The sequence below is a fragment of the Lagopus leucura genome, unplaced genomic scaffold (assembly GCF_019238085.1).
Source record: "Lagopus leucura isolate 7727_CA_CO unplaced genomic scaffold, USGS_WTPT01 Super-Scaffold_100029, whole genome shotgun sequence".
Lineage (NCBI taxonomy): Eukaryota > Metazoa > Chordata > Aves > Galliformes > Phasianidae > Lagopus > Lagopus leucura.
Window position 1 is genome coordinate 452261 of NW_024962280.1, and position 69150 is coordinate 521410.

Below are 69150 nucleotides of genomic sequence, written 5' to 3' on the forward strand. Positions count from 1 at the left end.
TGTTTGCTCCTCGCTGACCCTGCCAGCAGCTGAGAGCGGAAACCTTGTGCAAACAAGGTGTGATCTTCATGCACCTACTTGCTACCTGGGCTGGAAGGAAGCAGTGTGCCGTGTTGATCTATTACAGCAACAATACTACGACAGCAATATGATGGATTGTGCTGACTTGCTTTTTTCATTCTGCCTTTGCAGGCTGTGAATGGGACGGATGCCTGTCAGGATGTGGGAGGAGCCCTGCAGAAGGTTTACCTCTCCACCATGTATAGCCTGGAGTTCGCTTTGGGTGCCATTGGGAACAGCGTTGTTGTGCTTGGTTATATCTTCTGCCTAAAGGAGTGGAAAAATGGCAATATTTACCTGTTCAACTTGTCACTGTCAGATTTGCTGTTCCTGTGCACTTTACCGGTCCTGGTGAGCAGCTACTCCCGAGGCCGATGGATAAGTTCGAGCATCCTGTGCTACAGCAACAGGTTCCTGCTGCACGTCAACCTGTACACCAGCATCCTCTTCCTTACCGTCATCAGCATTGACCGGTACATGCTCATGAGATACCCTTTCAGAGATCATGCACTGCAGAAGAGGAAGACAGCCTTCATTGTGTGCATTGCTGTTTGGGTCCTGGTGATACTGGAGCTGTTGCCGCTGACCTTCTTCCTGGAGACAGTGTCACCAGCCAATAACTTCACGTGCCTCGACTACGCGAGTTCTGGGGACCCAGAGAAAAGCCTCATCTACAGTCTGTTCCTAACGCTCTTTGGGTTCCTCATCCCCCTTGCCGTAATGTGCTTCTTCTACGTGAAGATGCTGCTTTTTCTGAAGACCTGGAAGGAGAGGAGCAGTTCTGTCCTGGCTCTTGAGAGGCCGCTCACCCTGGTGGTGCTGGCTGTCACCACCTTCTCGCTGCTCTTCACCCCATACCATGTGATGCGCAATGTCCGCCTCGCCTCCCGCATCCCAGCCCTCAACATGTCCATGTGCACCCAGAGCACCATCAACACTGCCTACATCATCACCCGGCCCATCGCCTTCCTCAACAGTGCCATCAACCCCGTGTTCTACTTCCTCATGGGGGACAACTTCCGAGAGATGCTGATGGCAAAAGTAGTGCAGGTTTTGGGCAGGCTGAAAAGCACGGACAAATGAACTGCTAGGGAGAGCTCTGGCAATGGAACTAGGGGAAAGCTGTGTGGGAGAACATCGGCAGCATGCACTGCTTTATTCTTTAGATAGCTTTGTTCAGGCAGCAGAACATACAGGAACTGAGTTTGTCACTGAAAGTGCCTATTGCCGATTTGTTTCCAGCAGGACAGAGGCAGGTCAACTGGCAGCGGGCAGCCCGACACCAAACCCAGCATAGGGTATGCTGTGCTCTGTTGAGATTGCAAATAAAATATCATTGTGACATTTCTCAGCAGGAACTTTTGTTGTCAAACGTCTTTTGTGATCAGTGATCTGCTAGTTGGTGCCAGGCCAGACCTGAGCCCGAGGGAAACATGCTGGAGCTGGGTGTTGCAGGCTCCATGCAGAGCCGCCTTTGCATACGTGACTTCCTGGCCTGAACTACAGCTCCTGGGGGTTTTCATTTTGGCATGAATAGCTGCGCCCATTTACATCTCCCACCTGTTTGGGCTGGCACCAAGGATGTGCACCAAAGGAGGTATGCAAAAAGGTGGACAGACTCAGCTGGTAGCAAGGCTGGGAAGGTGGCTGCTTCCCCCTGTGACCGAGGCCAGGAGGAGGGAGCAGGGCTGGGCGGTGGGCCAGGCAGGCCTTGCATGAGCTGCACTGTGTGCAGGCAGCTTTCTTTGTGCCGTCTGACCTGGCTGCAGAACACCAGAGATGCACTGAGGAAGTTTTCAAGTAAAAACAAAAATGATGCATTTCCTTATTCCTGCTGCTTCTTGTCAAATCTAACTTCAAGATGCAAGTAGAGGTTTGCTTTACTTCAGGAGATTATTTCTGAGAGCAGAACGTGCAGTTATGGGCCTCCTGGTCCTTGTGCTCACAGCACTGGAAGAGAAGAAGAGCAACAAGGAGCTGGCTCTGCCTGATCAGCCCCTGCAAGCCACCACAGAGGGGAGGCATAAGGCAGCAGCTCTGCTCTGCAGCTCCCACAGAGCCGCAGGAATGGGGCGAGGTGCTGGCCAGGAGCATGGAGGCCACGGTAGGCTCACAGGTAAAAACCATGGAGAGGATCTGAGTGCTGTGCTGCTGCTGTGCTGCGGAACGGACAGCCCTGTGCCTCTCGGTGAGGGGAGCAGCTCAGGGAAAGCAAAGCACCAAATCCCGACTCCCTGCACCAGCCCCGAGCCAGGCAGTCCCTTTGGCAGCGGTGTGGCCCTGCTGCTCTGATGCGACTGAGGCCGATAGGCGGCTTTAGCTTCCAAGCGTTTGAGTATTTAAACCGTGTTCCACTGTTGCTCTCTTTCCAGATAATTCAGAGCTGTGCCCACTTGCAGCTGTTGCCTGCCCTAAGCAGTGAGAGCTGTGCTGCCAGGTCCCCGTGCCCCGCACAGCAGAGCTGGACGCAGCAGGGCAGGGGGCACTCTTGAGGCCTTGGGCCCTGCCCAGGTCTTTGTGTTTTATTTTGTTCCGTTTTCCTCCACTTTGGGTGGGGACAGAACTTGGCCACAGGAGCACAGCAGCTCCGCGGTGAGTCAGGCTGAAAGCAGTCCAAGCACGTCTCAATGGCGGTCAGCAGCCTAAAAATAAATGTTCCTTGCAGAGAGCAGCATGGGTGCCAATAAGGAGCCCTGTGCAGCGCAGTGCAGGGACGGGAGCAGCACTCTGCTCTATGCCCGTCTGTCAGGCGCAGCAGAGCCGCGGCAGTGAGTGTGGAAAGTGTTGGTCAGAGTGAGGGACCCCAGCTTGGTGCACAGCTCCCGAGGCACCACCAGGGCTGCTCCTGAGAACTGTGCAGGTGCACACTGATCGCTCACAAGCAGAGCTCATCTCCCCAGCTGCTCCTGTGCTGGGAGGAGATTTGCAGGGGGTGGCTGAGCGGTGATGGGGACATTGCAGCTGCATGGAGATGTGCTCCTGTGGGGGCATCTCACCTGTCCTTACTGGTACAATCTGGAAAAAATGAAATAAAATAAAATAAAATAGTTGTGGCAGCCAAATGCATTCCCTGTGTGTACCTGGGCACAGGCTTTGGACAGGACATCTGTGGGCTGTTGCCTCACATCCCATAACACACAGAAAGGAACAGGGCTGTACTGCTGGCAGCTTTCTGCTGCTCAGCCATTAATGTTGGAGGTGGGGATGTTCCCTCATCTGACCACCGCTGCTCTGCATTTTGTTCCTGCTTTCTAATGCCATTTCATCTGAGCGCTGTTCCTGTGGCCCAGGAGGAACTCTGCTCCTTGCAAGCCTGTACACCACCAGCCCAGTGCTCTTCGTGTTTTATCACCTCCATGGTACCCCAAGGCCCAGAGACGGCATGTGAAGTGTGCTGTAAAGCACAAAGCACACACAGGCTTACACACTGAAGGCAGCTGTTCAGGGCTGTGCCCACCCACGAGTGCTTCGCAGGAGCAGCCATGGGCTGTGAGCACAGCACTGCCCGGCTCCGCTCCGCCACCGCTCCATGCTGGTCCTGGTTCATGGGAGCTGGTCATGGGAGCAGAGCTGGATTTCTATCTCTGCTCTTGTTTCAAGTTGCCCTCAGTGTATCCTTTTGGGAAGGAAAGAATGCATTGCTTGAATACTACTTGAAGAGCTGGAGCTTTTTTCCCTATGCAGAGCACGGTGCTGAATGCTGCTGCTTCTTCCTCTGACGTTTAACACAGTGTTTAACAAAGGTAAGATTTTAGAGGCTTCTTCCCTGTGGAAGCTGTCAGAAGGGCTGTCCCTGCCCCCCGATGGAACCTGCACTCCACCCACAGCAGCCCCACCAGCACCCAGTGCCCCGTTCCTGCTGGGACAACACGGGCCATGGTGGGAGGTGCTGGGAGGGCCGTGCCGTACCGGTGTGTGGTCAGTGCAAGGGAATGCATCCGGGAGTGAGGAAATCTGAGCTCAGAAGGATTTAGGCTGTAAATGCAAACGTGGGATCGAAACACACAAATCAGTACTAAGCACCGAGCCATCAGCGCAGTGCCTCTCGTGATTTGTCTGGAGTTGGATGAGAACACTGTTGTTTATTGACTGCTTTTCCTTTTTCTGCGAGGCCATGTTGATTTGCCCATAGGACGCTGGTTTTGCTTACTGCAGCACATGGCAGGGTGTACATCTCAGCACTCACGCTGTGATGTTATCACATGGGGATGGTGCAGCCATGAGGAGCTCCTCTGCAGGCGGTGAGGCTGGAAGTCACACTGTGTTGAGTGGGCATGTGGGCTCATGGAAGGGTGTTGGGAAATGGTGGGGAACTGCCCTGAGCTCCGGCGGCCGTGGTGTCACGGCTCTGTGGGAGGATGCTGTGATGAATGGAGGCGGGGGGGATGGGGCCTTGGTTTCCATGGGTTTTCTTTCATTCTGAGTAATCTCCTTAAAAAAGAATCTGTCCTATGAAGCACGAGGGTACCCGGAGCACTGGGTATGGGCGATTCTCAGCCCGGCCCTGCACTGCTCAGCTCTGTGGGCAGAGGCCCAACGGAACGGAGCTCCTGAGCCACCGCTCTGCTGGCTGCCAGCAGTGCTGCCATGCAGTGTCAGCAGGTGTCCATGGGGACGTGCAATCTGCACACTCCTTTGGTCAGTTTGCTGTGCTTGCAGTCCCACCCCATGACCTGTGTCAGATGGTTTGGCTGACACTGAGGTCAGAAGTGGGAAATTTTTCATGACCTCTGAGGAGCTAAGTTTGGGAATGGTGAAACTTAAACCCAATGCTGAATAACAGTGTGGGGCTACTGTGTGCCCAGGGCCTCTTGGTGCGGAGCTGTGCGGGTGTGTGGCACCTCTCTGTGGTGCATGAAAGCCTTTGGTGGAAACCTCTGGGCTGTGCTGAGCTGCTGAGCTGTGCAGAGGGAATGAATGCTGTGTGTGTGTCCGAGCTCCCCAGCGGGGAGCAGCCCCAGCGGTCCAAATGTGTGCGGGTGCTCTGTGTGCCTCTATTTTGCTTCATCATTTCCCAGTGTGGGAAAGCCTGTGGGCTCCTCAGGAGCCAGAAATGAGCTCTGCAGGACTGTCATGGCCAGCATCTCCTCTGTGTTCCTCTGGATGTGATAGCCCTGGGCACAGTGCTGTCATGGCACACTGAGGCAAGAGAGAGCACCAGAGCTGCCTTCAGTGCTGAAATAAACAGAGGAGAATGCGTTTGGTTGTAATTACCCTGCTCTTACAGCAGTTTCTCTGCTCCCTGTGAAACGTGGGGTCCTGAGGAGTTCTGTGTCACTGGCTCAGCAAAGTGCCCTCAGGCTCTGCCTGTGCAGCCAGGAGCAGCCCGGTGTGTGTGCTTCCTTTAGGAATGCTCAGAGAAAGCTTTCTTCAGTTGAGCGCTGCTGCATCTCATTGTAATGATTCGATGCATCACACCATATGCTGTTATAAGGGAAAATAATCGTTTTCTGAGCGGTGCTTCATAGCACGCAATAATTGTGCTTGATTCCTTGTGCTGGGCTCACATCTCACTCATGTTTTAAGGCAGGTTTTTGGTTTCAGCAGCCATCTCTGCATCTGCTTTGACGCCCTGCTGTCTGGGTGTGCGCCTTGTCTTTCTGTCACTGGGTCCTTTTCTCTCCTGAGACAGAAGTGTACGTGTGCTCTGGTACCTCCTGCAATGTGTTCTGCAGTGCTTCTGACCTACAGGGAGCAGAGGTAGCTTGGTCAAAAGCAAGCAGTACGGAACAGTGAAGGAAACGTGTTGTTGTGCAGCACAGCAACGTTCTGCCATCCTGCAGCCCTCCCCTGCCATCCCCTCTGCTGTGCACCTCTCTCCTGCTCCTCAGCACCCTTCTCACTGACCCCAAATGTGTCCTTTCTTTCCCACATGCTGCTTTCAGTTACAGTGAAAGCGGTTGATCTTGACCTTCCTTTTTTTTGCTTCTCCTTTCTCTCTTCTTCTTTCCCCGCTGCCTCCCCAGCACTGTGCCCCAGTGCAGAGTGCTCCCTTCGCTAAGAAAATAAAACAAACAAAAAACCCACAAAATAACCAGTGATAATTTACCCAGAGTCAGGTTCCTGTAACGCTCTTCTGTGCTTGGCACTTACAAAGCTACTACTCCTTGTAGCACTGCTATAAGGAGCATAACTTTAAATATGGGGTTGGAAGTTCTAGCTTACGTTTAAGGAGTCAGATAATCATTAACCCAGGGCTGTGGATTTATCGCCCTATGCCTCATTATGCCCCAAGCTTGTGAGTGTGAGCTTTGCTGGGTGAGTTCTGCTCCTTATAGGCAGGGTGGGAACGTGGATTTGGATTTTGTGTTGAAGGACATGGTTTAATGAGTACTATTGATGATAGGTGGATGGTTGGACTGGATGATCTTTTGAAGGTCTTTTCCAACCTCGGTGATTCTGTGATTCTATGTTGCCTGCTGCAGCCTGCACAGGGGCGTTTTTGGCAGCACCTCCCTCGGCAGCACCAGTGCAGGGATATGGGACCAGTGGAACTCAGGCATGTTTCTGGAGGTGCTGGGCTGCCCCTCAACCCCTGAGAGGGAGTGTGCAGAAGTGGAAACTGGCCACATTTTTCCTTTCCTTGTAATAAATGATGTCATTGGTCAAATGCACATATAAGACAAATACCTGTTATGGACCTTACTGCACTGTTCTTCCCTCATGTGTTTCCCCTGAAAAGCACCAAACCCAGAGCACCAACTAACATCCACTTCTGTTGGCGTGTTTATGGCTATGCTCTGACACCAGAGCTCCCCAAACCATAGCATTTTCTATAGCACGGATTGCAATTTACTTTTCAAACAAGTGCAGAAAACAGAAAAGGAGCACAGTGCCCTGCACGAGGCTACGCTCAACCACACCATGTCCCTGGCTGGCTCCATGCAGCTGTGCTCCTGTCTCCCTGCCTCCCACAGCCCTGCTGAATGCCGGCGGAGGCAGCCAGGCTGGCTGTTTGTTCCCAGGTTCACTAAACGCAGCTCCAGTGGCAGTCAGAGCCTTCGGAGGGCCCTGGGAGCCCCTGGTGTGCATGAGGAGCTCTGCTCTGTGCATGCATGCACTGTGTGTGCGCATGCTGCTGTTTGTGCAGGTGCTGTGTGTGCACACAATTTGTGTGCATGTGCTGCTGTTTGCGCAGGTGCTGTGTGCAGCCCCGGCTGCTCTGCCTGCAGCTATTCCGAGATGGTCCAACAGAGATCCATCACCATCGCCAAAATGCTCCTGTTCTAGTCAGGCCAGAGCAGAAAGCCATAAAAGGAGAGGAACATCATTTCCTTGTTGGCTCCCCGTGTCGAAATGCTAAACTGGGAATGAACCAACATTTGTTTTCACCAGAGCTGACAGGAGGGTGTGAAACAAACCACCACAGAGTGGTGTGCAGGGCAGCATGCAGCTGGACGAGCTGTGAGAAAGGAGAAAGCAGCACTCTGCCTGTCTGCATGAGGTATTGTGGGGCACCAATTCCCGTATGCTATGCTCGTTGTAAGTGATTATTGCAGCACAGCTGGCTGCTGTGACTCCATGCTCACATCCGTGCGCAGTCGGACCCTGCGGGGCTGTTCCTGTCCCCACGGCAGGACAGGCACTGTGCCCCACCTCAGCTGCCATCCGCCGTGTCAGCACTGCAGCACAGCTATGTGCCATCACTGAGTTCTCCCAGTTCAGCTGCTGATGGCGCTGCACTGACCCGGCGCGTTCAGTAGCTGTCTGTATTTCAGCCGCAAAGCCAGACAGTATCGCTCCTGTTAATCAGCTGCTGCGTCTGCGGCAGGTCTGGGGAAAAGCGATGGTTGTGCTTTGGCTCGACAGCTGGGATCCCTTAAACCGTCCCATTCCTGAAATCGCTGTGTCCTTTGAGGAGGAGCAGCTGCCATGTACTTCCACTTGAGCAACTTGACAGTTTTGCAACAAAATACTTTTAAAATGTGATCCTTTGGATCACAGCTGTATCAAATGCTCTTGGGAAGCAAATACTTTGATTGAGTGCCAAAATGCCGGAGTTTGCAAACAGGCCGGCGCTCACAGCTTCTGTCAGCACAGCAGCTCGAGCCTTGCGCCCAGCGTTAAACAACCGCTCAGCACTTGGCTGCAGCATCTGCCCGGGCAGCACCTGGTGGCTGGCAGAGGGGATGCACCGTTTGCTCAGAGCTCCGGGCCCAGAACAGCGCCCACCAATTACCTGCCCATGGCCACCCATCTCCCACCCAACACCCCCCGCCCGTTTTGGGGCGATTTACCCCCATACTGGAGCTGCTGACAGGGTTTTGCTGGGCTCAACCTCCTTCGTTCCAAATACACTCCGGACTGCTACAGTTCAAGTGTAACACTCCGGACAAGTGAGAACTGGAAGTTTTTGCACCATTATCATATTTTGGCAAAAAGAATATTTTTCTTGGAAGAAAAAAAAAAAAAAAAAAAAAAAAAGATAAGTGAAATAACTGTAGGCACAAGGGATCGGGAGAGCAAGAGATGCTTTTCTACATACGGCCCATTGCTGCTGCTGTCTTGTGCAGCAAGGAGAAGAGACCAGGCAGTGAGCTGCACATCCACTGGGTAAAATGTATCACCTGGGCCTCCTGGCAGCTCTCTGTTAATGCAAGCTGTGTGTGGAACAGAGACACCTGGAGAGAGGAACGTCGCTCCAGCAGCAGTCAGGTATTAACTGGGGTGCAGAGTGGCGGCCAAGGCAGCGGGGTGGCTGTGGGCAGCACTGGGAGCTGCTGGCACTGCAGCACTGCACGCTGCCTGGGAGCCTCGTCTGAAAGGCAGATGGGAGAGATGGGAAACAAGTCCAGGGGTTTGTGCTCAATTCGGTGCATGAAGATGTGCATTTCAGCTATACAGTCCTAATGGGAAACTGAAAACTTTACTGAGCAGTTCAAGAAGAGAGAAGGGAGATTTCTGCAGCCCCAATTCATTATTATTAACAACTGCTATTTTTTACAAACAGACAAGAGCTCCTGCTACCTGTTCCCGTATCGGGAAAGAGAACGGTGTTCCCAAGTCTGGATCTGTTAGACAAGATATACGGCAGGAAGGCAGAGCTGTTATCTGCAAGCACTCAATAGAACGGACAGAGAGGAGACTTCTCTCCCAGCGGGGGGGAGCACAGATTGTCCACGTGTTTCCCACATTTCCTCTGATTCGGATAACGGCTTCCAAATTAATCAAAGTGTCCTTATTCAGTTCAAACAAAATGCTCCTGGCCCCTGTTAGAATCACCGCTTTTCTGCACAGAGCTGAAGCAAAGCTCAGGAAAACAATGGAAATAAGAAATATCAGCTCTAATAAGAGAGCGTTATGACTGCTAGTGATTGAGAGCACGAAAACTTCCACACAGATAGAGAAAATGGCACAGGAAAGTACACTTTCCTCCCAGTCTACAGAAGCATGTACACAAGCGAGATCAGTTATGTTGATGTTATTACTGACTCAAAAATGAAGTGACGTAGGGTTGTTTGCACACCAGGAGCAATGGAACGCCATGCTTTTGCCATCAGTCACCACTAAGCTGTTCCATGGGCACCTGCTGAATACTTACTTCCACAAAGTCAGGGCTTTAACCCAAAGCCTGCTGCTATCCCAATACTTTCTCTGTCTTTAACAGGAAAATTGCAGTTTGCCCATGGCATCTCTGGGTCGCTCAGCTCTGCTCCACTCTACAAAGTGACATCATCATGTGCTCCTTTAGTCCCAGTGGGCCGCTGTGCCACCTCAGATGCTCCTCAGAACTTCTTCAAATGAACTATGAGTAGAACATCTCGACGTGTTTGCATTTTGGAAAATGACTGGAAAAACCAAGTCACAGCCAACGGCCAGCACGTGGGTGCAGGGGGCCAAGCACGCGATGCAGAGCTTGCTGTGTGGTGCTGGCCATGCAGTGCATGGCTGTGCTGAGCACTGTGCTGCTGTGCTGTGCTGTGCTGTGCAGTGCATGGCTGAGAAATGTGCTGCTGTGCTGTGCTGTGCAGTGCATGGCTGAGCAGTGTGCGGCTGTGCTGTGTGCACAGGCACCTGTCTGCCACACAGCTGTGCTCATGGCTGCAGGCATAGCCCTCGGCACACGATGCTCAGAGAGACATTCACAGCTCTCTCTAAAGAGGGTTATTAGTTGCTAATGATATTTGTGCAGGAAAAAAAAAAGGCATTTTGTTCAGTTCTTCTGCTTTTGCATACTGTTTTGCTGCCTGGAATAATATTTCCGTGTTGTGGTGCAGCCACCTCCATCTCCACAGCAACAACTCACAAACACAGGACTATGACTTCAGCTGAGGAACACGCAGCAAGCATTGATGAGCTGCCAAGCAATGAAGATTTGGTTTCAGGGTGGATGCAGAAGCCAGATAGTGACATTTTTCCTGGGTTTTTGTCTGCCCTCCTTCCGGCGAATTCCCTCTGAGGATAATTTGTGCTTTGAGAGAAGAAAGCCCCTCCCAGGCACTTCAGTATTTCAGTAACAGATGAACAAGGCCCGTGGAGGTCTTCAGGCTTTGGACAACACTTTGGAAGCAATAATAACATCAAGGAAAGAAACAAGATTGAAAGCATGGCCTGTGGCCATCAATCTACCCAGGCAGTCTGCTGCTGATGGCACTTCAGATGGATAGAAAATGAAAGAAAGGCAAACCATGATCCAAGTACAAGGTGCCAACAAGTTCATCTTTAATTAGTAGTTAATTAGTTGTTTTGCTCATTCATCAGAGCACGATTGTTTCCCAGCTGTGTATCTACACAGTATTTCTCAGCCTTTCAGCATCCCTCCATCTCTGAACAGCCCTGGAGCTCCGTCCATGACCCGATGGGTGCAGCCCTGAGCCGTGGGAGCTCTCAGTCGGGGCGATGCTCTGCTCAGCTCCAGCCCTGTGCTGTGCTCCCTGCCCAGGACTGCAGGGCTTTCCCAGTCTTCCTGCAAAGGAAAGCAATGCTTTCTCTGGAGTGTCCTTAGGCAGCATACCCGCCTAGTGAAGGATGACTATTCCTAAATGGCTTTGCAGTCTTTTAAAAGAACAGTCATGAAATAATTGAGTCAAGCTTTCAGGAAATAGATCTTAATTTTATACTGTGGATCTCATAGATCTGAAATTCTCAGAAACTGATGAACATCCATATGAATACTTTTGCTTAGAAACAGAATCATTTTGAAAGTTCCCAGTGCTTGCAGTGCAGTCCTGCAGCAGTGTGCTGTTGGCATAAGAACAAATGGGAGGAGAGCGTTAAGAGAATGTAAAGTAAAGATAACTGTAAACTCTGTAAACCCAGACAATAGCCAACCAATTACTTTATCGTTCAAACTTTGCAGTTTGTGCAGAATTTATTATTGATCAGCAGCTGAATTTGGGGCACAAGATTTGGAACATTTGCCACATTCTGGTTCTGCCTTTAATTCTGAGTGCCCCATCTGGAAAGGCTGCTTACATCTGAAAGGAGAGCAGTAATTCTTGCATGAGCAGGTAACTGTGTTTTTCCTGCTATGTTTTTCCTGCACGCTGCCTGCCCAGGCTGCAGCTGCCCCCCATCAGCCCGGGAGCACAGCCCTGGCGGGATGCAGGCTGGCACAGACAGCACAGCCTGCAGCCACTCACCCATCACACACCAAAGGGCCTCACGCAGCACAGTGGGAGCCACGCAACACTTCCTCCTCCCCACACACTGCCTGCTGCCCAGCCCGGCGCTGGCAGACATCCCTCCTACAGTCTCCGCCCCAGGCTGAGCGCCGGGTGCTTCCAGAGGGTTCCACAGCCTCAGCCACAGCGGCCACGGTGCTGCTGGTCACCTCTATGGGCAGCCTCAACACTGTGGTGCTGTGGCAGGAGCGCCAGCCATTCTCCTCGTGCAGGGCTGCAGCCGTGGGCCGTGCAGCCCTTATCTGTGTCATGCAGGCCTGGTGCAGGAAGGGAGCGTGGGGCTGGGCACCACCCACAGCCCTCAGCCCCAGGCCTGGCCTCGTCACACCGGGTGCAGCACCCGATTAGCGGCCGGGCCCAGCGCTCGCCATTGGGGAGTTTGAAGCACTCGGTTGTGCCCAGCGGGCAATGCAAAGCACTTCCCGTAGCATGGCGGTTTTTTATTAGCTGTCAGTAATTTTGCTTCTGTAAGAAAATATATATGCAAACCGCAGCCTGTTGCTGTGGTAACTGCTCTATGCTACCCAGAATAGCTAATTCCACGTTCTCAGACCCATAGAGTTCAGAAGGTGCGATCGCTGCATTCGCCCCCCCAGGCCAGGAGCATCCTGCTGCTGCAGAGCAGCGTGCAGTGAGCAGTGTGCAGTGAGCAGCATGCAGTGAGCAGCACGCAGTGAGCAGCACACAGTGAACAGTGTGCAGTGAGCAGCAGGCAGTGAGCAGCACGCAGTGAGCAGCACGCAGTGAGCAGCAGGCAGTGCTGTGCAGCAGTGTGGGCCGGCAGTGGCACTGAAGCTGTGTGCAGGCGGAAGCCAGGCGGGCGTTCAGGCGGCGGGAGCTGCGTGCTGTCCTGGCTGCGCCCTTGCACGCCCACGGCAGAATGATGTGCAGTGCCCTGGGAGGTCATGGTAAGCTGTTTGGAATGCTGTTTTGTTATACTGCATCTTACTGAATGTATTTTGTGAGATAAATTGGGAAGATTTAAGGAACATGGTAAAGAAACTTGGAAATTTTGCTTGGCAAACTTTATGTAAAGCTCTCTGCGCTCACTGGGTGCAGTGAAGGCAACAGCCATCTCTTGGGGCCAGACCCCAAGTCACAGCCATGCAGACCTTTCCCCATGGGCTCTGTGGGACATGGCACACATGACGGGGATGCGGGCAGTTCGCCTGGCCCCTCCAGGCAGACATGGAGCCTTCAGAGCCTCTCCAGTTTTTCTTGGGTTCTGTGGAGCGATGTTCTGTCAGTTTGGGCTCTTGTTCCACTAGGAAAGCTGAGGCCATGTGCCTATGTCTCCCTGAGCCCACAGGCTGGGCGGCTGTGCCTCTCGCAGTGGGGGTTGCGGTGAGTGGAAATGGGCCCCTGCTGTTGGTTAAACGGCTGTAAAGTCGCCGTTACGCAGAACACACGCCGTATGTTGCAATTATTTGATGTGAAATCGTTAGCGCAGATTTTGCTCATTTTTGTTCTTGAAGACTTGTAGAAGTTTTTGCTGAACGTTTCGCTACTTTTCATAAAAGTAGTATTGCTGTGCATTCACACAAGGCTTTGGCTGGAAGTACCGTGCGGCAGAAATGCTGGACATGAAACGTGCCCGTTGCTTTACTGAAGCATACAGGTCGGTGTATCGCCACAGCAGACAAAACCCCTTCTAACACAGCAGCACGAGTTGGGTGCCTCCATGTTGCTGCAGAGCAGAAGTGGAAGTTCTTCACTGAAGAACTTACACTGTGACAAAAGGGATGTAAGAATCACTTTCTTTACTGCCAAGGCTGAAACTTAATGTCAGACCCTTTTGGAGAACATGTGCCTTATCAGTGCTGAACAAAAACAGCATAAGGAGCTGAAGAGCTTCCTGAGGGCTGTTATCGTGTTGGGTCTACAATTGAAGCTATGTATGATCTGCCTTTTATGAAAGCCAGCAAAAAGATGGAAAACTAGAACAGGAGGTTTGTTTTGTGATGGTGTAAATGGAGGCACCAGGCATGCCTTGAGTGTGCAGCACAGCACAGTGTTCTGGTTTGCAGAAGGAGAGGTGAGGGCTTGGTGCTGAGAGTCATGTGCTGCAGCCATACTCTGTGCACTGTGCCTCGGGTGCAGCAGAACGCTGCTATGGCAGGCACAGCCCTGCTTCCAGCTGTGCAGCACAGAGTGTCTGTGGGCCTGAGCACAGCTTTCTGGGCTTCTTTCTCATCCACCAGTGCTGCTGCGCTGGGGAGCTCCTTTAGTCCCAAGGTGCTGGAGCCCTGCTTCACTGCCAGAGTCACTGCCGGACCTGGTGCTGAGGGGTTCCTCTTTTGTGCTCCTGTTGTAACAAAGCATGGTGACTCTACACCATGAAATGTCTTTTCTGTTTACACAATATGCTTCTCTTTCTTCCCTCATTTAATTTATAGCTTTTTCTTCTAATATGTGTGAAGCTGGAGCGTACAATGAAATATTTCTTTATCCATGTTTGCCTGGAAGGTAATTAGTCCATCGTGCTGTTTGGTATTCCAGATGATAACCTGAACCTGAGAATTCCTTACAATCTCCTCTTCCCAGTGCCCTGCCTGGACATCATGTTACTGCAGAGCTTGTACTTCATACTTTGGCTGGGACTTGAGAGTTTGGTCTGCTGTGACCTATAAAGCCTATAGTAAATAGCATGAATGCATCATAGGATACAGTGAGAGAGCACATTGCTTAGGAATTAGGCATGAAACTAATGATAAAGCAAACTAGAGTTGTACTTTATCAAAGAGGAGTGTGCTCTGAGCTCAGTCTCTAGCACAGGGAGATGCCAGCAGCGGCAGGTTGCTTTGGGCAGGTTCCAGCGATGATGGATTCTGGTGGTGACAGGTTCCAGCAGCGCCACATCCCAGTGGTGGCAGGTCCCAGTGGTGGCTGGGGTGGGCCAGCTGAGGTGGCTGCAGGTCCCAGGCAGCCCGGAGCTGACCCAGCAGTCAGGTCAGTGCATCTTACATGAAAATGGGAAAATGACAGGAGTTGAAGTAAAACTGAAGTGTTGGTGCAACCAAGCGACAGCTTTGGGGCAAGGCCCTTGGAATGAGTGGAGTGGAGGTGGCTGCACTGCACGGGGACAGCAGGGCTTTGTGGTGGCCATGCCAGCTGCTGGCTGTGAGCACCCCACTGGCCATGCTCTGCCTCGTGCTGGGGCCATGTAAGGATGCACATCTTACACACAGGTTGTTTGTTAAAGCCAGCTCTGCGTGAGGAAAATACAGTTTTTACAGGCACTGACCCACTGCAGTGAATGAAGAGAAATCTGGGCAACAAAGAGTTCATGCAGTAAACTCTGTGACCGGAACAAGGGCTTTGCAAATGCCCGGCGTACTGATGTAAGCACATAGAGCGGAAACAGGCTCACGTACTCCTTTGTGATAGAACAGAAACAGGAAGAGGGACAAACAGCCCATTACTGCGCTCATTCCCAGGGACTACCAAGGCTGTGCAATCAGTGCTGCAGTTATCTGCGTGCTGCATCTGTGCCCTCGCTTTATGTGGTGACAGGCAGAGGGATGTAAGTCGGGGAAAGGTACAAATATCATGGGATAGCAATTGTCACCAAGTCCGCACTGATCCACATTGAGCTTCTTTGAAACACAAGTGCAAATTTCCTCAAAGGAAAATCATTGTTCCTTTACGTCCTTTCAGCATGCAGTTTTTATGAGAAAAACTCAAACAGGCAAACAGAAATGCCAGAGGGCCCCGTCAGCAAAGTGCCTCCGCTTCCTCGGGTGCCATATGTGGGCAGCTTCCAACCTGCCCTGCTCAGGGTGGCCGTCCTTCCCCAAGGGGCTGCAGTGCTGCAGTCTGTTGTGTGCTGTGATTGGAGCGCACAAAGAGCAAAGTTAATTATATTAATGCCAGGCTGTGCAATAGAACATAAAACCTTAAGAAGGAAACAGCTGGAGTTCAGATCTCTGAGGAGGTATCGTTTGTCCCCCAAGTGAAGGAATTGTGTGCGAAAGCCACAAAGCGTGTTATCACCTTTCACAAACCTGACTTTGCTTGTTCAGCTCCAGTGCAGCTGGGGAAAAGGCAAATTTACCTTCTTGTAGTCGCCAAGCCTAACAAATGTCAAAGCAAATAGCAAAGTGGTTTGTCTAATTCTGTTACAGATTAAAGGATGTAATTCTGAGGAATCACTTGAAAGTTCAGAACTTGACAGGAGCTCAGTACCTACAAATGAATGAAACAGAATTCAGTTGCAGTACTCCTCCTTTTTTTTTTCTTTTCCTTTTTCCCATTCATAAAGTAAAAATAAGCATTCTGAAACAACTAGGTTTAGATAGCAAGTGATGTTCAAAATTATAAATACAAATTACATGACTTAGGGGGGAAAGATAAGCATGAGAGGGGGAGAACAGGCATTTCAGTCCGAGCCACAAACCTCAGTACGTTCAGCAGGAAGAAGATTGGAAGAAGGTGGTCTGCTGCTGGAGGGGATGGGCAGGAAGAAGCCCCACTCCTGGTGCCTGAGAGAAACCTAGTGATGAGGAAGCCAGAGCCCTCCATAGCTTTGGGGTGCTGGTTTCTGCAGTGCGTGGTACCCAGTGAGCAGCCAGCTCGTGCTGCAGATCCCATGGGCCACAGACCGGTGTGTAACGGGGAGGGGACCTCAAAAATACACTTTTCCACAGGCATTACTGGGTTTTTGGCAGTGTGAAATATGCTGTCACAGAACAGGACTCTCACAGTGAACATTCACTTATTTGACAAAGTAATTTTGAAAAGAGAAGCTCTGTGGAGGTGGAGCTGCGGCCGCCTGTAATGCTGTTTCTAAAAGCAGTTGCAGCTTCTGTGGAAACTTCCTGCCAAAACCTTGGTTCCTGCTGGGGCTGGGGCCATGCTGGCAGCTGGGCGAGCTGCGCCTGCGCCCAACACTGAGCAGAACAGGGCTGGGAGAATGGCCCAGCATGGCCGCAGCACAGCACGGCACGGCACAGCCCGGGGGGCGCAGATAGGGCTGGCTGCCCCACAGCTGCACTACTGGGGGCTGGCGGGTCCTTCTGGGAGAAAACAGAAGTATGAGGTTTGAGGACAAATGCGTAACTGAAAGTGAGATTTTGGAAAGTGTATGCGTGTATCCATTAGAATGCAGTTCATATTATCAGTACATCGGTGTTCCATAGGATACAAAACCGTAAAGCAAACAGCTGGAATCGGTACAGATAGTTGTGAGGTTTTGGAAATCAAAAGACAGAGAATTCTGCCACTGATTTTATTAAAAAAGCAAAATATAAAGTAGGCAACCAAAAAACATAATTTTCAAAGATGTGAATATTTTATGGAAAAGGACAAAAAAACCTGTGAATGAAAGCCATCAGAGGTACACTGTAAGCCCCGGGGCTGGAGCAGGCTGCTCTTGTATGAGGACAGCTCCAAAAGCACAAACCCTGGTGGAGTCAGGGGTAAACCTGCAAGAGGGGCCACAGGGGTCACTCGACTCCCCTGGCCCAGAGCAGACCCGGCATACTGAGCTGCTTCTCGCCCTGGGCCTGGTATCCTTGGCTCTTTTGTCTCTAAGTCCAGCCTGATTCTCTCTTAGAGCAGTTTACGACTTTCGCCTTGTTTTCTGCACCACAGAGACAAGGTTCTTGCTCTTTGTGCTTTCTTTAAACCTTGGGAGATTGCTGCCACCCTTCCAGCCCTGGCTTTGCAGAACCACCCCAGCTCTCCCTGCACACTGCTCCTCCTGGGGCCGTGCTGGTGGCATCAGGCTGCTTGCTGCAGGCTGCTCCGTGCTCATGGGATGCCTCTGCCCTCCAGTTCCCCACGTCGTTTTGCAAGTGATGGTGATGGATTCTGGGGTGTGAAGATGAGCCTCGTGCAAAGGGACACGTTCACGTGCCTGAGTGTGCGGTCCTGCAACTCGTTCTGGGGAATGTTATAGCAGAATCGATAAGGTTGGAAAAAAGATCACCAGGTCCAACCCCAACCCATCCCACCGTGCCCACTGAGCCGCGTCCAACAGAGCCACCTCGCCACGGCTCTTGAACACCGTTTGGGTTCCGTGCGACCGGAGGCGATGTCTCCAGAGGAGCCCCGTTCCGCTCCTCGCAGGGCCGAGCACCGCTCAACGTGGAGCGGAACCCCGAGAGGAGCCCCGGGCCGGGATGGCGGGTCAGAGCGAAGGGCGCGCGGCGCTTCGTTCCCGCGGGCGGCGCACGGCGCGGAGCCGCTCCCGGTTCGCCGCCCGCCCGGCAGCGCGGGGCCCGGCCCGGCCCGGCCCGGCCCGAGGCGGGCGCTGCGCAGAGCCGCTTCCACCGCCGCCGCCGCCCCCCCTACCCCCCGCCTCCTCCTTCCCCTCCCGAAGCCGGAGGCGGCCGCGCGGGGCCGCGCACGTGTGCTCGGCGGCTCCGGCACCGTGACTCATGAGGCACCGGGGCGCGCGGGCCCGCCGGGGATGAGGCAGGCCGCTCCGCGCCGCTCCGCCGCCAGCAGCGCCGCCGCCTCCCGCCCGGTGCCCGGGGGCCGCCCGAGGCCCGAGGTGAGCGGGGCGGGCGGGGGAGCGGAGCGGGGAGACTGCGGGGCCCGGGCCCCCTTCGGGCCGCGCTTCCGGGCGGGCGGGGGCGGCGGCGGAAGCCGGGCGCTGGGGCCAGGGCCTCGCGGGGAGCCCGTGCTGCCGCCGCCATGCAGCGGGCGCTCGGCCGCGCCGAGCCGCCGCGGGGACGAGCGAGAGGTGAGCGCCGTGCGGCTCGGCACGGCACTGCGCCTCGCCCGCGGCCTAGTGCGGGGCGGGCGCCGAGGGGCCGCGAGAGGAGGGCGGCGGGAGGCGGCGGAGGGCCGGAAGGGGAGGCAGCGCAGTGCCGGAGGCCGCCGGGCCGAGCCCTGCCCGGGCGCGGAGCCGCGGGGCGCTGCGGGGCTCCGAGCGGCCTCGGGTGGCTGCGCGGCTGTCGGCGCCGGGCACGTGGCGCGCTCGGTGCGCCCGCTCCGCGCTTCGGGGCGTTCAGTGTCAGCTGGGGCGGACGGAGCCTCTTGGCTGTTCCTCTGTTGTTTTTTTTTTTCCCTTTTTTTCTTTCTCTGCGTGTGTTTGGGGTGGGGAGAGGGGGCTGAATTCGGAGCTCCGCTTTGCTGCTGGGGGCTGGCCGGGAGGTGAAAGGCCGGTGTGCGGGAGGGGAAAGCGCAGGGGTGGGCAGCTCAGGGAGACGCGGGGCGGTGGCTTCGAGGGAGCGTTTGGCGGCAGCGGGACACAGGTGTCAAATAGAGAAGGAGACGAAATGGAACCGTGAGAGCGGCTTTAACGAGGAGCTGCGACGGGAAAGAGCGATGTAAAAATTAATAATGCATTAAGTGGCTGGACTGCTTATTGGGTACAGCATTTAAAAAGGGTCTGCCATCGCACTGCATCCCAGGGCGCTGAGGAGGAGGCTCTCTGTGTAACGCTACGCTAACGGCGGTGCTGGGCTGTTACTGCGGGGCCGGGGGACCCAGCGCTGGCAGAGCAGCGGCACCGGGCGTCCCGGGTGCCTGCGCAGGGTGCAAGGCTGCGTGCTGCCAGGTGATGCTGGGCTCCCCGTGTGCCAGGGCCGGGCTGCTGGGCCCCAGGGCTGCCTTGCTAGGCTTAATGCAGACAAAAAGCGGTGGCAATTTGTAGCGTTATAACCAAGTCATCTCTAGACTTGAGAACATTTTGAAAACATGCCACCTTGTGCGTCGTATGTGTAGATTTATGGTAATTGTGACATGTACCTGGCTTACATGCCAACTAAAATACAGGGCTGTGCAACCACTGTTTCCTTGTTGAGGGAGGATGTGCAGGCAGCATGTTTTTTGGTCTGATGTATCAGAGAGAAAGCCACAGGCTTATTTACTGTGTTATTTGCTTAAAGCCATCGTTGGATTAAGTGTATTTTGAAGGGCAGGGTAGGGTCTGAGCCCAAAGGTACTGGTTTGGAGTGAGGCAGTGGGATGGATGGGCAAAGCAGAGTGGTGTGTGAGCACTTTGTAGCTCACCTGAGGCACAGAGCAGCACGGAAGCTGTCCTGTAAGAGCTGCCATCAGCTGCCACAGGTGGAGTCGTGTCTGTATGCCACCCCACAGCGCTGGCATTTCGCACTGTGCAGCAGTGCTGTCATTTCCTCTATTCCCAGCAGATCCCCCTTTGAGTTTGCTCCCTGCGAAGCGCTGTGAGGTGCATCGCACTGCGTGCTGGAGAGCCGTGTGCTCAGTGTGGTGCCCTGGAAGCCTCCTGCAGGCACAGCAGGGCCAGACTGATTGCTGCCCTGCGCACAGAGCTCCTGGTGGGCGGCCGCGCTCCTCACCCTCACAGCAGCAAAGGGCACGGCTTTGGGTCCTGTGAGCAACGGGGCCACGGATAGGATCCGTCTTCAGGAGCACTAACAGGTCACTTTAGCTAGTGGAAGCAGAGAGTTTTAGTATTAAATTTCTCTGCTGTACAATTATCTAACTGCTGGAGGAGTCATAACAGTCACTCAGAACAGGCTGCGTGCAAAGGCTCTGTGGGTAAACGCGGCCAGAGGACGTTTCCTTCCCGTGTGGCGGCAGTCGGCGTGCGGTGCTGTGAGCGCGCGTTGGCCGGGCCAAGGAGACACAGTGCTGAGCTGAAGGTGTGAGTGGCTGTGCAGTGGGACGCGAGGCAGCCAGCAGCCTCTTCTGGCCCTGGGATTGCATGGGAAAGGCTCGGGGTTCGCTGCTGATGTTCGTCGGGCTGGGAGTGTCAGGCTGTTGGTTCACTGTGCTTTGGGAAAACTAAGTAAGGAAGGTAAAAATAAGTGGGTGTGAACTGAGCTGTTCCAGCCGAAGTTCAGAGTTTCATTTTCAGTTCTGGGGAAAGGTTAGCTCTGTTTTGTGGTGTTCCATCTCTCAAATTCTGGCACTCTGACACCTTGTTAAGACTAAGATACTGTTCATCATTTGCTGGTGATGCTCAGCAACAATTAAGGAGTTCATCTTCATTCCACTTCCTATGGAGTGGCCAAGGGTTGAATTAGCTGACACCCTGGTGACAAATATCACGCCCTGGCCAAGCGTTTGAGGGCAGTGAATGATTTTCTTGCCTTCCTTTAAGCCCTGCCCTGTCTGGAGGGCTGTACTGCTTGCTCGGTGTGCTGCCCAGGGAGCACTGCAGATGTGCTGCCCTGTGCTTTTGAAGCAGAGAAGATGGTACTGAGGTCAGTAATGCAATGCAAAGGACTGCAGTCCATCTTGCAAGAGATTTGCAGAGGGCTGATAAACCTCTTGTTCTGTGCCCTCTGTACAGTGTCCAAGCTGCGCTGTTTTGCATCACGGCATCCTCTCTATTTTTGTTTCCCTCAAGGACTCACTTTATTCTGCTTGCTCAGGTTTAATGCAGAGGTAGCAACCATGCAGGGATGCCTGTGAGGACGGTGAGCCCTGGCACCTCCTGCTGCAGTGCTGCATGCACAGCAGGGGCAGGAAGTGCTCCATACTGCATGTTGTGGTCCCCACCGCCCTTGGGGAGCAGCGTCCTCAAATTTTTATTAATAATTATCTATTGTAAACTTAGTTTCCCAACTAATGCAGCAAAGTAAACAACATTTCCTTCCTACTGGCCCATAATTATTTACCAAAAGAAAAACATCTGAGTGCTTTTTTATTGCTACCCGCTCTGCAGCGAGCGTGTACCGCTGTAATTCCCATCGGTGTCAGTGAGAGCTTGGAGCACTTAGCAGGGCAGGAGAAGGGCACTCAGAAGCTCACCACAGTCGTGAGGCCTGAGCAGCTTGTGAGACAGTGCAGTGCACTTCTGGTGCCTGAAGCTGGGAGCGTCCTGGCAGGGCTCAGCTGGGCTCCCAGCAGCCGGCTGCACTCCATGAGGTTTGGTGTGGGCTGGCTCTGGGTGAGCCCAGCCCCAGGGCAGAGCTGCCATCCCTTTGGGTGCATGTCTGGTTTGTGCATGTCTGCGTGCTGTCAGCTGCTATGTGCTGAAATTGCTCGTGGTTTGAGTTATGTGTGCATGTTGCATTGTTACAAAAGAGTATCTTCATCCGAAATATCCTTATTTATATAGCACTGGAAACTCTTTTTAATGTACTGTAAAAGCAAAACGTCTGCTGTGGATCTCATCTGTTTCTTCTCTCTGGGTCTAAGCATCCACTAATGCGGCTTGAATTGCTGTTTGTTACCAATTAGAAGCAGGAGCAGCTTATAAGATAGAACCATACTGATGGCCCTGGGATGCTGAGTGCACTCAGAGTGAATTTGCATTAGAATCTGCAGATTGCACAGAAAACGGGAAGCTGGGATGGGGTAACCCTGAGCTGTGTGTGCTTTCTGCAGCCTCAGACAGCCTAAAATCAGAATTTTATGTCATTTGACATTTGGAAAAGTGAGGCTTCAGATAGCACTGGGTTGCCAGCCCAGCTGCATGTACCTCGCCTGTCAGTTCTGTCTGAGCTTACAGGTGGTGGCTGGAATCTCAGTATGTGCAGGGTGTTTCTGCTGGAGGTACAGCTCACTGCCTGCCTGGGTGGGGGCTTTTGTTGGAAGGGGGAATTTCTCACTTATATACTTGCCATAAAACAAACATTTTTTCACTTACATACTTGTCATCAGTGTTGTGTTTAGAGTTGGTTTGTACAGAGAGCTTTGCTTGCAGTCACGTGGAGAAAACGGAGGAGTGCACACTGCATTTCCCCTTATCTCACTGTGCCACATTTTGTGTATCTCATGGTAAGATGTTTTGTTTCTACAGTTGCGGACCGGTTGTGTTTCAGAAGATTAATAGACTTATCCTCCCTGTTTGTTAAGCTCAGTGATGATAACACTGTCATAAGTCATGAGGCAGCCGTGGAGCATCAGGCAAAGCACAACGCGCCTTGGGCTGAACTTAAAGCAGGTATTTCTTGGAAGGAAAAGTGAAATGTTGCAAACGTAACTAACAGTCCCCAGCTCGGGTGGCCTTTTGGGAGTTCGTGTTTGCCAGAGGGAGGAGCCCAGTGGTGCCCACGGGTCAGGCAGCCCCCAGGCAGCATGCCCACGGTCGGGAGCAGGGCACGGCACCGCTGCCCACGTGCTGCACCGGGGGAGGGCGTGGGGCTGTGCCGGGTGAGTAAGGGCTCAGGAAGCCAGGCCGTGTCTGGGCTCCAGGCCCAGCCTGCTTCCAGAGAACTTAGTGGGAATTCACTCTGCTAAAAAAGGCAGCGCAGGCACAGAGCGCCAGCACGGCCACAGCACGCTGCACGGCCACAGGCTCCTGTGCTCGTGTCCTGGGGCTGTGTGGGCTGCGTGTGCCCGGTGGCATGGGGTCACTGCTGCTGCGTGGCCTTGCTGCGGAGGAGCACTCCTCTCTCAGTACCTGGCTGCTGTAGGGGAAGTGAGCTCAGTGCATTTGTGGGTCTGGGCAAACCCCCGGCCCGCAAGCTCCTACATCCCCTTCCCATGGAGGTTTCAGGCTTTGAGGGCTCAATGACACAGGCAGATCTGTCAGGTTTTCCAAGCAGGTTGAGAGGCTGAAGTGTTAGGCCTGGATTCACTGCAGAAAAAGAAAGGGCGAAGCCCCATCCCCAGACGGCCCCTTATCTGCACGCGCTCCGAGGGCCGGTGCCCAGCTCCCGCCTGCTGAGCCCGGCAGCCCCAGCCCTGCGGCTGCAGCACGGCATGCCAGCTGGTTTCCATGGCAGAGCTCCTGCCAGCCACGCAGGCTGATAAACACGGCGCAGCTTCCTTCGCACAAATAAACCATAGTATTTTTTCTGTGACTCTCAGAAGCTGGAGAAGAAAAGGAAAAAAAAAGAAAAAAGAAAAAAAAAAAAAGAAAAAAATAGCTTCTTCCCATGTTTGGAAGCTTTATTAGTGCCTAGACAGCGTTCCTGTCTGTGGGTAATTCCTGTCTGTAGGGTAATCCTGTCTGTAGGGTTCTGTATGGGAGCCCTTCGGTGCCCAATAAGGAGGCAGAACCAAAGTTGACTTTGGGATCCCTTTCCCAAGCAATGACAACAGAAGGCAGCAGTGCAGGCAGAGTGGGACCACAGCCCTGTGCTGCTTTGTGTGCGGTGTTCTCCAGGTGTGGGGGCTCTGCTGCCTGGGTCTGTGTGGAGGAGGTCCCTGGAAAATCTCTGGCTGCCCACCACTGCTTTGTTATCTGCAGATGTCTTCCTTAAAGGACTTTTTGCCAGTCTGCTTTTTGTGAAAGCACACACAGCCCTGTTCCTTCTTTCAATGGTGGCAGCTCACATACAGTGACTTGAACTTTTTTCACTCATTTTTTGCCTGAGTGACAATTATTGCTGTGAGGTTTTTGTGTTCTTGTTCTCTATGATTTGTATGCATTGTCTTTTGTCATGGTAAGTGTCAAAACTACTTTGTTTTCCTTCAAGCTGTGCAGAAGCTGTTTGCAGGTACCGTGTTGGTGTAAAGGCAGCGCTGCAGTGTGCTGTGCAGAGCTGTTGGTGAGCTGTTGGTGTTGGTGATGCCAGTGAAGGAATGTCATCCTTCAGGGTGAGCAAACGTAACAATAATTCTAGCAAATTGATTTTAAGAAGTGTTTCGCTTCTTTCCCAGAATAAAGCATAGCCATTTCTTGATGTTGTTGACTGATCAGAGCTTCTGCTATCCAAAGGCATGGCTCTGAGCTGGTGTGAGGCTGTTCAGAGGGAACCACATCAGAGTGTGTGCCCCGAGCACTGTCTGTAGGCATCTCTGTGGAGTCAAGGAAGGCTCCCCTACACCTGGCTCTGCCTCCTACCCGCACCGCTCCGCTCTTGCGTGGTTCACAAGAGCTGCCACAGGCACCTCAGGTGGGGACAAACCATACGGTTTGGGTTTTTGTCACAGAATGATTTGAGTTGGAAGGGACCTTTATTTTTACGTATGTAATGCAAGTATGTCATTTTAGGTTCAGCGTATGGGTTGTACGAGTTTTTACAACACCAGCAGGATGTGCCTGACATAAATCAAATGTAAGGTCGCAATGTGATAAAAAATAGAAACTACTCTATTTTGGACGTGAGATCCTTTGGGAAAGAGAGCTGGTTGGCTTTCTGGGCCTGGCAGCAGACATGGGAGCAGCTCGCAGTGCTTTCTCGTGCTTTGGCAGAGGCGTGCGATGGCCGCAGTGTCACCGCTGCTCCCTGCAGCTCTGCACGAGTGGCCGGGCTGTCCGGGTGGAAGCTGTGCTGAAAGCAGAAGTACCCACAGCTCCTTCCTCACCACCTGCACCCACAGCCCTGCGTCCCACAGCTGCAGGCACAGGGGCGGCCGGGCCGCACGCCTCCTCCAGACAGAGCCATCGCCGTGCCCTCAGCCGCTCCCGTAAGAATTGTGCTCCAGAGCCTTCATGGCCAACGCACCCATCCCTGCTTCCCGAATGCAGCCGGCCTTTTGGTCTGTAGCTGGTCAGATAGAATGTCTTAATGTGCAAGAGCCTGGTTGTAAGTAGCATTTTGCCTTTTGGAAGTGCATGGTTGAATAGTTGATACAGTTGATCACTTTCAGTTTTGGAGTAGAGCTTCTGGTTATTACAGTTTCTGGTTGTTTCAATTTGTGGTGTAGCTCTCGGCATTTTAAGGTAGATCACTGTTTGTTTTTTTTTTTAGTATAAAGCTTGCTTTTAGACTTGTTTGGGAAGTGTCATGCTTATTGCATGGCTTAAATTCCCCCATAAATCCCAGGAAAGTGCAGGACTTCCTATTTGTAACATACAGTGTAAATGCTGTGGTGAAGGAATAATCACGTCGGTAAGCTTTTACTACCAGGAACAACAACTGCAATTTTAATGTTGGACATGTGAGTGCTTTGTAATACATCAATCGATAGCGATGGATTGAACGCACAGCAGTCCTTCCTGCTGGACAAGAGGCAGCCTGACCTTTTCTTGTTTTCATTTATGAGTACGCATCCATCTAATGCTTTCAGATAATGAGAACTATTACCAGTTTTGTAAAGGAGATTGAAACGTAACAACAAATACAAAAAAAATGTTCATCGGTCATATTTCTTTATCCTGATGTATTTTATTTAGAGTTGCTCCTTGAGGAAAAGGGGCTTTTTAAACTTTTTTCAAAGTTTATGGACTTTGCAGTACAATTCCCTGGCTGGAAAATAACATTAGTGTAAATTAAGACAAGACTAGCTATGAGCTTTGTACGTTGGTACAGGAATGGCCCTGACTGCTGGTAGGAATCAGGTTGCAGTTTGATGAGGGATATACATCTTGGAGAACTGATGTCAGAAAAAACACCTTATTTCTGCACGAGGCAGTGGTGGATGCACTCCTGGGGGCACTTTCCTTGTGACATTACCTCTTCATTATTTATCCGGGCTTCTCGCACCAAGCTGGATGCATTCAGTTCAGGTGTAATGCTGCTTTGAGGTGGCTGTGCTGAAACTGTACATGGGACAAAGGCATCAGAGGGGGGCTGCCTGGAAGCCCCCTGAGCTCTGGGGTTGTGCTGCCTTCCCACTACTGCCACAGCAAGACCCTCACGGGAATAGCCTTTAAAACACCGCTCCCAGCACTACAACCAGCAAAACATGTATCTTATGCAGAATATCTGGGTTGTCAGTGACCTTACAGTAATGTTGGCTGGTATCTCACAATCTCGGTGTGGGACTTGCTCTGCAGTTTAGTGCTGATGTGTCTGCAGTTGACAGGGCTGTAAGTCGCTGCCGGGTGAGGGGCTCCGAGATGCATCTCAAGGAGCAGTGTGTGGCTGGTTCCCTCGCTGCAGCTGTAATGGGTGAACACAGAAGCACTGGGGAGCAGCATCCCTTTGGCTGTGCCTGCTGCCCTGATGGCACGGAGAGTGGTTTTGTGGGTGCAATACAGGGCGCTTGTTCAGCAGCGGAGTTGACTAGAGGATGTTTCTCTTTAACCGATCCTTCGCTGTTAGGTGGCCAAGATGTTAATTAGCTCATTGTTTCGGCTTAATTTTATGATGGTGCTATAATTGCAGCCCTCAGTTGTGCCATGAATAACTGCCGCATCTTTTCCAAATGTTACGCTGAGATATGTTATTGGTAAACTTTGCATTTGGCAGAGGAGTTTTGAAAATACTCTAAGGCAGTTGGTAATTTTTGTATTTCTTTATTTAAAAGGCAGCTATTTGGCAGTTTCAGGCTTTGAACTGTACCGCCAGTGTAAATAGGATATTGATTTTATCCCATTTCCTATCTCATTAGAGTCATTGTCATGAGGATGGATCCATGTTGTGTAATTATCTGCTCTCACTGACAGTTCCCGTGTCACTGAGACTCCTTTTGCAGCTTCCACTTTCTGTGAGCCCAAAAATAGTGCCCGTCACTGCCGTGCTGTTATCGTTGCTCGTTCTGATCGTGCAGCCTTGCACCTCTTTCTTTAAGAGACATGTGTGAATTGAGATAGAGAAGACAGGAATGTCCAGCCATCCCCTTACAGGAAGAGTGAAAACAATGGCTCCTGCAGAGCCACTTCCAGCGCCTTGCTGCTGTGTCAAGGACTGTAACGAGGAGGAAGAGAGCATCGTTAACCCCACTGCACAACATGTCCTTATAGAAACAACGGGAAGTAATAAAAATCGGACCCATTTAAGCAGAACACTGTAACCATGTGCTCCTTTTTCTGTTGGGCATTTTCAGATTGCAATTTCATTGATTTTTTTTGAAGCTGTTTCTTAATAATTTTCATCGACCCAGCTCAGCAGACAACTGAATCATCTCCATTACCCCCTTAAGGAATGACTGCTCAGTGTTACTTAGCCTACTTCTGCTTCTGCCCTTTCTGAGAATAGCCTCTTTATTTGCTTTTGGTGTTTCAAACTTTGTTTTCACCACTTGTATTTATTTTTCTCAGTGAATACAAAGTTATACCTTGGCAGTCCCAGGACAAGTGGCAAAACATCTGGGGGGGAAAAAAAAAAAAAAAAAAGGCAGTTCCACATAGCCTGTGTATGAAGTTCTCCTGCGGTAGGGACAGCCCGTAGGTAAATCACAAAGATGTGCATCCATTCTGCCCTGTGCTCCCTCACAGCCACTTCTGCCCTCTGGACTTGTTGCAGCGTTTCCCAGCTGAGTGCAGACACCTCCAAAGCGACATCTTATGGGCCTGCTGGTTTCTCAGAGACGATGGTATCCTTTAGGATTTGAGGCTCGCCAGGTGACTGCTTTGTTGGCTTGGAATATCACAGGAGAATTTCAAAGTGATAGGAGCACAGTTTATGCAAATCAAAAGTTGTAATTGTGTGCCGAGGGTTTCCTCCAGTTTGTTTAGTGGAGAACTGAGCACGCGACACTGGCCCGGAGCGGTTTTTGTTCCTGCCAGAGGATTGCTTTAAAGGCTGTCGTTTCTGGCTGCTTTCGGGTAGATAACAAAGTCCAACAAAGCGTCTTTTCTTCAAGAAACTGCGCAGACAGGATTTCTTCTCATTCAGACGATTTCCCTGTGGGGCGGCACAGCTCCTCGGAACTGCCCTGCTCGGGGCCGGCAGAGCGCAGGGCGAAGCTCAGCGCCGTGCGTGCAGCCCCACTTGCTCCCGGCCCGGCCTGCAGCGTTTCCCTGCGCGCGGCAGCCGCTCCGGCCGCTAAGAGAGCGCGTGCCGCAGCTCTGGGGGCGAATCGCGCCGCTTCCTGAGCGTCACCGGATTTGCTGCCGCCGCAGAGCGGGGCTCTCATCTGCTTTCGCTCTGTAATCCGCCGCCTTGCCTTCGTGCGTAGCTTTCTTTCCTGGCCGGGGCGAGCTCGGCACGGCGTGGCTTTGACCTGGCTTCGGCTTTGGCGCATAGAGGACGCGCGGCGCTTCTCCCCGTGCACATGAGCGTTTGGCGCGGATTGGGGGCAGGACGTCCCACGTCGCTCCCCGCCGTTGCCGCGGCGCCGTGCGGGTCCGCCGCGCCGTGCTGCGTCGCGCCCCGGCTCGGGGCTCCTCGTGGATTCGCTCTCCCGTCGGAGCGCACCGGTGCGGAAGGCGCTGCACGGCGGCGCTTGAAGGCCGCGGGGACCGCGCGCCGCCGCCCCGGACGGGCGCCGCTTAAGCGCCGGGTGCGAGCCCAGCGGTACGGACGGGGGAACCCGGCCCGGAGCCCCGGCGGGAGGGGGCGAAGGCGGCGGCGCTCGGCGTGTCCCGCGCTGCTGTGCCCGGCGCGGTGGCGGCGGCGAGCGTCTGACAGGCGCGACCTTTCATAAGACGGCCCACGCCATTGGCTCGCCGCCCGGAGCGCCGCTGCAACGCAGCGCGCGATTGGCCGCCTCTCCGTCGCGCGGCGGGTCACGTGGCGCGGCGGGCGCACTCACCGCTGTCCTCTCTCTCCGCAGGTCGGCCCTGAGGGCCCGCCCGACGCCGCGCCGCTTCGCCCCGCTCGTGCCGCCCGCAGCGGCACCCAGAGCCGTCGCCACCCGTAACCGAGAGACGCTGCCGGGCCGCCTCCGCGTCCCAGTAAAAGTTTGCCGGGAAAGCCGGAGCCTTCCGGCGGAGCGCAGCCGGCCGCCCCCGCCCGCTCCGAGCCGCCCGTGCCCCCCAGCGGCCGCCCCGAACGGCCCCGGCCCCGCCATGGGGTGCTGAGCCCGGCCGCCTCCCCTCCTCCCCCCGCGCGGTGACCGCTCGGCGCCCCCGGCCCCATGTGCCCCTAGCGGAGCGGGAACCGCCTGGAGCCGCTCTGCTCGGCCCCGCTGCTGTGTTGGACGTTGACCCCGTAGGACCTAACGATGGCCGTCAGCGTCACGCCCATCCGCGACACCAAGTGGCTCACGCTGGAGGTGTGCCGGGAGTTCCAGAGAGGGACGTGCTCGCGGCCGGACACGGAATGTAAATTTGCACACCCGTCGAAAAGCTGCCAGGTGGAAAACGGACGTGTCATCGCCTGCTTCGATTCATTGAAAGTGAGTAAGCGTTACGTTGTTTCCAAGGGCATGCGGTAAGGAGAAGCAGGCACGGTGGTGGAGACCCCGGAGCCCGAGGGAATGTGGCTGCCTGCTGGCTTGGGATGTGCTGCTGCTGCTGGCATTGAGGGCTGCTGTCATTCTCCAGGCCCAGGGAACGATGGACTGGCACAGAATGAGCTCTGTGGGGCTGGGGTCAGCTGGTGTGGCTGCAGCCGGGAGTCCTCTGGCCCCAGATTGCTCTGTGTGTAGATGGAGTAGAGGGCATTTCGTTCAGAAACAGCTAAGTCACTGTGGGGACTCGCTGTTCTTAATAGCGTAAGCAATATGGTGATTGGTTCCCACCATGGCTGCAGGCAGGCTGGTGCTGTCCCCAGCAGCGGCATGCACATCTTGGAGCAGTGCTTTCCCTCCGTGTTCCTTGGGTGCCCTGAATGCTGTGCTTATGCTGGTGCTCGGGACACATGGTTAGTTTCTGTTTCCCACTGAGGCCCAGGTGTGGGGAGGACTGATTCCCAGCAGTGCGTGGTGCCCCTGGGTGCAGGGAGGTGACAGTGCGGTGCTGGTGCTGGGGCTGGGCCTGAGCTGGGCTCTGTGTATCTTAGCTGTAGCAGTCAGTGCTGAGCACGTGTATTTACAGCTCCTTCTCTTGTTTTTTGGTAACTTCAATTATCTTAGCACATAAAGTGCCGTTTGCAGGATGGGCATTTTAGTTCAACGTAAACATAAAAATCAAAAGTTGGGAAGCAGAAATATTGGTCTCTTCCTTCTGTGTAATTTTCTCCCAGCCAGCCCCAGCCCCAGGAGCAGTGGGCAGCTGCAGCAGCAGGGCCTGTGGTGGGCTTGTACAAAGTGACAGATCTGAACTTCAAACCTGGCTCAGGTGGGGAGATGTGAGCCTTCGGGATGTCCCCAGGTCCAAAATGTCCAGCCTCACCGCGCCAGCCTGCTCTGTGTATGGGAACTGAAACGTGTTTGTGTTGCTTCTTCAATGGTAAAACAGCAATAATTATAGTACATGGTGTCCTCACTTTGTCGCTGATGGCAGAAGCCCATGCTGGGTGCTGTTGCGCTTGGTGCGGCCCATGCGCCCGGCTGGGTGCTCCGAGTGGCACTGCACTGCTGCTGCTCTGCCCCTCGGCAGAGTTCCTCTGTGCCTTAATGAAGGAGATAATTATCATCTCTGTCAGGAGCTGCGAGCCCTGGATAATGGCTGTAGGTGATGTTATGGTGCTGTGCTGCTTCAGGGTGTTCTGTTGAGGAAGGCTGCTCTGTTGCCCACATCAAGTCAGTGTGGTTAATTGAGTTGTAAGCCAGGAAGGATTCCCAGCCAGATATGTAAGAAATACACTGCTTCACAGGAGTGCTTACTTGTGCTCATGGTAAAGGCGTGCTGCTGGCTTGGGGCTGGGCCACAGTAATGGCTCTGTATTGTTTTATTCTTTTTATTTAGTTAGGTAGCTTGTCTAATGTGGGAGAGTGTCTTTATCAAAGAGAAAACAGAATATATCTCAGCACTGAATTCCCTGTCCAGTCCCAGCAGTTACTCCTTGTGTTTGTGTTTCAGATTTTTGCAGATTTCTGCACACGCTAAGCTAAACAAGGTCTGGTCACTGTGTTATGTTTGCTGCAGTATCACAAACATAAGATGTTATGCAAAAACAACTCAGAAAAGTGTTTTGCCAAGTTGGTCTGGCTCTGGAAGCTCAGTGAGTAGGTTACAAAAAAAGAGGTTTTTCATTTGGGACATGTAACTTTTACTGCCTCACTCGTTCAATGTGGATCATGGGTGTCCAACCTTTGGGCTTGCTCTGGGCCACATCAGGGGAAGGGGAATTGTCTCGGGCCATGTATGAAGTATATAATATAAATCATGTATGTGAGTAACAAAACTTCTTATATTTACTTAAGTTTTTTAATAAAACGTAAAAAAAGATGGCAACAAAAATATAAAACCTGCACATAAGATGGCAGGTTGGGCAAGGGGTGTGTGTGGGGGCCAGCCCTTGGGTGGCTTTGGGGTCACTTTAAGACAGAAAGGTTGAGGCTGAGCGTTCTGGTTGGGTGCTGGAGTGGCTGATTCAGCTCCAGCTCTGGCTCTGCATTGTTCAAATTCCATCAGATTTTCTTCCTAAATTTGGATGCCTCAAAGCCTGTTGAACTATCCACAACAAAAATATGCTCTTGAGGTCCCAAGTCAGGAAACTGGTTTGCAACAGAAGTCTGATTTTATGCATCATATTACAACACTTTTTTTTTATACTTTCCTGGAAAAATCTGCCCAAGTAGGATTCACTGCTGAAGTTCTGGTCGCTTCCCGAGAGCCGCACTGGGGATGCTGTGCAGAGGGACGGCTGCGTGCCGCAGGACCTGCCTGCAGCTGTGTGCCACCTCCTGTGCTGCTCTGCTGCCTTTCCTACCGTGCAGTTCAGAAATTTAAAAGCACAGAGGAAGGCAATGGAAAAAGGAGTGACCTGGATTCAGAGCGTGTTTGCTGTGGCCGCTGCATTCGGCACTGCTGTCAACAGATGCTTCTCCACTCCTGATGGCCGTTCTGTGGAGTACGAGCTGCCTCCATCCAAACCGCTTTGGTTCTCGCTAATGTGAGCCCCATTGGTGTAAGGATGTGGTGTGATTCATTCGCTGCTTTACAGCTGGTGCACACTGTGGGCACGGCTGCTTTCAGTTCTCCTAAGTTCTTTGCCACTAGGGCTGCTGCTTCGTGTTTGTTGGATGTCCCAGTGCAGTGTGAGAGCTCGGCCGTGCTCTTCCTGCAGCAGAGGACAAGTCTCAAACATCCTCATTCCTCTGTTATTTCCAAGTTGTCAGAACAGTTCCAGGCTGTCCTGTCGTGGCAGCGGGCAGCTCCCTTGCCCTGTGTCTGGCTGCTGCTGTGCCAGGTGTCGCTGTTTGGTTGGGGAACGGCTCATGTCTCAGAAGCCAAACTCCTGAACTCTTTAATAATGACATTTCACTTTTTGTAGAGAGGCCTTAAAAATGGCTAACAATATTGTTATCGCAGATGACACTGTGACCGCCCTATTGCTGCCACCTCACAGATGTTGTTAGCATCTCCCTCCTTTGGCACTGCTTCAGAAAGCAAGAGTACATTTTTTACTTTTCCTTGCCTATTGCATTAGAGTGCAGAAGAGCGCAGGATCCAGACCCTACTTATTCACATAGAAAGAAAAGAAAATTGCAGTAAGTTGATTGCACCAAAGATGTGAGAATGGCGGATCATTTTGTCCTCATTAAGGCAGGAAAAAGATGCAGACACCTTGTTGAAGAGCGTGGCAGCAGGCCTCAGTGCCTGTGTGTGCGATGCTGTGCTGCGCGGGTAAGGCACAGGCAGCACCCAGCAGCGTGCCGGGCTCGAGGCATGCAGCTCACAGAGTAGCCTTGGAGAGAAGTCTGAATGCGTGAACGCTGCTCAGATTCCTCAGTCAGCTCCGCTTTGCTGTACCGACCATAGCTGGGCAGATTTGTCTCCTCTTCAGCCTGTGTGTGCCTGCCAGCAGGACAGCTCCAGCACAGGGGGCAAAGGGGGGCGGCAGGCTGCTCGGCACCGGCACTGCCACTCGGCTGTGGGCTGCTGATGTGTATGGCGAGGAGCTCTGCTATGCACGGCCAAAATAAGGAGGAAATTTCTGAAGTAATTTGTGGGAAAAAACGTAAGGAGGCCTACAATCAGAATACCTCATGTGAAAGGAACTCTGCCATTTGTCCTGAGCCTGCAAATGAGCCATCAGAAAGGCTGAGGGAGCAGGGTTTGTTCAGTGTGGGGAAGAGAAGGCTGCAGGGAGATCTCATTGCAGCCTTCCAGTTCTTTAAGGCAGCTGGCAGGCGGGAGGGGACCGGCTTTTTACACAGTGTGACAGTGACAGGACGAGGGGAATGGCTTTACAGCTTTACAGTACAAGAGAGAAGTTGGGTTGGATGTTGGGAAGAAATGTTTTATCAGAGGGCGGCGAGGCGCTGGCACAGCTGCCCAGAGAGCTGTGGGTGCCCCATCCCTGGAGGCGTTCAGGCCGGGTTGGATGGGGCCATGGGCGCTGATGGAGTGGTTGGCAGCCTGCCCATGGCAGGGCTTGGCACGGGAGGATCTTTGAGGGCCCCTCCAGCCTGAGCCGTCCTGTGATTGGCAGCAGCCTGCCAGGCCTCTGTCCTTCGAGGCTGACCCCAAGTCAGAGTTTCTCAGTTCTCCCAAATACAGAAGCCCTGTTGCCAGGGCTCACTCCTGAGTTTGCTGGAAGCAACAAATAAATCACATCCAGGACCGAAGGATCACATCTGGTTTCTGACTTCGGAGCAGTGGAGGTGTATTTGCTGGGACTGCGTGGTGCTGTGAGCCCAGCAGCATCCCATGTGGTTCTTGGAAATCCAGCTGGTGTTGGGCAGGGCTGTGCAGGGTGGAACCGAGCGCGTGAGCCTTCCTTTGTGACAGCACTGAACAGGAAAGGAAAAGGGGCTTTGCAGAACAGGTGCACGTGGGTAAGTGCTTGGCTCTACTGAAGTGGTTACGGGCACAGCTTAACGGAGCCTCCAGGCTCCAAAGTGAGCTCAACTCTTCAGTGCATTGCAGGACACCTGTATCTGCCCCTTCCTGCTGGCATTATCAAGGTAATATCAGTGCAGGCTCAGCTGATAGCTTAAAATATTGCCAGAAAAAGGATGTGCCGGCATTCCCCAGCAGCCCTGTGCCTTCAGCCAGCCCCTGCCCATCATTCTGGGCTTGGTGCGGCACCACTGCTTCCCGGGAAGGCCCTGCTCTGCCTGCCAGTGCCGGTGTCAAAGTAAACAGTCAGAGGGAGCTCTGGCTGCAGAGCGCTGTTCTGGCACATCTCGGGATGGTATGACTTTAGAAAAATAAATCCTGCCGGCTGTGTTTGCCACTGATTCGTACCCAGTGACCTCCATTCAGCAGCTCGAGCAGAGCAGCAAGGACAGCTCCATCCTCACATCCTTACTCCGTCGGAGCCCCAGCGTGCTCTAAGAGCTTCCAGCTGCCGAGCAGTGCTTTCTGCTGTTTGTCTCCTTCGAGCAGTGCTTTCTGCTGTTTGTCTCCTTCCTGCCCATGCGGTTCCCAAGCTTTTTTGGGCTCCTGGCTCCCACATTCCCTGCTCTGGGCTCAGTGTTTGCAGGCTGCACCAAGTGCTCGCTGCTGGGCCTACCCACATGCACTGCAGGTCCCCCGTGGGTCTCTGCGGAGTGCTGCGCACAGCCAGTGCTGTCCAGGGCTGCTTCTGTGTTTGGGAAGCTGTGCTGTGCCGTAGCACTGCCCTGCTGGTCCAAGCAGCCCGGCTATGTCTGCCTTCATTCCCCACCTCCCTTCATTTGCTCAAACTCTTTCTTCTTTTAAAGGCTTCTGACTCCCCTTTCCCTGGCATTATCAAACATACCAAGGTTACTGGTTCTCTGCTTGCCACCGAAATCCAAACTACACAGAGACGTTCACTGCAGTAGCTTTTAAATCATAAAGTTTATGGTCAAGTCTTTTCACTTCTTGCTGTGTAACCATTTGCTCATTATGTCCTTTTCTTCCCTTGTTTGCCTATGCCATAAAAAACGATTAACCTATCTTGTCTTTGTTTTGGCTTGCTGTGATTGCTTTCCCTCTCAATCTATTATTATTTAAACTTGCCTTTCCTTCCTGCTGTGTATGCATGCCCCGCAGGCTATGCAGTCAAATACTGAACTGGTTTTCTGGCATTGCCCGTTTACCAACATCTGATGCTGCTGTCCCTTCACTGGTGAGTGCTGCAATGTGGTAGCAGTGTTTTCCATGCAGAAGATCATCACTGGGGCAATCTGATCCTCCTTTCAACTTTCCCCCCACTTCTGAAGCTTCCACAAAATGCCAGTACAGCATGGGAAGCACGTAGCTCTAGAGCCTCCAGCACTGCTCCGTACGGCAGCAGGATGCTCGGTGGGCCGGGTGGTGTCCCGTGGTTGTGTGGGATGTGAGCAGCTGGGGGCTGCTGCCCTGACCCGCTCTGAGGCTGCATGTGGGCCGCATGCCTTGCACTGCTGGGGCTGCTGCGGGGGTGCAGGGAGCACCAGGGTGCTGTTGTGTGGGTGCTCCTGCAGCACACATTGCCCAGCGGAACTGCTTCTGCCATGAGTGCCCAGGGTGGGTGGTGGTTCTCTGGGTGTTCGGTGCACCTGGCAGGAGCAGCGGGCTGCAAGCAAGCTTCAAATGGCACTAAAGCTGATTTTGGTAGGTAAGCACTTAGAGCAGCGATGCAGTTCAGAAGCAGTCTCTGGGTAACAGGTGATCAGCGTGACGCTCCTTGGGGCAGCTGTATGCAGTGTAAGGGTGCAGGCACACTGCTCTGCACCCACACTCAGGACTGAGCCACTGTGAGCACATGTGTAAAAATGGCAGCAGGAGCCATAAAGGTGCACTGGAGGCAATGGTGCGTGACTGCCAGCCCTGCTTGGCTCTGCCCGTTGGGCTCACTGTGTCACCTGGACTTGGTGACAGCATGGGGCATTCCTCCTGGTGCTGGGCCAGGTGCGGTGCATTGCTGTGTGCTGCGGTGTCTGAAGCACTCCGTGCTGCTGGAGGTCGGCCTGGGTTAGCTGATGTGACACCGATCCCTGGTTCTGTAAGTGGCAGTGTTGGTTCTGCTGGCCTCAGAGCTGGAAAGGGGAGCAGGTGCTGCAGGGCTGTGGCTGCTGCAGGGTGCTCAGCAGGGTGTGCTCTGTAGGCAGGACTACAGCTTGGCTTTCCTTCGGAGAACCTTTTTCTAAAAGTTAAGAGACATAAAGCTGGTAGATAACAGTAGTGCCCAGCTGGTCTGGAATGATATGGAATGTAAAGCAATTTCTCACAAAATTGCAAGTCCTGGTGATCTGCAGCATGCAGGCCTGGCTGAGCATGGGCAGGAGCCCGTGCTTTTTTTTTTTTTTTTTTTTTTCCTTTTGGCTGCACCATAGCACTATAAAAAGTACTAATTGCAATTGCTTCAATTTTTGCCTGCTGAATTCTGCACGTTAATAAATTACACAGTAAAGAACACATCCCCAGTTAAGTTCCATAGTTCTTGTGGTGATGAGCGATGACCATAAAGCAAAGCATTCCTCTGTGCCTGCTGTCCAGATCATGGCTTTGTCAGCACAGCTGCACTCCTGCCTGTTTGTATTGGAGTGCTACAGGAGCTGCTGCTATCCCTGCCTCACACCACAGCCAGCAGCCCTCGGCCCTTCTGCATTCCTGTGCCCTGCTTTGCTCCACACCCCAGGCAGTGACATGGCCCCTGCTGGCGCTTTGCAGCATCTTGGTGGCTGCACTGTAAGCAGCTGTGCTCACGTTCTGCATCCCAGCTGTATGGCACGTTGCACCTCGCTGGGTGCTGCCAGCCTGTGGGTCTATCTTCAGGTTTTGAATTAGTCCTAAGTGCACTGCAGTTCTGTGCCTTGAGAAACAAGCACACATTTCAGCAGTTGTGGCGAGGCATAATGCATGGTAGCTCCAGGTACTGTTTTATTGCTCAGAATTCAATGGCTTCTGCTCAGTTTCCTGCATTATTTCTGCATGTTAGAAATGCTATTACGTGTTTCACTCCTTGAGTGTTCTAAGGTTTTGCATTTAGTAGCTGTTTTTCCCCCACTGCAAAGAGCACCAAAGCTGGGTGCTGCTCGGAGTGCAGGAGGGCTGGGGCTGCCAGGGCTGGGAAGGGACGTCCGTAGGAACATCATCAGGGCAGCCAGCCTAGTCTAGTGGTTGGTGACCCTGTCCATAGGAGAGGTTTGGAACCAGATGATCTTTGAGGTCCTTTTCAACCCTGGCCATTCTATGACCTGACCTGCAGCAGAGCTGCACTGCAGCAGGGAGTGGCCTCAGCATTTTGCAGTGCTGGGAAATGAGAACGTGGGCAGCTGCGTGGTGTTTCCTGAAGGACTGCCCTCGGGTGGCTGTGGGTAAAGCAGGTGGGTGCAGTATGGCGTGCTGGGATGAGATGCAACGCTTGAAGAGGGCCATTGGTTGCTTGTGTAATAAGAAGCACTCTGAAAATACTTCATATATTTGCAAAGGATGATTTGGTTGAGCAGTGGGTATATGGGGCTGCTCTTGGATGCCCCTGTGCAGAGGGAAGCACAGTGCTTTGCAGCTGCAGCCCTGCAGTGTTGCTCACAGCACAAGTGCTGCAGAGCCGTGCGCCGGGTCCTGCTGTGCACTGTCTCTGCCCGCTCCTAAATCATAAAAGCAAGGTTTTATTTTTGTATAATAGCAATTCAGTTTTAAATATAGTGTCCATAATGGTGAGTGCCAGCGTGTTTACCCATGGTGGGATCACCAATTACCACTCTGCCTGCCCTCTGCCTCCCGCAGGTAGCACAACCGCACACTGCACCAGCGCTCTGCTAAAACACATGCAAGCAGTTGCATCTCCTTTTTCAGACCTAGGAGTGCATGCAGCCTGCTTCAAAGTGGAGAAAGAAAGCAGTGCAGGCCCAAGGGGAGGCAGGAGGCCATCCTGCTGGGGCTGCAGGGCAGCAGCCCCACACAGAGCAACAGGCTCATGGCCTGCAGGGGCTGCTCTCCCTCCTCCCAGGGCAGAGAGCAGTTTTTAGATCTGCTGGCTATTTAACAAGTGTATGATGCTATCCATTATGCCATCCCTCTTATGGTGCTCCCTTTCCATTAACTAGGAGTTAGGTAATGCAGAACTGTTTCCAGGCTCCTCAAAGCAAGGTCCCTGATATTGGGTGCAGGGTGTGCCAACCTGCCTGCGTTCTGTCCTGTTGCACCAGGAGGTTGAGGCCCTGAACATCACACTCAACGTTGATGCTGCTGCAGTGCAGCTGTTGGGCAGCTTCAGCAGAACCCAGCAGACCTGCAGCTGGTGGCAGTTGAAATAGGGGAACTAAGCAGGAGAGAGAGCGACTTGTTATCACACTGTGCTGAGCTGTGCTCCATGCCTGCAGCTGGCAGCCAGGTGCAGTGTGTGGGTCTGCAGTGCTAAATAACTGTATATCCATGACACCTTGCATCTGCTTCTCTATCCAGACACAAAGATGCCCCTTTTACTCTCAGAATGTTGTGCATTACGTGCCTGAGTGCGGACCATGAGGTCACAGGGACAGCTTCTGAAGCACTGCCCATGAGCATCCAGCAGCTGACCTGGCCAGGACAGCTGGAAAACGGGGCTGTTCCTGCTCATCCTGTGCCTGGGAGGTGGGACCAGCACCCCAGTGGAGCGGCTGTGGGGCACAGGGGGCAGAGCAGCACTGTCCATTCCCGGGGGGAAGCTGGGGGCTGGGCCAGGGGCAGCCTGCAGTGTCTCGGTGCACATCCTCATTTGCTGCTGTTGCGCTCAGTTTCAGGGTGGCTTGAATTTGCAGAGGAGAGTGGTTTGATAAGACCACCACAGTGACTGCTGAGTGTCAGTAAGCACCCATGTAGGCCCTGCTGTGGGAAGGGGAGATGTGACATTCAGCACTGTGCTGTGCTGACACAAATCTGCCTTCCCAGAAACACAGTGTGCATCCTCACTGCTGGGAGCCAGCATCAGGGCTGCCGCCCTGTGCATCAGCTGCGTCTTCTGCGCAGGACTCGGGCAGAGCCAGCGGGCAAGCCATGAGATTGTGTTGTAGGAGCCTGGGCTGCAGGCAGCGCTGAGCTGGGTGCCCGGGCTGCAGGGCAGAGAGCAGTGCAGGCTGCTGGCAGCTGCTGCAACGAGAGCGCAGTCAGTGTTCTGAGCTGAATTGCAGGATAAGGTCAAACTGCACTGAATTGATTTGGTTCCTGATAAAAATGTCTTTTTTACTGAACGTAAGGCTCTCTTTTGCCTTGTCACTGTTCCTGCTTGGATTTGTTTCAAAGAGGAATGAGTAAAGGAGAAGAACTGTAATTTGAAGGATCTGTTTTTCCAGAAGAGGATTCAATTCTCTTCTCCCTTTTAACTTTTTTTTTATTACTGCATTATCTTCTCATCAGTGAAAGCTGAAGCTGCTCTGTCACCCTGCAAGCAGTGCATGAAATGTATCTGCTCAGTGCATGCAGGTAACCCCTCTGTCCTGGCTCTGAGATGGCTGCAGTGGCCTCAGTGCCACCCGGTGACCCTGGTGCTGTACAGTGGCTCAGAGCTGCTCAGTGTGGGGCCAGCACCAGGTGAGCCTTTTCCAGCCCCACTATGTGCTGCTGTCATGGGGCAAAATGCATCCCTGTAAGGAATGTGCGTGGTTTACTTTACAACCATTGCTGCTGGTTTCCAGCAGCAGCAGCATTTTATTAGCATTGCTCTGCAGAAATGTGTGGTTTAGAAAGGCGAATCAGGCAGCTGGTAGCAGAGCCGTGCGGTCACTTCTGTCCACACCTGGCTGCCCTGGAAGGGGCTGGGGCTGCAGGGTTGGCTGGGTTGGGCTGACGGGGGCTTCCCAGAAGATGTGCCTCTGCCTGCCTAAGTCTCTTGTGCTCCTTCTCTTCCTCAGGGGCGATGTTCGAGGGAGAACTGCAAGTACCTTCACCCGCCGCCGCACTTAAAAACGCAGCTGGAGATCAATGGCCGCAATAACCTGATCCAGCAGAAGAACATGGCCATGCTGGCCCAGCAGATGCAGCTTGCCAATGCCATGATGCCCGGAGCCCCGCTGCAGCCTGTGGTATGTGCCTGGGGCCAGGGCAGTGAGTGCTGGGGGGTGGGAGCCTGTAGGAGCCCATAGATGTCAGGAACCAATGGGGAAATCCAGTGCTGGGCTGCATGTCTTTGTGCTACTCAATTCCTCCTTGCTTGAGACTACACTGTTTCACTTGTTAATTTAATTCTCTTTTTTATAATATATTTCTTAATTTTAGGAATGTGAGCGATGTGTGTGTGATTTTAGAAGACAGCTATTTCCTTTGCAATTTCATATGCTTTGAGAAATTGTGGGGAAGATTCCTGCTGGCTGTATTCCACCCATTTGGGGGAGCCCTCCGGGTGCTCTGTGTGGGCTTTGGTTTGTCTGCATGCTGCGGGGCAGAGCTCAGAGTGTGAGTCGTGCATGGAGCTCAGCCTGCAGCCATGGGGCTGGCAGCAGGGGGACAGATGCAGAGAATGGCCCTCTTGCACTCGGTGGCCTATTCGGTTTATTTAATACAACTTCTCCCATAGAACAACTTTATACCTCACCTATTTCAAGAAAAAGTGTATGTAGCTGGGAAGATCAGAAAGCGCTGTGGAGGGATCTTCACAGTGAATTGCCTTTGGTTGCAGTTACCACAGTGTGGGAAGACAGGGCGTTCTCCGTGCTCTTTTGAGCATCCTTCAATACAGCTGCACACCGAAGTGAGGGAGTGAGCTGAGGCCGTGCTGCCGTGTGAGCACCAGTGAGGCCGCACTGTGCTGCTGCACGGGCGTTAACTCCAGAGCTGCCTCCCCGTACGTTTTCAACTGCACAGTATGCCACAGTTTTGTTTTTCTTTCCTGACTGGAGTACAGTGATGCCACACTGGTGCCAACACAGTCTTGCTATGAAGGGGGCTATGAAGAAGCTGAAAGTCAACGTGCAGCAGATGGTGAAAGCTATTGCTTAAAAGATTCTTCTCTATCATCCTACTAATAGGTTCATTATTGCATAGATGATAACACAGTAATGAAAAGTATGGTTAATTAATAGCAAATTTAATATTATTTTGTTTCTTGTGAAATTTACATATTTCTTCCTTGTTCACGTGGATGAAAAAGCAAATACATCGAAGAGAGCCCTCTGGTTTATGCAAATATCAGGCTTTCTTTCTCCAGTAACCTTTGCATATATTTTTGTGCAGTGTTTCAGACAGACTTGCTCCTTGCTTGCAAACAATTGGGTCATTTCCTCAGGAACTCAAAGCCATGTGGTGCTCTGTGCTGGCTGGCCTACATAGATAGGAAACAGAGAAAAAAGTTGCATTAACTCCGTTGTTTTTCCTTCTAAAAATTTATGTGGAAGAAAAATGGAAACGCCTTGAGCAACTGCTTTATTTGGATCTGGAGACAAAGAGCTGGGCAGAGTCCGACGGGCCGTGCCAGCACCGTGCCCTGCACTCGGTGGGGCAGCAGGTCCCGATCCGCGCTGCAGCGCTTGATCCTGCAGCTTGCTGCCGCGTGCCGCAGCCCTCGTGCCGGTCCTTTCTCACCAGCACCAGACACCTGCACGTGCTTTGGCTGCGTTCCTCCAAGACCCGCAGACCAGTCCCGTGCCCACGAGCGCCGGGTGGCAGCGCGGCAGGTGCCCGTACTTACGCGTGTGTCTCTGTTCTGCTTGCAGCCCATGTTCTCCGTCGCGCCCAGCCTAGCCACCAATGCCTCGGCTGCCTTCAACCCCTACCTGGGGCCTGTGTCCCCAGGGCTGGTGCCGGCGGAGATCCTGCCCACCGCGCCCATGCTGGTGGCGGGCAACCCTGGTGTCCCGGTGCCTGCTGCCGCCGCTGCTGCTGCGCAGAAGCTGATGAGGACGGACAGGCTGGAGGTAGGAGCCCAATGGTAGCTGCTCCCGCAGTGCCAGCCGCTGCGTGTGCCAGGGAGAATGTAGTTCTCTGGCAAAAGCAAACCGCAAGCGTCACTTCAGCTGATGGTGTCCTGCCTTGGCTGAGGGCAGGGAGAGCACGCAGCCCCATGCCGTGCTTGTGGCTCTGCTCCTGGCCCTGCAGCCCAGAGGGAAGCGGAGCACTGAGAGTGTCCTGAGGCCGCATTAATGTGTGCGCAGCAGCTGCTAATGGGCACGGGCGCAGGGCCTGCTGCAGCTGTCGGCTGGGAGCCGCTTCCAGCTCTGCCATGTTCTTGCTCTGGGCACGTGCTGCTGGCATTGCCCGGCGCCTCTGTGTGCTCCTTTGCTGTGGCCCTGGCAAGCGCTGGTCCTCGCTGGCTCTCGCTCCCCCTTGCCCTGAATCTCTCTGATCTGAAAGTCTTGGCCGTGTCCTCGGTACCATATTCGCGTCGTGCTCGGAGGCAGCGCCGTGCCATGCAGTCGTTGTACTGGGTGGTGCAGGTGGGTGACGTCCCAGCAGGCAGTGTGATGCTGTGTGATGCTGTGTGTGGTGCCCTTGGTGCCAGCACAGATGTGAAGCAGCACCCAGCAGCTCCCGGGGTACCCACCGGCTCCCTGCACCACAGGTGTCTGGGGGCACAGGGTGAGCTGATGTTGTAGAGGTCATCCCTGCGTGTGGTGGGAGCAGTGGCAGGGATCTGTTTTAGAGTGCAGCCAGCTGTAATGGTAGTGCCTTTCTACCTGCCTAGGCATCTGCGGTGATGGGGCATGCGTCTGCTGATGGGGGCCATGAGTGCCTTCTCCTCAGTGGTGTCACCTCAGAAGCAGCATGCTGTGAGTGCGTGGTGCGAGGCACAGAAGGCAGCAAGCTGTCCGGCACTGCTGTTCCTGGGCCACATCCACACAGGTGCCCTCCTGCAGGGCCACAGCACTTCCCCATGGAGTTGGTGTATCAAAGGAAGGAGCTCCTTGGAGCACATTGAGGTTGCAGGAGGGGCAGCTTTCCCGGGCAGGCATGTCCTCCACTGTAAGAGATTTCTCCTCCGCCTGCTCTTTATTTCACAGAAGAGATTTACCGGAAAGGGATTAAAATAAAATGCTGTCAGATAAACTCCTAAATAAACCACATTGGGCTCAGAAATAAAACTTGGAGATGGGTATTTCCAAGCACCCTGCCTGCAGCCAAGGGTGCAGGGGAAGGGGCTGCAGCAGGTGAGCCACTGCCTGTAGGCCCAGCCCTCCGCTGGCAGCGTATTCTGTCAGAGATTCTAAGCTGCTGGGTCACACTTTTCCATGCAACAGGGAGCTGTGAGAGTGTTACTCTCACAGTTAGAAAAAGGTCTGCAAAAATACCTGAAATCAAACAAGTCCCCTCTCATTTCCTGACATCCCAGCCTGCCAGCATCTGGCAGCTTCTCTGGTGTGATTGCATGTACCTCAGCTGGCTGTGCATCTCAGCGATGCCTTTGTCCTTGAAGGAGAGCCATCCCACCTCCTGTCCCCCCAGCCCATGCCTCCCTAGCAGGCCTTCCCACGGCCCTGCCTTCACCCTGCTGCTCCCTGAGCCTCCTGCTCTCCTCAAGCTGTGTGTTCTGCTGTGACAAGAAGCCTGCCTCAGTGCAGCCGTTCTGCAGCTCCACGCCTCTCCCACACACGTGCAGTGCCTGCTGTGGGCAGGGGCTGCTCCTCCTCCTTTTTTCCCCTTGGCAAATGCAGTTTCAGTAGTTTAATATGTAGGGAATGTGGCATTGCTGTCCAGTGTAGTGGCTGTTTAATCTGAGCTGTCAAGATTTAGTGTACAAATGATGAATCAACGCATATTTTTTATGAACAGTAAGTCACTGTTATGTATTTTATTGATTAGAAGAATGCAGAGCAGATTGGGAAGATTTTACCTCCCAGCAGCTGGCACACCGCAAGCAGCGCGTGGCTTCTGCTCCCTGCACTGCCACCATGCTGCCGTTTGTTCTTCCTGACTGCAGAGCTTTATATGGTTGGCTCTCTCTCGGAATGAGCTGTCCCATGAAAAAATAACCATGTGATGTTAGCATCTAATCTTGGAATATGATTTGTTCTGGTTAGAATTTTAAATACTTATTTTCAAGGCTGATGTACTCGGTTGTTAATTCAGCTGGCACACGTGTTCCAGGCTACTGAATCACACTGTCCCACAGCGGAGAGCTCTTTGCACGCGTGCCCAGGGCTCAGGAAGGCAGCAGGGCTCAGTGTCGTCCTGGGCAGCTGTGGGTGCTGGTGGGGCTGGGCTGGTGCCTGCTCCTGCAGCACGGCTCCTTCCAAAGCTTTTGGGGTGCACTGCCCATGCTGATGGTGAGCAGATGTGCAGGTGGTCAGCAGCCACTCACCGAAGGCATTGGGCTCAGGGTGGAGATTTCCTGGGTTCAGAATTTCCTTCAGCTCCCCTCATGTTCCTGCCCAGCCGTAGAGATCCTGAACTGAAGTTGGCTCTTCTGGTAAGCAAGAAGAGAGCTCTCAAAGGAGGGGAGGTGGAGGAGGAAGAAGCCACTCACCGCCCTGTTTGTTCCCTTTGAGTGCTATCTTTTTATATTCAAAGTATTTGAAAATCAGAACAGCCACATGTTTCCTGCATGCTTCACAGATGCCACTTTTTTCTGGATAAAAACAGCTTACAAGTTCTCAGAGACTTGCAGATACTCATGACATGCTGGATGACAGTGCAGCCCTTCTGATAAGTTCGGTGCAGGGAAGGAGGTGAAAGCACAGGCTGCTGGGGGTGGGCTCGCACCGCGCCGTCCAAGTGAGATGCGGTTCCCTTGGCTGGCAGCTGGAGTCCTGCGGCTCCCTGCCAGCGTCTTAGGTTCTGTTTGTGCTTCTTAGCTTACCAAGTGGAAAATGATGATGCTAATTACGGAGCTACTAATAAACAAACAGATAAACACTCTCCAGATCTGAAAGGCTAGACCACATCTCGTGCTCCCATGCTTCTCTGTGCTCCAGCAAATGAGTGATATATTACTGTGTGCCTATGGCAAGAAGTAAGACCATTTTCATTGTTTGCTTGTAAGTAAACAAGAATTGGAAACACTTGGCTAGCATCGTAGTGGCTCCAAAGCCAATGCAGGTCATCCTGGTTAGAAGGCACAGTGGCTTCATGGCTTGTGTCTGGTGCTGTGAGTTGTGCTCAAAGATGGGCAAGCAGCGCTGTGAGCCGGGCATTGCCCTGTTGGCCACCGTGTGACTGCTCTGTGAAAGCTGGCACTGTGTATGCCAAGGCCTTTGCCCAGCTATTCCAGGCTTCTGGTCATTTTCCTTTGGCTTTTAACTGGGTTAAGTTTCCTTACCTCTATGTGTGTTTTCTTTTTCTCTCTTTTTCTGTGTATTTTGTGTGTCATCCTTGGGTTATTTGTTGAGCAGTTCCTGCTTACATGCAGAGTTGTTCTGAGACCTTGGTTCTGTGCATTACCAGCGCAGAAGATGAGCAGAGGCAGCCAGCTCTTGTTTGTTGCATCTTTTATCTTCAGAGCAAAAGGCTTTTCTAGACTTCTAGCAAATAATCAAAAGAAATTGTCCACTCCTGTCTACTTAGGAGGCCTGTGTTTGGGTAACAGACACTGATTTACAGCCCAGAAGGGAACTAGGGCCTGGTTAGGAACCAATCAGCCCAAAAGTCATCCGGCAAGCAAGTGGTTGTTTGCTAGCTGAGGAATGTGCCCAGCCTGTTCCATGTGTGCTACAACAACAGCCTGCGAGCACTGAGCTGCAAGCAGCCGGGCGGTGGGGATGGAAGAGGAAGGGAGGTGCCCTGGCTGGCTTTCATGGGTCAGTGTGTTTACTGCCAAACATACATTCACAGCCTTTGTCACCATATGGAAAAAAGACTATAAATAGGGATGACTGTGGGGAAAGGGTGCTCCCTGCAAGCAGGTCTGTGCGTGGCAGGGTGCCTGTCCTTGGGGTGTTGTTCCCGAGCAGCCAGCATGCTGGCAGGGATGGAGAGGCAGTAATCAGCTGAGTCTGGTTTGTTGTGTGGATCGGAGCCAAGGGTCTCGAGGAAGTGCTGCTGATCCAGGCTCGTGGCACCCACTTTTAAAAGGAAATCCCACCTACTAAAGCAGTTTTATTTTTTAGGAACTTGCTTGCTTTTGTTTCTTTCTGTTTCCTACAACTTTTGAAGCCTGAAATGACAGATGTGTTTTTGTCTGTGGTTTCTGAAGAGCTGGCCATAGAACCCATGCCATTGTCTTAAGGAGAATGTTTCCAAGGTGTCTGAGGTGGGGCCACCACTGTTGGCACCGGGATGCAGCCAGTGGTGGTGCCAGCTGGTACCATGTGGTGGTGGCAGTGACACGGCTGCACTCTGCAGCCTCACTGGTCCCCCGGCACGGTTCTGCTGCTCTGCTCATGGCGTGGCTGTGCCAGGCTGGTGGCTGCTCTGCTGCTCCATGGGCTGAGCCCCATGTGCAGGTGCCGCTCCAGGTTACTCTCTGATGACAGCCATGGGGAGCCAGCAGTGCTGTGCACGCTCAGCACAGCACAGGGGCCTGCCCAGCACGGCCCTGCTGACTTGTGGATGGCCGGGTGGCGGCAGAGAGCCGCGCTGCTGGGCGCTGCCCTGAGTGGGGCTCAGTGGGGCCGAAGTAAGGCCTGCTGTGTGTGTGGCTATTGGCATCGCCGCTCCCGGTGTTCCCTGGCACCACAAGCGCTCCTGTTGGTGCTCGGTGCTGTGCTGGCAGGGTGGGATGGCCGCCGGGCTGAGCTCTCCTCCCGGTGTTGCAGGTGTGTCGGGAGTACCAGCGCGGGAACTGCAACCGGGGCGAGAACGACTGCCGGTTCGCTCACCCCGCCGACAGCGCCATGATCGACACCAACGATAACACCGTTACGGTCTGCATGGATTACATCAAAGGGAGATGCTCACGGGAAAAGTGCAAATACTTCCACCCTCCAGCACATCTGCAAGCCAAGATCAAGGCTGCCCAGTACCAGGTTAACCAGGCTGCAGCTGCCCAGGCAGCAGCGACGGCGGCTGCCATGGTGAGTTGGGAAGCCGCATCCGACGGTATGAGTGCGCCGAGAGGGAGTGAGCAGTGTTAGCTACTGTTACTGGGATGTGCTTGGGGTCCCGGCTGGTATGGGGCACAGCGAGCTGCCCCAGCACGTGGTGCCAGACCGGCTCTTGCAGAGTTTCAGACCGTTACAGTATGTCACTAATTCTGCCTGCTGGTGTATGGAGTACATGTACATATACATGTGCATATGTGTGTGTGTGTGCATACATGTATCTGGAGTCTATTGTATGTCAGTGTGCGGGTAGATGCATACCTGTGTGGAGGCACAGACAGACCCATGGTGGTGAGCAGCCACCAGGCTGCGTGCACGGCAGAGTATCTTGAGGCCACAGCCACCCTGCACCCGCGGCGGGCAGCATGGGCAGGGTGCTGGAGCCCACAGTGCAGGGCCCGGCTCTGACAAGCGGCCGATGCGGTGTGGGGCCCCCGGCCACATGCAGACCCTGGTGACACTGAGGCCCTGGCCGCATGCAGGCCCCGGCCCTGGCCATAGAGGCCGTGACAGCACTGAGGCCCTGGCCACCCAGGCCCTGGCCGCACCATCCATGTGTGTGAGTGCAGGGAGGGTGCAGGGAGCCGGGCTGTGGTGTGGGGCACGTGGGGGCTGGCTCTGAGAGCCCCCGTCCCCCCGCCCCTCGCTGCCCCGGGCCCGATGTGCATGCCTAGTCTTGTTACCGTTGTACACGGCATCCGGTGATTTGTTTTTATTTGTTTTTTCTCACCTACCCAAATGCACTGCTGCCCCCATGATGCACCTCTGCTTGCTGTTTATGTTAATGCGCTTGACCCCACTGGCCATTGCCATCATGTGCTCGCTGCCTGCTAATTAAGACTCAGTCGGCTGTCAAATCACTGAAGCGACCCCTCGAGGCAACCTTTGACCTGGTACTATGACCTTTCACCTTTTAGCTTGGCATGTAGCTGTATTGTAGAGTCGAGTTGGGGGTTAACGTGCAGAATCCAAAAGCTCCCGGATCCCTCCCTCCCTGCCTGATGGGCGTGGGGGCAGTGGGACCAGGCCCCACGGCAACCTTAGCCTGCGCAGGCCCTGCCGCCCCCCACCCTGCCCTCCCATCCCCATCCCCATCCCCATTTCTATGCCATCCCATCCTTCTCATCCCGTCCCCTCCCCTCCAGTCCCCGTCCCATACCCTCCCATCCCCATCCTGTCCTTCCTGTTGCTGTCCCATCCCAGTCCCATCCCCGTCCCTTCTCTGGGAGCCGCGAGGGCCGGGCCCGGTGCAGGGTGCGTTGGCATGGCTTGGCGGCGCTGCGGCGTGGAGGCGGCCGGGGGAGCCGGCATGCGGCAAGCTCTGCATGCCAGGCAGGCGCTGGGGCCGGGAGTGGGGTAATGCCGGCAGCGCCGCGCCGTGCCGATTAACATCGCTTCTACGTGTTGATCCTCATGGAGCTCTCAGCACTGCTTCCCCCCGCCCGATAGCCTTGCTCCTCGCCCAAGCCCTGAAGCTTTACCGTAGTGTAATGGTTACTCCAGTTCTTACAACGCGCGGCTCCGACACGTCTCCCTGTACTGCTGCCATGGTAGGCCGAAGTAGTGCTCCCTTGTGAAGCTTTGACCTCGCCTTTTATTTGGTAGTTAAAAGTCTGCTGCGCTGCTTGCTTGCTCATGGATAAACATGGTGCTGCCCGTTTTTTTTTGCCTTCTACTGATTTTTCTTTTCTCCTTTCTCTCTTCTCTTTTTGTCTCCCTCCCATCTTCCACATCCCACACCCTCACCCTTTTTTTTTTTTTACTGGACTTTATTTTTATGCCCATCCACCATTCAGGGAATTCCTCAAGCTGTACTTCCCCCCTTACCAAAGAGGCCTGCGCTTGAAAAAACCAATGGTGCCACCGCAGTGTTCAATACTGGTATTTTCCAATACCAGCAAGCTCTTGCCAACATGCAGCTGCAGCAGCACACAGCCTTTCTCCCACCAGGTAAGTGCCAGCGCGTGCCTGGCGGGGTGGGAGGGCGGGAGCTGTGGGGCAGCACCAGCCGCCGTGCGGTGCCGCAGTGCGGTGCGGCCGTGCTAAGCGGAGGATGCTGGCAAGGAGGCTGCTTCCCTCCGGTGCTTTTCAGAGGCTGGGTGGGTGTTTTCCTCTCTAACATAAAAATCAGCACTGTGCTCTGTCCTCCCAAATCAGAACTGGAAATCTTTTCTCTTGTTCCTCTTTCCCTCAATTAATTTTTCCTTATGACACATCTCTTCAGCTCCTGTGTTTGTTTCTGTTTGCTGTGAGACCCCTTAGCCTTGCTGTGCTTAGAGGCAGGTGTGAGTCAAAACTGGAGGGCTTTGTTTCAGTTTCGGTGCAGCGGTCGTAAGGCCCAGCCAGGCAGTCTTGCAGGTAGCTGACCGTGAGCACACGCAAGCAGGATCCACGCTTCTGCTGCCAGAGCGTCGGGGCTGAGTTCAGCTAAGCAGAAGTGAGGTGTGCTTGGTTTTAATCCAGCACAACCACAGTTACACTCATCCTAGTGCAGCTGCTGAAGCATTGATGTCTGTGCTACACACATAAGCAGAAATCCCTTTGAAGTAAACAAGACGCAAAGCTTGAATATGGCTGTGGTTCTGCCAACAGCACTTCACGCAGAAGCATATTTTAGCCCACTCTGTGAGCTTCTGCCTGTATTAATGCAGGCGAGTCAGGTTTTTCCACATGAGCCCATGGTAGAGCAGCACCGTCAGTCTAGGAGGTAAGTGATGGAAAGCTGGGGACATCTGACAGGTACATACTCAAAACTGGAAGGAGGCTGAGGACAGCCCTTTGTAACTTAGGCTAGCTAGGGGAAGGGAGAAAGAAGAATGCAGCTATTGAGTCTTTACCCAAGCATGTTCAGCATGTGCATTCCTGGGAATTTGGTGCAATGCCTTTTACCATTCTTTCTTACTGGTAGAATTTTGGCATACAGTGATTCAAATGGCACAAAAATTATTTGTTTGATGCAGTGAATGGTAATAACTTACTTGGATTCCAAAGTTTAATTGCAACCTCTAATGTGTATTAGCAGAAGCTTCGTGGGGTCAATGGAAAGGCTTTGACTGAGCAGACATTAGGCCAGGACTCAGACCACATTGTAAAATACAGACCAAATGCATAAGCAATCACTGCCCATCCTGCTGATGTTAACAATTTCACAAGCTTTGTAACGAGTGGCTGATGTAGTTATCTGCAGAGGTTTCCCACTTCCATTAAGTCAAGGGGGGTTGGCTGGTTTCTGGAAGTACTCAAACTGCTCTAAATTATGCCCTTTAAACTTAGAAACACAGGTTATAGTTTGTGTACACCAGACCTTATCAACACAGCCTACCTTCTTACTTAGCCAACCTGCTGTGGAACCTGTAGGAGTTTGGTGCTTCACTTGAACTGTCTTGGCCGCTCAAGTGCAGTGGATGCCCAGCAATAGGGGTAGGGTCAGGGCAGTGAGGGGCCGACAGAGCCGTGCTGCCCCGAGGGAGCCGATGTCACGGGGTCTGCTCTCTGGGGGCCTGATGTCACAGGGCCTGCTCTCTGGGCTGCTGGGGCTCCCCATCCTGGCCAGTGGCCGGAGGTGTTCAGCACGGAAAGCAGCGCTGATGGCACTGGCTTGCTGAGCTGAGCTGAGCTGAGCTGGCTGTACGGCTGATCCTGGCCTGCGCACGCCCACTGCACACAGGAGGGCTCTGAGAGTAGATATCCCAGCAGGGAGGCACCTTCGTGTGGGCTGCTCCCAGGGGCTCAGCCACTGCACTGCTGCTGCCTGTGGGAGCTGCTGGGCGCTGCCCTGTGGGGCTCCCAGGGGCTGTGGAAGCACAGAGTTCCGTGTGTGACAAAGGAAAGCACCGGGTGTCTGCAGTCCTTGCCCGGACAGGAGTGCTGGTGCTGTGAGGTGACACATCCCATTGGGATTTTCTAAACTGGACTGAATATAATAGGCTGAAAGAAACAACGTGAAGGGGAGAAGAGAAGAAACTGCTTAAACCACAGGTGAACGTAGAATATTCAAGTTAGCTCAACTCCTCTGCTGAAATGGTCGGGAAGTGAGGCGGCCATCAGTTACTGGCACATCCTTGCGTTAACGCTCTGCCTTGTGCTGAGCAGCTCGGGAATGTCTGCGGCTGGGCATCTATTATTCATGTGTTCTCATTAGTCAGAGCTTCTGAAGTCAAGATGAATATTAAGGTCACAGCAAAAATGGTTTTTATTGCTGGTAAGAGGGCCATACAGCATTGTGTCTTCATATTTGCACATCATTGCACCCTAGTTAGGATTTTCGTCTCTGCCTTAAGTTCATCTGCTGCGATTCATCCAGAGCTTTGTGCACTGGTTATAACGCTAATGATGATAACTCAGACTGCAGTTTTGAGCTGAAATCTTCACAGGGATGTTGCAGAGAGTCATTACAAAAGTCTAACCTGTTTTTAGCATGTAGGCCTAATTATCCGTGGAGTGATCTAATGTTCCAGATATAATGAAGACTGCACTACCTTATAAATAGGGCTGTTCTTTGGAGAGGCGGGACTCGAAGGTTCTTCTATAAATCCCCATTAACACCTGAGTGTCAGGAACATGACTGAGAAAACAGTTCTACTCATGTTCATGGCCAAATGTTGTTCCATTCCTTAATCTCATAAGCGGTCCCACTGACATCAGCAATGATTCACACAGGGGGAAATCAGGAAAGATACCCTTCTTTTAACCTTTCTGTGTATTTTTCATCTTCTCCATTACACAGAAATAGATCAGTAACGAGGAAACAGAATCATTCCCTTTTCTTTGTAGCCCTCCAGACACAGTGTTGACAGGGAATCGCCTTGTCCTTGGCAGCAGTGCTGATGACTGACTCTTTTCCTGCTTACTTCAATGCTTCTGAAGCCGTGTGTGCCCCAGCACAGCACTGGGTCCCCTGCAGAGCAGTGCTCTGTGCCACAGCTCTGCAGAACACCAAAGCAGCACTGCACCACCGACAGCTCCATCTCCATTGCAATTCCTGGACTTCAGGACTTACTGTCTGCTGCATCAAGCTTAATTAGATATTGATTAATGGATATTCTGAAACATCAGTATTCACATCAAAACAATTAAAAATAGTGAAGCCTGAGTTGAGTGGTGGAAGGTGTTTTGCTGTGTAACATAAGCAGTTAGCAGCTTACTGTCATTTTAAAGCTGATACCTTCATGTTCATGAAGTTCCTCGTGGCTCTGTAGCTGAAGGGAAGGATCCAGCAGGTGGTGTCACCTGGCGTTTCTGCACAGCCCAAGGAAAGCTGCAGGGCTGCAGAGTGCCCACACAGCACGGACCTGGGCTGCTGCGGGCAGGTGCAGTTGAGTCTTTGCTGTGTCTGAGGAACTCCAGTTAGAGAGCAGTGCACACTTGTGTCGGCAGGCAGAGAGATGCGGGACAGCAGTGAGGTTCAGCTGCAGGATCCCCACGTAGCAGTGCTGGTGCTCCGGTCGCAGAGGCGAGCACAGCCCCACAGCCAGCTCAGCCCCATTTCCCAGCTTAGCCTCAGCCCCCAGTTCAGCCCCACATCCGGCTCAGCCCGCTTCTCCCTTTCTGAAGGCCAGTTCTGATGGATCACTGTGCTGTGTGTGGTTTGATTGTGCTGACGGTTACGTGCCACTGTTCCCATAATAACAATTTTTCTTCTTTGTTCAAATGGAATTTTCTAATGACACGTGTGATGGGTTGTTTTAATTCTTTTCCCTTTCCAAATCCACCTTCCTGTTGCAATGCATGATGGGCAGGCTCAATATTGTGCATGACACCCGCTACAAGTGTTGGTAGGTGCCAGCTTTGTTTCTTGATTATCTTAAACCTGTGGTGCAGCTCACGGACCCTCAAAATCCACTGCTAGATCGTAACTTGTAGCTCCTGTGCCAATCCATCCCCTCAGCCTCCCGCACTAACACCTGTCAATTAAATGCAGTCGTTTTATTTAATTGACACAGACACGTAGATGTTGTCAGTCCCGTATAGCACTCGTTTGAATTGCACAATGTTCCTTGGTGGATTTTGATTGGACTATGAGTTCCAGTGTTCAGAGACTATCTCGTTTTAAATAAAGACTGTGTCTTGCTATAGCGACGTGCGAGTATACTGTCCTTCGACAAGAGTAATTTCTGTTTTGAGTAAATATTTGGGTTGAAATTTTTAAAGACAAAAACATGTAAGTGTAAGGGCAGTTTAAAATTCTTCTGTTGATTTTTGTACTGAAATGATGAAGCTTGTTTGTGTCGATTTCTCAATTTGATGGTAACAAGCATTTCCCCTTTTTTTCTCTTTCGTTTCCCTCCCCTCTCTCTCCGGCATGTTGTCCTGCTTTGCACTGTGGTTGCATGTCACGCGCTGCCAATGACGTCTCGGGCTTTTTGCTGTGATAAATACCATGCTCAATGATCCTACCACATGTCGCTCTGGTTCCCATACTGCTACACTCTTCTGTATGTTTGCTTATATGATTTTCCTTCCGAAAGTTCCCATGGTGCACGGTGCTACGCCAGCCACTGTGTCTGCAGCAACAACATCTGCCACAAGTGTTCCCTTCGCTGCAACAGCCACAGCCAACCAGGTTTGCTAATTTACAGCTTTGTTCCTTACAGACATCTTGAAATCAGTGCTTTAATGAGCATGGGGGTTTTGATTATGCCTCTTGTTGGCCTACACATTCTCTGTAAGATCTGCGGCACAGCTTAATAAGCCTTTATCCATGCTCCAAAGGTGCTGCAGTTCCATTTCTGATGCTAAAAATAATCGATAATGGAGTTTCTGACTCAGTCTCGACATTTATGGGCCGTGCTGCTTATTTCTGCTCTCAGAGATGCAAAGAGAAAGGGATAATACAAGGAACCCATTACTTATTTCTATTTCTGTGAAGCCTACAGTTCCTCTTTGTGCAGAACTCCACTCAGATCAGCGCAACTTTTGTGCGTGGGGATGGCAGGATCAGGACTGTAACTCTGAGCTTAGCAGCCTGACCGTGTTCTGATTCTCCTCAGCTCTTCCAAAAGCAAAGCAAAGACATTTGGGGCTGGGCCATGCAGAAGCAGGATTTAAGCCTTTTTTTCTACTTACGATTCTGCTAGGCAAAGGCCGATTACTTTCTGCACTAGACAAACTTTTGCTAATAAAATGCCCAGTAAGATCTGACTTTCTTTCCAGACAGTTACCCCACTTGTTCCCATGTTTGGATATATTTTGGAAAAAAAGAATAGTGTTCTAATGAATGAGCAATCGGAAACCCTGCCAGGAGCCCCAGAGAGAGCCTGCGGTGGGGACAAGCACCAGGGCTGGGGAGCAGAGTGGCCCCAAGGGCTGCACCTGCATGGCTGGGCTGTGGGCAGGCAGTCTCACACAGTATGTGGGTGAAGGTGCACCAGCAGAAGCTTTTAAATGACAGTCTTGTTTCTCTTAGAAAAACAAAAGATTTTGTGAGTTGTACTAGCAAATGAGAATTGCCATATGTCCTTAAGCCGTCAGTTCTGCTCTGAGTGAGGGATCACTACGTGCCTTTTAGAAGAGGAGAGGAAACATTGCCCGTAACATCTTGCAAGTGTGCTACTGTATGGGTGTTGATCCCGGTGGGGGAGGTCAGTTTGTGAGGGAGGCTCCCTATCTCCTGCAGCGCCCTGCCTGTGCCGTGGTGCTGGGGCCACTTAGCGAAGGCTCAGAGATGCCATTCCAGAGGTGATTCTACTGCAGGATGCACAGGGCTGGCAGCCAGGCCTTAGTGTTGTGCATCCCAAACAGAGCTCCTGTGCCTCTGCCTTGCAAGGGGAGATGTTTGCCCAGTGCCCATGTCCCGGGTGCAAACCAGTATGAGAACTGCTGGGTGTTTGGCAGGGCCAGCCTAGAGCTACAGCTGCCTCTGTTACGTGTCACCAAAGCATCTCAGTGCCACAATGGACTGCACTGCACGGTTCATTTCAGGATTTGTCCTTAGGTTCTCCGTTAGAGCAAAGGGAACAAGTCAAGAAGCCGCAGAGAGTCATCATCAGTTCTAAAGTTTTCTTTGTCCAAATTGCCATGCATTTTCCCAGACAGATCACAGGGAAGCTCTCCGTTGTAGAAATGGATCATTTCACGCATCTCCTCCCTGGAGCCTCATAACACACTTAGTAAAGTACCGCAGCCAAACCTCAATATATACATATATTATGGATATATGTATATACCATGTGAGCAATGCTAAAGTTATTTACTGCCACACGATGCAATGTGCATGCATGCCAAAGTCTTCAGATCTGGCCCTTCATCTTCACTGACTGGTGTTGGAGGTCCCTGCCATGTCCCGCCAGCACTGCCCCGATGCTCTCCGCAGCTGGGTGCGCCAGCCTGCCTGCAGCAGTAGGAGAATGGTATGAGACAATTCCTTACCCTCGAGGCATTTCTGTGCAAGTTAGCAGTGCGGTGGAGCTGTGTGACACTGCTAGGGGAGGAGAGGGAAGAGGGGTGGAGAAAACAGCACCGAGACCTAGCGCCGGTTTGGTTAGGAGAAGTCCTCTTCATTGCCTTTCGTGCTTGGGTTAATAGACCAATGTTAGTGCCATTAGGAGAGAGTCTCTTCAAGTGCAGCAGCTGTGTGTGGCTGTGCGGAGCTGTTCTGTGTGCTGTGCCACGTCCTCCTGCACACGAACAAATCTATTTGCTCCATCCAGCAGGACGTTCTTTTCCTCTGGGTAACCACAGTTCCTGTGGTCCTGTGTGCATCAGCGTCTCCTCACAGGCCGGAGCTGTGCTGGGGCGCTGTGCTGCGTGGCTGCGCCCGGCGCGGGGGGCAGGGCGTGCGTTCCACAGCCGTACTGCTGGTAGCCCGCTGGCATCTTCACTTCGTTTTGAAGAAGAGAGGAAAATGAGTTGATGGGACACTTAAGAAGCCGTGCAGTGAATTCTGTCTGTGCACATGGAGATTTTGGGAAGCGTTCTGCTGCTTGGGGCAGTCCCAGCTCGGGAGCCAGGCCCGCGGTGCCCAGCAGTGCCAGGCAGCCCCAGCTGTGCCCCATGCTGCGCTCTTCTCCAGCCCGGGGTGCTGCAGGGCTGGGCCCAGGGACACGGAAAGCAGGAGCACTTCACAAAATCGGGCTGAAGCAAAGCCAGGGTGGGATTTGTCATTTTAAATGACTTGAAATGATACACTGAAAGCACCAAATTTTGTGTAGGCCAACAAAAAGGGCTATTTTCAATTACCGCACTGCATGACTTTCGTAGATTTTAACTTCTGTTATTTCCTCAATGACCAATAATACTTATTTGTATTTGTCAGTAGTACTTAGCACAATGTTTTCTCATTTTAAGTTGCTATTGTAGCACTTCAGTTGACTTTAACTTATAGTTACAATGTAAAATCCACCAACTCACAGCTGATGCTTACTTTTCCAGACTGTTGTGTTCTGTAGCAAAATACTGCGTCTCTGGGTTGGCTCGTGGCACGTGTTACTCATTGTTTACATTTTTTTACCTATAGATACCCATAATATCTGCCGAACATCTGACTAGCCACAAGTATGTTACACAGATGTAGACATTTTGTCATCAAACAGTAAGTTTCCAATGTGTTTCTGCTTGCAGTTTTCTTAAGCATGCTTAATTTGTCATTTGCAGGGGGATAATGTTTTTATTTCCTTTCAAAGAAAACTACTGAGATATGAGGGAGGAGGCTGAGCTCCCACTGCTGCCATTCTGTGAAGGAAGAGCCTATAGTTGGCAGTGCCCCGCCAGCCCGTGTGCTGGCCTGGTGTCAGGACAGGCATGCATGGGGAGCACTCTGCATGCGGATGTACTTTTGCATAGCAAAATAGAGTCTCTCTGATTGGGGTTTTGCTTCCTATATATAAAGGATGATGATGCCAGCTCTAGGTGAAGGAATCATGCCAAGCTCTCGGTAGAAAGAAGCAGTTTTAACTCTCCACATTTGGAAAGGCAGGGTTAGTCACCAAGCTGCAGTCCTATTGCTGTCTGCAGGGCCTGTTGCAGCAGTGTGCTGCGCAGCGCCGCTGTGGCCAGGCAGTGCAGCAGGGGTGTCGCTGCGGGTGCTGCTCATGTGTTGCTGGAGCTGTGCCCACAGACAGTGTGTGGCAGCACATTTTTCCTCCTGCACAGCCTGAGGTCAGTGCCTGAGCCGGAGAGGTTCTCCCCTCCTGTGTCTTCCTCTGAGCCAGATGTAGTTTTCAAACTGTTGCTAATTTGCATGCTGAATTCAGACTATCAGCAGCACATCACCTCTGGGTACCATGCTGTTTGTGTTATCCTTCTCCCTCCCGTGTTCTGTTTCTGCAGTGTTTGCCACTGCAGGGCCTGGTCCCAGCAGGGCACTGCTTTGGGTGATGGCTGGCCAGTGCCATGCTGTGCTTATGGCCATGAGTGCAGCAGGGGTGCCTTGCAGTGCTGTGCTTATGGCCATGAGTGCAGCAGGCAGGGCGCCCGGCAGACAGCCCCGCTGTGCTGTGTGCTCTCTGGCTGCTCCCTCGTCTGGCCGCAGGGATAACAGCACTCTTCTTTCCTTTCCAGATCATCACTGAGGAGAAAAGGACAGTGTGTTTGGGTTGAGGAAGGACAAGTTCATTAGCCATAATGTATATACCGTCAAGCCACACTCAGAACCCCCTCAGCAGTAAGACATCCACACATTGCATGTTATGGAGACGAACGAGAACTTGGAAATCCACTGCACACTGTTGCCTATATACTTTGTACATTTAATTGATATTTGTGCTGAGGTGATCTTCTTGTCTAAGAACTACAACATTGTCTATCTTTTCTAGCACAGCAGTGTGCGTACGCGCTCGCATTCGCGTATGCGGCCTGTTTGCCACATAATCATGTGCGTCACCTTGAAAAGACAGACTATGATGTAACCATAAATCTATTATGTATTGGTACGTCTGTAGACCAAGATATAATTTTTTAAAGTAAGTTTATTTCTTTCAAGGTTTACAAATAACAAAGGTGCACCTTGTATTTAAAATTGCCATTATAGATGAGAGCGTGCATGCACAGTAATTTTTGTTTTAAGAGTAATATTTTTAATGTAATAGATTGTAAGAAGCGGTAAGAGAGGTATCTGACAGAGATGAATGTGCCAAGCAAAACCACAACTGTGTCTATTTTAAAGCGCGTCGATGGCTTTAAGTACCACGTTGTTAAGGATTCTCATGAAGTGCCATAGACTGTACATCAGACCAGAGTGTTATTTTGCAGTGTTATTTTCAGAACCACGTTTTCGCTTTCCTTGCTCGTACCGATCAGGCAAAGGGCACCGTTCTGTTTCCAAACCAAAGCCGTCTCAGAAATGGCGCTCGCTGTGCTGCCGCGCGCCGGAAAGGGAAAAGCCATTTCTGAGACGCGGTGACAAGTGTGTGAGGAACTTCTCCTGCTTCTCTGTATAGCCTCTGTCAGAAGTCAAAGGACTCTAAACGCTCTGCAGACGGGCTGCGCCTTCCCTTCGCACAGTCACGCCTTAACTGGTGACTCTAAACTAAGGCGGCGGAAGCACTGGGTCAGATGCACGACAAACCAAAACGTGGCGAAACGGAGATGTTGATTAGCGTAGGAATCGGGTGGGGTAAATGCTCGGGTGAGTTTTATATGTGATTTTTCTGTTCAGATTAACTGCTTATAGCCTTAGAAAGCCTTTACAAAATAATAATAAAGAACAGATAGATGTGCATTCGAGTTTTAAGAACGGATTCATCCAAAGGAATTCCTCTTTGTGGTTTGGATGTTGCAGCTCGTAAAGGGTATTTTTGCTCTGTTCAGCAAAGTGCTGACGTGGGGGCCAGGGCACTGGCAGCACAGCGGGTGGAAGAAGCGCGGGTTCGGTTCTAGAACCCTCCATACTTCCGAGTTTACGGCGAGTTTTTATGCTTGAGAGAGATGCTTTATAGTCTAAGAATGACGTGTTGATTTTACTGATTGTACTGTACATCTATTAAAGCCTTAGATTATTACATTACGGGTTACAACCCATACCAATGTAATTTCAATCGTGTTAAGAAAGTATAGGTGACTTCACATGTTATCGTAGTTACTCGACATTATAGAATATTGCTTATTTTCTTCTCGTCGGAAGTGTAGTTTTCATTTCTTACATTTATTAGGTCGTTTCGTTTCCTATTACCAGCTGAGTGCCGTTTCAGCTCCTGGGGTCGTGTTTTGTCAGAGCTGAGCGATGAGTTTTCTGAGATAGAGAGCAGTTTTCTTCATCACGTAACTCAGTTTTGGATCTCTGTAGCATCATCCGAATATTCGTATTCTTGTTGACAAAATGACTTCTATTTTGCCAATTTAATATGACAATGTAAGAATGTCAGTCATCGTTAGTTCTTGTCTAGTTCTCATTAAAAGAACAAAGATCTTTTATATGGATATCTTATAATTATATAATCATTGCTAAGTAAGGAGTTAAGTTGTTGCTATGGCAACGATCCTGGCAGACAATTGAGTAATATTTTGATGATTTATTTTGTTTGTAATTAGTTATTATGAGAAAATCTAGTTCCTAGATATTAGAATAAAATTTATTTTCTACTGTATCCATTTCAAATGTTAAAATATTGTTTAACTATTTTTTGAGATCCCTGGATATCAGGCCTTGTTATAAATAAGCTGCATAATCGATAGATCAAGGGACTTTTTGTTGATAATCCAAATACTCAAAGTTTACGTAATGAGAATTATCGCGTGTGTGTGCAAACTCGTGAGGGTTGATTATGCTGCAGTTGAGCATGTGGGAACGGACCGGGAGAAGGTTGACTTTTTGCACTTCTGTATATAGTCAAAAAAGAGAGAAACCTGTATAATAGTAAGATCTTATTTTGAATAAAAATGTCTATAATTACAAGGAGTTTTGTTAAGGCTAATAAAATGACAGGCTGAACAAAATTGCTTGCAAAAGTGGCACAGAGTTAGCACTCCATACCCCTTCGAAAAAGTTGCTTTGCTTTATGTGGACAGCTTGTAGTTTGCCAGGATTTTTTCAGCTGGAAAGATATGCCATCCTTCCGAGATCTCATGACTGACAAAAGCTCCACTGGTTCAAATCTGCCTGAAAACCATTACGAAAAAAGGAAAAAAAAAAAAAAAAAAAAAAAGGAAAAAGAACAAAAAAAAGCCGGTACTTCAAACCATCAAGGTGAACCCATGGATCCAGTATTGCGTACATTACTCAGAAACTACTGCATGTTTAAAGTATCAAAGCTATATTAAAGGTATATACTACTCCGACCAGTTTCTGACCATTTCAGTGGTTTATTGTTCACAAAAAAGATTCTTCAAAACCGATACTGACTTTCACAAAAGAGTTGAATCATGAACAGGCAAACCGAACAGCGCACCGTAGCTGTAGTTGTTACGTGATTATTTTTTATTGCTGTAGTGGTCCTGTTCTTTTAGCAGGTGAAAAAAAAGAAAAAAAAACAGACGAAATTTTACAGTTTTAATGGGAAGCACTCAATAAACCTCGTGGTTGTCAATGCCAAAGCTGGAAAGAAAAGGCGGTGGGGCCGTTCCTTACCTCCCTCCGGTGCTCAGACGCAACGAGGGGTAAGCTGCACTTATTTGCAACCCCGCAACTTTCATCTGCTGAAAGGACAGATGTGCTTGGTTTTACTATTATGTAATCACAACTTACTTTTGCTTGTAGTTGCTCCGAATTATGTACTCTGTCCTGGGCTGCAATTTGTTTTTATGCTTATTTTATTCTTACTGCTATAGTTGACCTTGCTGTATGGAAAAATAAAGTGAAATTGCCCTAATAAAAGTTCTCTTTCTTAATTACATTTTCTGATAGCAGGTTAAAAATTGCACCGTTCTCTTTCACACAGCTGTGTCCGTGTGTTCGTGCGTCTGAGGGAACATCCTTTACCTGCAGGGGAAGAAGCCTGAGGTGCCCCTGGGCTTTGGTTTCCTTCGCCAGCACACAGCAGCCGTGGGCTCTGCAGGGCTGAGCTCCTGTGGCAGCAGTGGGGCGGAGATGGCAGCTTTGGACACATAGCTGAGCCCCACGCACCGCGGGCTGCACTGCTGCAGGCACTGGGCTGGGACACAACTGGGGTTCCCAACCTGGAGTCCCACGGGAGCTGCGGGCCCCAAAGCCCCCTGTGAGCACTGCTGCCCACAGCCCCGTCCACCCGCTGCTCGATTTCGTCTTCTAAAAGCACATCTCCGGTCCAGGAATGGCTCAGCAGTGGGCCGTACCTCTTCCCACCTGCCCCTCCAGTACTGCTGTCTTTCAGGGCTTCGAGCAAAATGAGCTGTGTGCCTCACTGCGTTAATAGTGTGCGGTGCCAGGGGAGAACGCTGCAGCGAGCCGACCTGTTCCGGGGGGAGTGCCTTGCTCAGGTCAGCACCGGGCTTTGTGCCCTGCAGCAGCGTGCCCAGCGTGCACCAGGAACCATTGGCTTCCATCTGTGCAGAGGAAAATCTCCTGGTTGCTCACCTGATGAGTCCCTCCTGGAATCTCACGGTCGCACCAGAGCTGCCCAAGGGGTCCTGCTTTGTGCAGTGCAGCGCTGCAGAGCACAGACACCTCCACAGGGCTCTGCCTGTCCCTGCTCCATCGGGGACAGCTCACAGAGGCACGCTGCTGCAACCTGGTATTATGGGTGCTGTGTCCTGTGCAGTGGGGTCCCAATGCTGCAGCGCCCCCGCACAGCACCTCTGTGGAGAAGGAGTGCAGAGCTGTGCCAGCCCCGGCCCTGCAGGCTGCCTCCCGCTCCCGATACGCACTGCTGCTGAGTGCTGCTGTGGCGGCGTGAGCTGTGCTGCTGCATTCACAAGGGCCTGGCTCAGAGCGGAGCTCTCAGACGCTGAGCTCTCAGTGCTGGATAAAAACCCGCATCAGCCACTGAGAGCCGCTGCGTCCCCAAGATGTGAGCAGCCCCGCGCTGAGCAGGCACTGCTGCTGTGCTCACTGCGGGGAGCTGCGGGCCTGGCCTCAGGAGGCTGTGCTGCAAGGGGAGTGCTGTGTGCCCGCAGATGGGGCTCCTTTGCAGCTCCCCGTGTGGCTCAATTGCTGCATTCCTGCCGCCCTCACTCATCCCGGTTGCAGCACATCCCACAGCAGAGCTGCCGGGAGCCGCGCAGTGCCTGCACTCACGGTGCTGCCCCCACAGTGGGCGCGTGCACTGCCCTGCATTGGGGTGCTCCTCCTCGGGGTGCTCTCTGGGTGCAGCCCCAGAGCTGAGAGCTGGGCTGGGCACCGAGCGCTGCCAAACCCAGGAGCATTGGCACGTTATATACTGAGCAGCTCTGGCTCATAATGAAACATGGGGAGTTTTTGTTTTTGGAGTGCAGTTGGTCCATAAGTGCCAAACTGAAAGTGCCACCTTTGTATCCCATCCCACGGGTGCCGGGTGGGAGATGCTGCTGTCCCAGAGCCCCCACCACCCCATGCAGACCCCTGCTGGGCGCACTGAGCATGGGGTGCTTGGAGGGGAGCGGCCCCGATCCTGTCTGCTTCTCAAGAAAATCCTGGAACTTGGCTTTAACACTGACTTACCCTGCTTGGAAGGAGGCCACAGTGCGGTGCTGCGCTGCTTCAGCAGGGAGGCCGTGCATTAGGGACAGTGCCAACACCACCAAAGAGACACTTCTTGTCTGCACCATTGCCTGCATGCTGCGGTGTGTGGCTTCTGGGGCTCTGGGCACAGCTATGTGGGAGGGGGTTTTAATTGCACTCTCAGCTCTGGTGCAGGTTCAGAGATGGGCTCAGGCTTTCCAGGTCCCAGCTCTGCCATTTCTCTGTAGGTGGCACCAGGCCGCCCCTCTTGGCTGCCACTCGTGGTCTCTTGGCCAACCCTTTGATTTTTTTGGTCTTCACTTCTTTTCTCAGCTCCCACTTCTGTTCCAGTTTCCCACTCCTTTTCAGCCTCTCCATCTTTTTTTTGACCCCTGTTTTTTTTTCAGCCTTCCACTTTCTGGCTTTAGGATTTTTGGCCCCTGCCCCCCGCCCTGGCTCCCCGCTCCCCAGCCCCAGCCCCGGCCTCCCACGCCTCAGTGGCCTCATTTCCAGGCAAGAAGTCCGATGCACTCTGAGCTGTAAATAAAACCCTTTCACAATTGCCCTGAAGTTATTTTCTAGGCTTCCATCCCTCCCCCTCCGCCCCCCCTCGGGTCAGTGCTGCTCTCCCGGCGGCTGACCTTCGCACCCAGCACTCAGGACCCGGTTGTTGTCCTTTGGAGGGGCCGCGGCAGATGGAGGCGGGCGGTTGGCAAACAGGACGTTGGCCTCCAGCGCTCGGCGATAAACGCAGCGGCAGCGTTGGCGTCTTAGGGCGGGTGCTCGGCACGGGGCAGAGCCGCTTTGTCCCGCTCCCATTGCCCGCACCCAGAGCTCTGCTGCCCCACAGCCTGCCCGCAGCCCGGCGCTGCGCGGGGCCACGTGTGTAGGGCGGGCTGTGGGCCCGGCTGCCGGCCATGGGCAGCGGTGCCCCTCGAGCAGCGCGTGTGGCTTTGAGCTCCGTGAGTCACCGGTGGGCGCGTTGGGCAATCCTGTGTTTCCCAATCTGTTTTCCTTTGCAGGAATCAGCCCCCGCTCTGCCTTCAGCACGGCCAAACCCAGCCCCGCTGCCGCTCTCTGCCCGCGCGCTTCTCCTGCCTGCAGACAGGGGCACGGCGGCGCCCCGGGCGCAGAGGTGAAGCCTCTCGGCAGCCCCCGCCGGCCCGGAGCGCGAAGCGGCTCTCTCCTCTCTGTCCCAGCAGAGCTCTGCAGCGCTGCAGCCTGCGGTCCCTCCAAGTGAACGGCCGCCGTGCTGCGGTTTCTCTGTCAGTCCTCCCCCGGCAGCACGGACATCCACGGCTGTGTGAGCCGCGCTGAGGTCTCCTGCTCTCCGAGGGGCACCGACTCACCGCGCTGACGGGCCGGACTCGATGAAAAATTTGGCAGCTGGTTCAGGCGTGCTGTGACAGCCTCTCACCAATCAGAGTATTTACTAATTTCAGTCCGCGATGCTTTGCCCTTCCGAGGCGAGCGCTCGCTCTGCAGAGAAATCTGTGCAATGAGGCACATGATTTTCCAGCAGCACCACTCGCAGTTCGGTTTGAGATGGGAACAGGAAGAAATGTGTCAACACTTTCGTGTCTCTGCGTGTCGGAGCGGCATGCCTGGCCCGGCTGCGTGCTGCGGGCACACGTGTCACGGGCAGCACCAGGGCTGTGCGGGGCTGTGCTCCGCCTGCAGGGCGGTGAGCCCGAGCCCCACGGCACCTCAGGGCCCCTCAGCACCGCTGTGTGCAGGCGCTGCCGTGTCCCAGCAGGGCAGGCCGTGCTCTGAGCCTCTGTGTGAACGTGACAGCGTGCCCCACGCACTGTGGGGCTGGGATTAAAAACAGACTGTGTGCAAACCGTGTGGGGCTTTGTGTTAATTATGTGCTGCCTCGTAAGGTGCGTGATGGGATACGGAGGCTGCAGGAGTGGGGCTGATGGCAAAATCAGCTGCTGACCAGGAGGACCACGTTGGGGGGGCCCTCACTGGGGGGCCAGGTCCCCACTGCAGCCCCACGGCCAAAGCACAGAAGCCACAGCCCTGCTCTGTTTCTCAGCCCCATCCCCGCAGCACTGCCGCTGCCAACATGGATCTCTTGTTAAGTCAGGACAGTTCTGGAGACAGTTCTGAGGCACACGATGCACTGCTCAGCTCTGAGTGCTGGGGCTGCCAGGTCCTGCTGGCTTCACCCACAGCTTCGGGTTGCATCCATGTGGGACATCCATACTTCCTGCCCCATGCACATGAACGTTTTACAGAGAAATGCTGTCAGCATCCTGAGGAGCTGCCACATTCCGGCATCTCAGTTTTAACACCACTCAGTGTGAAAACATGAACATTTTGACTCCAACTACGGAATGACAAACTGAGCACCAGACATCTGCCACTCATTTCAGAATGTCGCCATTCCCCACAGCACAGCAGTGCTGGCACAGGGCTGTGTGGGGCCCCAGGCGGTGCTGCTCCTTTGCCCCATCCCTGCCCACAGCAGACGATCCCAGCAGGAAAGCACCATTCACACTGCAGGGTCAGGAGCTCAACTCACCCAGCAGCCACAGTGCTGTTTGCAGAGCTCTTCGTGCACAACAGCTGCATCTGCTGAGCAGCAAACTGCATGGGAAGAACATCAATAAATTAAAAGTTATTAAATGTAAACAAAGGCATTACAGGAGCAGCCGAAGGTTCAAAAGTTGGGACCATCGTAGACTCCTTTCGTCATCCCTTGGGAACCAACTGGGACTTCTCAAGAGGAAGAATTGCTTTCCTTCCCTGCAGGCCCACCTGAGCTCACTCCCCCTTGCTGCAGCCAAGTGCAGACAGAGCTGTGCACAACTGGGGGCTCCATGGGGACACGGGGCTGCCTGGAAGGACCTCCTCCTGCAGCACTCCTCCATTTGGGAGAGGAGGAGGTGAGCAGCACTGCAGCGGGGTGGCAGCACCCAGCACAACATGCACTGCTGTCTGCTCTGCTCAGTGGTGGTGGTTCCCGCCGGCTGTGGTCAGGATGGGGCCCACCCTGCCCTGCACTGCTGCAGGAAGAAGCTGGCAGCAGAGGCCCCAGCGTGGTTTGCAGGGAGGAAACCAAAGCTGCACAGCTCGCAGCACAGCATGGGCCAACGTGCATGAGCAGCAGGCCAATAGCCATGGCCGCAGTGCATGGAGGGCCATTGTATTCCTTCCCCCATGTCACACTCTGCATTTGCTCTGCAGTGAGTCCTGGATAAGAACTCTCAGCCATCCAATGCAGGTCACTGAGAGTGGCCGTGTGCTGCAGGGAATGCCACCAGTGCTGCCCCATCACTGCGCTCTGCATCCTGCTCTGCTCTGCGAAAACGGGAGCCTCCAGCACAGCCCGGTCCCACTCAGCCCACTGCTCACCCCAAACCCGTGTGTCCCCCAGTGGGACCGTGGGATGGGAGAGCCCATCTTTCCCAGGCAGCGATGGGATCAGGAGGGGTTGTGGTGGGAGCCTGCTGGAGAGCAGCCGGCCCCTCTGCCTCCACTGTGTGCAGCCCTGTGAGTGTAGCGCTTTTTCTGCAGCTGCAGGAGATGCAGTGGGGTTCACATCCGCTGCCTGCTCGCTGTTTTTTTTCAGCTGGCTCCGAGAAGTGTGGGTAATTAGGAAAAATCTATAACAAGAAGTACAAACAAGTCACGGTCTGCCATTAGCCAGAAAGTCTGCCCTCTGCCTCAGCTACAGCTTGATTCAATCAGAATAATGAAGCAGAAGCTGTGCAGAGGGAAACAGCACTTGGAGAAGGTCTGAAAACACAAACACACTGCACAGAGAGCACGTATTGCAATGGAACCTGAAGTGGGGGGAAGGGGGGTGGGCTGACGCTGGGCCAACATCTCTGTGAGCACAGTGCAGGGGGGCACTGGGGAAAGGCACCGCGCACTCACTGGAGGGAGCAGAGCCCTTCCCCTGTCCCACTGCCCTTCCCCTGTCTGGCTGCCCAGCTGCTGTCCCACCCGCACCCCTCAGGGCCCTGACTGCGTGCACTGTGGGGCTCTGCCCCTCGCTGCATGTCCCCCTGTGACCCCTGAGGGCCGCAGCAGCTGCAGAGCTGTGTGAGGAACACCCTCCCGCCCTCCCACGCCAGCCACATGGAAACCTCCACACAGGGAACTGAGCATTCATCTCTTGTGCATTCTATAATTCCAGGCTTGTTGTTCTGAGGAGCACAGTAGTTGCCAAACACCAGTTTCAAGCACAGAGTAACTAATGGTGAATGTGGTTCCGTGCATTCGCTGCAGCCCTGAGGATCAGCGGCCGTCTTGTCTTCACTGCCCACCTTTGGACACCGCACCCAGCCCCAGAGCCATGGAACCAAGCTGCTGTGTTTGTTCTGACCCTTCTCAGTGCCCGCACGGCTCTCCTAGCAGTGCCCATGCAAACGTGGGGACACGGCGTGGGGACCCCGCAAAGGGCTCGTGTGGGGACGGGCGAGGGGCGGCACTACGGCCACCTGCGGCTGCACTCACAGCTCAGCTGCATCCCCCCGGCACCACCAGCACATCACAGCCGCTCTCCTGAAGCTGTGCACTGGGATGGGATTGCACTAAGAGCGTGGCACGAGATGAAAGCAATTTGTATTTACTGCTCGGCCACATCCCGGTCGCTTCCTGTAAACCATGTGGCCATGGGGAACCGACCTCTTGTGTTTAGCTGACCTGGAGTCTGTGAAGATGGGCGGCATCGTGCGGTGACACAACTGCTGGGGGTCCCAGAATGGGGTGGGGGCTCTGGGGCCAGGGTAGCCCCTCTGCACACCCCACAGTACTGGATGGGGGATCCATGGCCGAGGCAGCGTGCCTCTCCCACCAGCGCTGTGCGCTGAGCCAGATCTGCCCCCATTAAGTACAAGACATTAAAATCAATCATTAATAACTTTAAGAGGTTTGTGTAACAGCAAACATACCCGCTCATGTCTGAACATTAACAGAGGTAATTTGCCTTCTTTAACTTCTTGTAGATAAATTCTAGAGATTACAAAAGATTTTGATAATTCCAACTGTTTTCCACTGTATTTTCAGAATAGACTCTGCACCAGGCTGCTGGGGCTCCAGCCCTGGGATCAAAGATTGATCCCCAAGAGACCCCCAGCCCAAGCAGCTCAGGCTCTGCCTGGCACAGCCCTCACCCCCAGTCCTGGCTCTGCCCACCCATGTCACAGCAGGGCACTTAGGGTGTGCGAGGCAGCTGGTCCCAAAGCTCGGCTCCCTCCCTACGCAGTGCCCACTCTTCTGCCTTCCTCTGCCAGAAGCTGAACCAAATACCTTATCTATGGAGAACAGTAATTCCATTTAAAATGGCAGTATGGGAAGGAGGCAGAGTGCCCCATGCTGAAATGAGAGCAGTTCTCCAGTACTCCTGTTATCTTTAGAACCCAAAGCGCAGCTGCTCGACTGGGACCATGAAGCCACTTCCACTGTGCAGCACGGCAGCAGCGCGGAGCGGGAGCCATTCGCATGCTCTGAAATTCAGAAGGCACTCCAAACTGTGGCTCAGATACCCTTTGGATTATGGTATGAGGAAGTTTTCGTCAGAGAGGGAGAGGAAAAGACACAGTTTGTATAGGAATGCGTGACAGTCGTGCTGGGTATTGTGCAGTATGGACTATGACTCCGAGTTCTCAGGTTACCCATTGCTGACCATAAAATTGTAATCTATAGATTATGGGACCGTACTCTATACCCTAACTGCCACTACCAGACCCAGCCCACCAATGGCTTGTGCTGCTGAGAGCCAAATGTCAGCTCGGGTACAACACAGCAGCACTGCTCCCACCAGATGGGACGGGGCACGGCAGTACAGTGCACAGTGCCCCGGGCTGGGGGCACCGGCCCACCAAGTATGGCCAGACACAGCAGCCAACCCTGGGGACACTGCTGGGCTCTGCTCTGCTGCAACGTGTGGGTAGGCAGCAGGCAGGCTGCTTCCTGGCAGCAGCTCAGACCCTATCTGCTGCAGACACCCCACAGCCCTTATCAGCCCCACACTGATATCCCTGGCTTCCTTCTCAGCCCTGTCCCACAGGCTGCGCACAGCAGGCAGAACTCGCTCGCTGCCTGTCCTTTGCACACCTGTCTGCTTGCACTCATGCTTCCCAAATGCATCACTCCCGAGTCAGGGCCGAGCTTGGGCATTCTCAGCAAGCAAACCAAAGCTGGCAGATAACGAGAACTGCGATGAGCAGCCATTGCTAACAGCCTGTTGTTAAGCATTTTTAAACAGACACAAATGAGCCTTGCTTCTCTTGCACGGAGTTTGCCCACATCCGTTAAGCCAGACTTTCCTGAGCCTGCACATATCTGCACACACTCTCCTATGCACAGAGATGTGCCCACACCTTCACCACCAGCAGCTGCTGCTGTGCTCACACCCAGAGCCCAGGCACGAGCTCAGGCCCACTCATCACCCTGGCTCCCCAACACACAGAGCTCTGCACACCCCGCAGGCTGCACTCCGCAGCGATCCCAGGCCATCCCCACACACAGCGCTGCAGTGCAGCACTCATCAGCCTGGCTGGGAATTTCCACGTGCTCTCTGGTGGGCACTCATTTCTCATTAGGGATGTATCATCCCTCGGAGTTTAATCAGCTGTTAAAAGAACAAAACATTCGTTTTAATGGAAGTCGGCGTCATAAAGCCCAGTGTGTGCAGGAGGGGAGCTGGGAGGCAGAGATGCAAGGGGCTCAGCCTCACCGCAGCGGTGG

The 69150-nt window shown here is 52.9% G+C and overlaps 2 protein-coding genes and 2 long non-coding RNA genes across 15 annotated transcripts in view; 3 read left to right on the forward strand and 1 right to left on the reverse strand.

Annotated features, from left to right (window-relative positions):
* SUCNR1 (succinate receptor 1) overlaps nucleotides 1-1352 on the forward strand; it is a 2576-nt gene extending 1224 nt beyond the window's left edge. Inside the window, exon 2 of the mRNA XM_042881266.1 lies at nucleotides 193-1352. Within this exon, the coding sequence (XP_042737200.1) occupies nucleotides 193-1143 (951 nt within the window). The 3' untranslated portion in view covers nucleotides 1144-1352. The remainder of the gene's footprint in view (nucleotides 1-192) is intronic.
* A 9346-nt stretch (nucleotides 1353-10698) lies between these two features.
* Nucleotides 10699-11901, reverse strand: LOC122185454. The gene is made up of 2 exons (XR_006180863.1): nucleotides 11643-11901; nucleotides 10699-10966 (listed from the first exon to the last, which is right to left on the reverse strand). It is a non-coding gene; the product is annotated as an uncharacterized LOC122185454 (long non-coding RNA).
* A 17260-nt stretch (nucleotides 11902-29161) lies between these two features.
* On the forward strand, nucleotides 29162-60719 carry MBNL1 (muscleblind like splicing regulator 1). Of its 11 annotated transcripts, XM_042881012.1 has the most exons (10): nucleotides 29162-29465; nucleotides 39903-40073; nucleotides 41700-41900; nucleotides 46674-46931; nucleotides 47798-47851; nucleotides 48755-48908; nucleotides 52697-52732; nucleotides 53426-53520; nucleotides 56413-56487; nucleotides 57456-60719. In XM_042881012.1, the coding sequence occupies exons 1-9, from the start codon at nucleotides 29292-29294 to the stop codon at nucleotides 56467-56469; spliced, it is 1200 nt and encodes a 399-aa protein (XP_042736946.1). In that variant the 5' UTR covers nucleotides 29162-29291; the 3' UTR covers nucleotides 56470-56487; nucleotides 57456-60719. The 11 variants fall into 11 exon arrangements, with proteins under 11 accessions (XP_042736946.1, XP_042736951.1, XP_042736950.1 ...); XM_042881017.1 differs by lacking the exon at nucleotides 41700-41900; XM_042881013.1 differs by lacking the exon at nucleotides 52697-52732 and having other exon boundaries at nucleotides 29163-29465.
* A 2887-nt stretch (nucleotides 60720-63606) lies between these two features.
* Nucleotides 63607-64288, forward strand: LOC122185494. 2 transcript variants are annotated; one of them, XR_006180886.1, is made up of 2 exons: nucleotides 63607-63870; nucleotides 63965-64288. It is a non-coding gene; the product is annotated as an uncharacterized LOC122185494 (long non-coding RNA). The 2 variants fall into 2 exon arrangements; XR_006180885.1 differs by having other exon boundaries at nucleotides 63968-64288.
* The last annotated feature ends 4862 nt before the right edge of the window (nucleotides 64289-69150 follow it).

Coding starts and splice junctions, on each gene's coding strand:
- MBNL1 (XM_042881012.1), top strand. CDS start 29,292: ATGGCCGTCAGCGTCACGCCCATCCGCGACACCAAGTGGCTCACGCTG. Junction 40,074..41,699: donor GAGCCCCGCTGCAGCCTGTG/GTATGTGCCTGG, acceptor TTCTGCTTGCAG/CCCATGTTCTCCGTCGCGCC. Junction 46,932..47,797: donor CAGCGACGGCGGCTGCCATG/GTGAGTTGGGAA, acceptor CTGCTAATTAAG/ACTCAGTCGGCTGTCAAATC.